Raw genomic sequence first — 55,980 nt, 5'->3', positions numbered from 1 at the left:
GAACAGCATTCTTACATAGGTATTCCTCTTGTCCAGATGGGATAGGGCAGTGTGCAGTGTGATGGCAATTGCATCGTTGGGGCGGTAAGCAAAATGAAGTGGGTCTAGGGTGACAGGTAAGGTAGAGGTGATATGATCCTTGACTAGTCTCTCAAAGCACTTAGTGATGACAGAGGTGAGTGCTACGGGGCGATAGTCATGTAGTTCAGTTACTTTTGCTTTCTTGGGTACATGAACAATGGTGGCCATCTTGAAGCATGTGGGGACAGCAGACTGGGATAGGGAAAGATTGAATAGCCAGCTGGTCTGCGCATGCTCTGAGGACACGGCTAGGGATGCCATCTGGGACGGCAGCCTTGCGGGGGTTAACATGCTTAAATGTCTTACTCACGCCGGCTATGGAGAAGGAGAGCCCACAGTCCTTGGTAGTGGGCCGCGTCGGTGGCACTGTGTTATCCTCAAAGCAGGCGAAGAAGGTGTTTAGCTTGTCTGGAAGCGAGATGTCGGTGTCTGCGACGTGGTTGGTTTTCCTTTTGTAGTCTGTAGACCCTGCCACATACGTCTCGTGTCTGAGTCGTTGAATTGCGACTCCACTTTGTCTCTATACTGATGTTTTGCCAGTTTAATTGCCTTGCGGAGTGAGTAGCTACACTGTTTGTATTCTGCCATATTTCCAGTCACCTTGCCATGGTTAAATATGGTGGTTCGCGCTTTCAATTTTACGCGAACACTGCCATCTATCCATGGTTTCTGATTAGGGTAGGTTTTAATAGTCACAGTGGGCACAACATCTCCTATACACTTCCTGATAAACTCAGTCACCGTTTCAGTGTATTCGTCTAAATTATTTTCGCAAGCTACCCAGAACATATCCCAGTCCGTCAGATTTGCAGAAAGGAGGGCGGGGGAGGGCCTTGTAGCCACCCTGGAAGTTCGAATAGCAATGGTCGAGGATTTTAGCAGCCCGAGTACAACAGTCGATATGTTGATAGAACTTCGGCAGCCTAGTCCTCAAATTTGCTTTGTTAAAATCCCTGGCTACAAGAAATGCAGACTCAGGATATGTGGTTTCCAGTTTGCATAAAGTCCAGTGAAGTTCTTTGAGAGCCGTCGTGGTATCCGCTTGAGGGGGGATATACACGGCCGTGACTATAACCGAAGAAAATTATCTTGGGAGATAATACTGTCGGCATTTGCTTGTGAGGTATTCTAGGTCCGGTGAACAAAAGGACTTGAGTTCCTGTATGTTACTACAATTACACCATGAGTCGTTAATCATGAAACACACACCTCCGCCCTTCTGCTTTCTGGAGAGATATTTATTTCTGTCTGCGCGATGAACTGAGAACCCATCTGGCTGGACCGATTTTGACAGAATATCCCCAGAGAGCCATGTTTCCGTGAAACAAAGTATGTTACAGGTCTTGATGTCTCTCTGGAAAGAAATCCTTGCCCTGAGCTCGTCAATCTTGTTATCCAAAGACTGAACATTAGCGAGTAATATACTTGGAAGCGATGGGTGGTGTACGCGCCTCCTAAGTCGAACCAGCAGGCCGCTCCGAGTGCCTCTCCTCTGCCGGCTATGTTTTGGTCAGCCGCTGGAATCAGTTGCCCTGGGGAGAGCAAACAAAGGATCTGCTTCGGGAAAGTCGTATTCCTGGTCGTAATGCTGGTGAGTTACCGCCACTCTGATATCCAATAGTTTTTCCCGGCTGTATGTAATGATACAAAACCCTTTCTGAGCTAATAATGTAAAAAATAATACGTAAAAAAAACAGTGCTAGTCGCGAGGCTGCCATCTTCGTCGGCGCAGGTAGCACATCAAAGCATGGTCACCACATTTTTTTGTTACAGCCTGAATTTAAAATAGATTAAATGAAATTGTGTGTCAATGATCTACACACAATACCCCATAATGTCAATGTGGAATTATGTTTTTAGACATTTCTACAAAGTAATTAAAAATGAAAAGCTGAAATGTCTTGAGTCAATAAGTATTCAACCCCTTTGTTATGGCAAGCTTAAATAAGTTCTGGAATAAAATGCCACATAGGTTGCATGGACTCTGTGTGCAATAATAGTGTTTAACATGATTTTTGAATGACTACCCCATCTCTGTACCCAACACATACAATTATTTGTAAAGTCCCACAGTCGAGCAGTGAATTTCAAGCACAGATTCAATCACAAAGCCATGGGAGGTTTTCCAATAACTTGTAAAGAAAGGCTCTTAATGATAGATGGTAAAAATAAATAAAAAATAAACCAGACATTGAATATCCCTTTTAACACAGTTAAGTTAGTAATTACACTTTGGATGGTGTGCCAATACACCTAGTCACTACAAAGATACCGGCGTCCTTCCTAACTCAGTTACTGGAGAGGAAGGAAACTGCTCAGGGATTTCAGCATGATGCCAGTGGTGATTTTAACCAGTTACAGAGTTAAATGGCTGTGATAGGAAAAAACTGAGGATGGATCAACAACATTGTAGTTACACCACAATACTAACTTAAATGACAGAGTGAAAATAAGTTTGCCTGGACAGAATTCAAAATATTCCAAAATATGCATCCTGTTTGCAATAATGCACTACAGTAATACTGTTAAAAAAAATGTGGGATTTTTTTTTACTTTTGTCCTGAATACAAAGCGTTATGTTTGAGGCAAATCCAACACAACCCATCAATGAGGACCACTCTTCATATTTTCAAGTATGGTGGTGGCTGCATCATGAAATGGGTATGCTTGTCATCGGTAAGGACTAGGAGTTTATTTGGGGGGACAAAAAGAAACGGAATGGAGCTAAGCACAGGCAAAATCCTAGAGGCAAACCTTGTTCAGTCTGCTTTCCAGCAGACACTGGGAGACAATTTCACCTTTCAGCAGGACAATAACCTAAAACACAAGGCCAAATATACACTGAAGTTGCTTACCAAGACAACATTGAATGTTCCTGAGTGGCCTGGTTACAGTTTTGACTTAAATTGGTTTAAGAATCTATGACAAGACTTGAAAATGGCTGTCTAGCAATGACTTTTAAATGAATAATGGGCAAATACTGTACAATCCAGGTGTGCAAATCTCTTAGAGACTTACCCAAAAAGACTCACAGCTGTGATCGCTGCCAATGGTGATTCTAACATGTATTGGCTCAGGGGTTTGAATACTTATTTATAAAGATACAGTGCATTCGGAAAGTATTCAGACACCTTGACTTTTTCCACAATTTGTTACATTACAGCCTTATTATAAAATTGATTAAATTATTTTTTCCCTCATCAATCTACACACAATACCCCATAATGACAAAGCGAAAACAGGTTTTGAGAAATGTTGGCAAATTTATTAAAAATAAAAAGCAGAAATACCTTATTTGCATAAGTATTCAGACCCTTTGCTATGAGACCCGAAATTGAGCTCAGGTGCATCCTGTTTCCATTGATCATCCTTGAGATGTTTCTACAACTTGATTGGAGTCCACCTGTGGTAAATTCAATTGATTGGACATGATTTGGAAAGGCACACATCTGTATATATAAGGTCCCACAGTTGACAGTGCATGTCAGAGCAAAAACCAAGCCATGAGGTCGAAGGAATTGTCCGTAGAGCTCAGAGACAGGATTGTGTCGAGGCACAGATCTGGGGAAGGGTAGAGAAAATGTCTGCAGCATTGAAGGTCCCCAAGAACACAGTGGTCTCCATCATTCTTAAATGGAAGAAGTTTGGAACCACCAAGACTCTTCCTAGAGCTTGAACAATTGGGGGAGAAGGGCCTTGGTCAGGGAGGTGACCAAGAACCCGATGGTTCCTCTGACAGAGCTCCAGAGTTTCTGTGTGGAGATGGGAGAACCTTCCAGAAGGACAACCATCTCTGCAGCACTCCACCAATCAGGCCTTTATGGTAGAGTGGCCAGACGGAAGCCACTCCTCAGTAAAAGCACATGACAGCCTGCTTGGAGTTTGCCAAAAGGCACCTAAAGGACTCTCAGACCATGAGAAACAAGATTCTCTGGTCTGATGAAACCAAGATTGAACTCTATGGCCTGAATGCCAAGCGTCAAGCATGGTGGTGGCAGCATCATGCTGTGGGAATCTTTTTCAGCGGCAGGGACTGGGAGACTAGTCAGGTTTGAGGGATAGATGAACAGAGCAAAGTACAGAGAGATCCTTGATGAAAACTTGCTCCAGAGCGCTCAGGACCTCAGACTGGGGTGAATGTTCAACTTCCAACAGGACAGCGACCCTTAGCACACAGCCAAGACAACGCTGGAGTGGCTTCGGGACAAGTCTCTGAATGTCCTTGAGTGGCCCAGCCAGATCCCAGACTTATATCTGATCGAACATCTCTGGAGAGACCTGAAAATAGCTGTGCAGCGACACTCCCCATCCAACCTGACAGAGCTTGAGAGGATCTGCGGAGAAGAATGGGAGAAACTCCCCAAATGCAGGTGTGCCGGTTCCGATGCTTGTTGAATGTGGCAGGGCTTGCAAACTATTACAGACTACAAAGGGAAGCACAGCAGCGAGCTGCCCAGTGACACGAGCCTACCAGACGAGCTAAATCACTCTATGCTTGCTTCGAGGCAAGCAACACTGAAGCATGCAAGAGCATCAGCTGTTCCGGATGACTATGTGATCACACTCTCCGTAGACGATGTGAGTAAGACTTTTAAGCAGGTCAACATTCACAAGGCCACTGGATTACCAGGACGTGTACTCCGAGCGTGCGTTGACCAACTGGCAAGTGTCTTCACTGACATTTTCAACATGTCCCTGACTGAGTCTGTAATACCAACATTTTTCAAGCAGACCACCATAGTCCCTGTGCCCAAGAACACTAAGATAACCTGCCTAAATGACTACCGACCCGTAGCACTCACGTCTATAGCCATGAAGTGCTTTGAAAGGCTGGTCATGGCTCACATCAACACCATTATCCCAGAAACCCTAGACCGAATTCAATTTGCATACTGCCCCAACAGATACACAGATGATGCAATATCTATTGCACTCCACACTGCCCTTTCCCACCTGGACATCTACGTGAGAATGTTATTAATTGACTACAGCTCAGCGTTCAACACCATAGTGCCCTCAAAGCTCATCACTAAGCTAAGGACCCTGGGACTTAACACCTCCCTCTGCAACTGATCCTGGACTTCCTGACAGGCCGCCACCAGGTGGAAAGGGTAGGTAACAACACATCTGCCACATTGATACTGAACACAGGGCCCCTCAGGGGTGCGTGCTCAGTCCCCTCCTGTACTCCCTGTTCACCCATGACTGCATGGCCAGGCATTACTCCAACACCATCATTAAGTTTGCCGACGACACAACAGTGGTAGGCCTGATCACCGACAACGATGAGACAGCCTATAGGGAGGAGGTCAGAGACCTGGCCGTGTGGTGCCAGAATATCAACCTCTCCCTCAACATGATAAAGACAAAGGAGATGATTGTGGACTACAGGAAATAAATGAGGACTGAGCATGCCCCCATTCTCATCGACGGGGCTGTAGTGGAACAGGTTGAGAGCTTCAAGTTCCTTGGTGTCCACATCACCAACAAACTATCATGGTCCAAACACACCAAGACAGTTGTGAAGAGGGCACAACAAAGCCTATTTCCCCTCAGGAGACTGAAAAGATTTGGCATGGGTCCTCAGATCCTCAAAAGGTTCTACAGCTGCACCATCGAGAGCATCCTGACTGGTTGGATCACCGCCTAGTATGGCAACTGCTCGGCCTCCGACCGCAAGGCACTGCAGAGGGTAATGCTTACGGCCCAGTACATCACTGGGGCCAAGCTTCCTGCCATCCAGGACCACTATACCAGGCGGTGTCAGAGGAAGGCCCTAAAAATTGTTAAAGACTCCAGCCACCCTAGTCATAGACTGTTCTCTCTGCTGCCGCACGGCAAGCGGTACCGGAGTGCCAAGTCTAGGTCCAAAAGGCTTCTTAACAGCTTTTACCCTCAAGCCATAAGACTCCTGAACAGCTATTTTTTAAAACCTTTATTTAACTAGGCAAGTCAGTTAAGAACAAATTCTTATTTACAATGACGGCCTACACCGGCCAAACCCGGACGACACTGGGCCAATTGTGCACCGCCCTTTGGGACTCCCAATCATGGCCGGTTGTGATACAGCCTTGAATCGAACCAGGGGGTCTGTAGTGATGCCTCAAGCACTGAGCTGTAGTGCCTTAGACCGCTGCGCCACTCGAGAGCCTAATCATGGCTACCCGGACTGTTTGCATTGTCCCAAGAAGACTGTAATCACTGCCAAAGGTGCTTCAACAATGTACTGAGTAAAGGGTCTGAATACTTATGTAAATGTGATATTTCTGGTGGGGTTTTAAAAATAAATGTGCAAACATTTCTAAAAACCTGTTTTTGCTTTGTCATTATGGGGTATTGTGTGTAGATTGATGAGGGGGGACTATTTAATCCATTTTAGAATAAGGCTATAACATAATAAAATGTGGAAGAAGTCATGGGGTCTGAATACTTTCCGAATTCACTGTATTTGAGTGTTTTATTTTCCATTAATTATATATACGGAACAAAAATATAAACGCAACATGTAAAGTGTTGGTCCCATGTTTCATGAGCTGAAATAAAATATCCCAGAAATGTTCCATACGAACAAAAAGCTTGGTGCACAAATTTGTTTACATCCCTGTTAGTGAGCATTTCTCCTTTGCCAAGATAATCCATCCACTTGATAGGTGTGGCATATCAAGAAGCTGATTAAACAGCATGATCATTACACAGGTGCACATTGTGATGGGGACAATAAAAGGCCACAATAAAATGTGCAATTTTGTCACACAACACAATGCCACAGATGAAGTTGTGAGGGAGCGTGCAATTGGCATGCTGACTGCAGGAATGTCTACCAAAGCTGTTGCCAGAGAATTGAATGTTCATTTCTCTACAATAAGCCTACATCGTTATAGAGAATTTGGCAGTACGTCCAACCGGCCTCACAACCGCAGACCATGTGTAACCACTCCAGCCCAGGACTTCCACATCTGGCTTCTTGACCTGCGGGATGGTCTGAGATCAGCCACCCAGACAGGTGATGAAACTGTGGGTTTGCACAACCGAAGAATGTCTACACAATCTGTCAGAAACCGTCTCAGGGAAGCTCATCTGCATGCTCATCATCCTCACCAGGGTCTTGACCTGACTGCAGTTCAGCGTTGTAACCGACTTCAGTTGGCAAATGCTCACCTTCGATGGCCACTGGCAGGCTGGGAAATTGTGCTCTTCACGGATGAATCCTGTTTTCAACTGTACCGGGCAGGTGGTAGACAGCGTTTATGACATGTGGGCGAGCAGTTTGCTGATGTCAACATTGTGAATAGAGTGTCCCATGGTGGCGGTGGTGTTATACACTGCTAAAAAAAATAAAGGGAACACTTAAACAACACAATGTAACTCCAAGTCAATCACACTTCTGTAAAATCAAACTGTCCACTTAGGAAGCAACACTGATTGACAATAAATTTCACATGCTGTTGTGCAAATGGAATAGACAACAGGTGGAAATTATAGGCAATTAGCAAGACACCCCCAATAAAGGACTGGTTTTGCAGGTGGTGACCACAGACCACTTCTCAGTTCCTATGCTTCCTGGCTGATGTTTTGGTCACTTTTGAATGCTGGCGGTGCTTTCACTCAAGTGGTAGCATGAGACGGAGTCTACAACCCACACAAGTGGCTCAGGTAGTGCAGCTCATCCAGAATGGCACATCAATGCGAGCTGTGGCAAGAAGGTTTGCTGTGTCTGTCAGCGTAGTGTCCAGAGCATGGAGGCGCTACCAGGAGACAGGCCAGTACATCAGGAGACGTGGAGGAGGCCGTAGGAGGGCAACAACCCAGCAGCAGGACCGCTACCTCCGCCTTTGTGCAAGGAGGAGCAGGAGGAGCACTGCCAGAGCCCTGCAAAATGACCTCCAGCAGGCCACAAATGTGCATGTGTCTGCTCAAACGGTCAGAAACAGACTCCATGAGGGTGGTATGAGGGCCTGACGTCCACAGGTGGGGGTTGTGCTTACAGCCCAACACCGTGCAGGACGTTTGGCATTTGCCAGAGAACACCAAGATTGGCAAATTCGCCACTGGCACCCTGTGCTCTTCACAGATGAAAGCAGGTTCACACTGAGCACGTGACAGACGTGACAGAGTCTGGAGATGCCGTGGAGAATGTTCTGCTGCCTGCAACATCCTCCAGCATGACCGGTTTGGCGGTGGGTCAGTCATGGTGTGGGGTGGTATTTCTTTGGGGGGCCGCACAGCCCTCCATGTGCTCGCCAGAGGTAGCCTGACTGCCATTAGGTACCGAGATGAGATCCTCAGACCCCTTGTGAGACCATATGCTGGTGCGGTTGGCCCTGGGTTCCTCCTAATACAAGACAATGCTACACCTCATGTGGCTGGAGTGTGTCAGCAGTTCATGCAAGAGGAAGGCATTGATGCTATGGACTGGCCCGCCCGTTCCCCAGACCTGAATCCAATTGAGCACATCTGGGACATCATGTCTCGCTCCAATCCACCAATGCCACGTTGCACCACAGACTGTCCAGGAGTTAGCGGATGCTTTAGTCCAGGTCTGGGAGGAGATCCCTCAGGAGACCATCCGCCACCTCATCAGGAGCATGCCCAGGTGTTGTAGGGAGGTCATACAGGCACGTGGAGGCCACACACACTACTGAGCCTCATTTTGACTTGTTTTAAGGACATTACATCAAAGTTGGATCAGCCTGTAGTGTGTTTTTCCACTTTAATTTTGAGGGTGACTCCAAATCCAGACCTCCATGGGTTGATAAATTAGATTTCCATTGATAATTTTTGTGTGATTTTGTTGTCAGCACATTCAACTATGTAAAGAAAAAAGTATTTAATAAGATTATTTCATTCATTCAGATCTAGGATGTGTTATTTTAGTGTTCCCTTAATTTTTTTGAGCAGTGTAGTATGGGCAGGCATAAGCTATGTACAACAAATGTAATTGCATTTTATCGATGGCAATTTGAATGCATAGAGATACAGTGACGAGATCCTGAGGCCCATTGTCGTGCCATTCATCCGCCGCCATCACCTCATGTTTCAGCATGATAATACACAGCCCCATGTCGCAAGGATCTGTACACAATTCCTGTAAGCTGAAAATGTCCCAGTTCTTCCATGGCCTGTATACTCGCCAGACATGTCACCCATTGAGCATGATTGTGATACTCTGGACCGATGTGTATGACATTGTGTTCCAGTTCCTGACAATATCCAGCAGCTTCGCACAGCCATTGAAGAGGAGTGGGACAACATTCCACAGGCCACAATCAACAGCCTGATCAACTCTATTCGAAGGAGATATCACGCTGCATGAGGCAAATGGAGGTCGCACCAGATACTGACTGGTGTTCAGATCCACGACCCTACTTTTTTTTAAAAGGTATCTGTGACCAACAGATGCATACAGTGGGGGAAAAAAGTATTTAGTCAGCCACCAATTGTGCAAGTTCTCCCACTTAAAAAGATGAGAGAGGCCTGTAATTTTCATCATAGGTACACGTCAACTATGACAGACAAAATGAGAAAAAAAATCCAGAAAATCACATTGTAGGATTTTTTATGAATTTATTTGCAAATTATGGTGGAAAATAAGTATTTGGTCAATAACAAAAGTTTCTCAATACTTTGTTATATACCCTTTGTTGGCAATGACACAGGTCAAACGTTTTCTGTACTTCACAAGGTTTTCACACACTGTTGCTGGTATTTTGGCCCATTCCTCCATGCAGATCTCCTCTAGAGCAGTGATGTTTTGGGGCTGTCGCTGGGCAACACGGACTTTCAACTCCCTCCAAAGATTTTCTATGGGGTTGAGATCTGGAGACTGGCTAGGCCACTCCAGGACCTTGAAATGCTTCTTACGAAGCCACTCCTTCGTTGCCCGGGCGGTGTGTTTGGGATCATTGTCATGCTGAAAGACCCAGCCACGTTTCATCTTCAATGTCCTTGCTGATGGAAGGAGGTTTTCACTCAAAATCTCACGATACATGGCCCCATTCATTCTTTCCTTTACACGGATCAGTCGTCCTGGTCCCTTTGCAGAAAAACAGCCCCAAAGCATGATGTTTCCACCCCCATGCTTCACAGTAGGTATGGTGTTCTTTGGATGCAACTCAGCATTCTTTGTCCTCCAAACACGACGAGTTGAGTTTTTACCAAAAAGTTCTATTTTGGATTCATCTGACCATATGACATTCTCCCAATCCTCTTCTGGATCATCCAAATCCACTCTAGCAAACTTCAGACGGGCCTGGACATGTACTGGCTTAAGCAGGGGGACACGTCTGGCACTGCAGGATTTGAGTCCCTGGCGGCGTAGTGTGTTACTGATGGTAGGCTTTGTTACTTTGGTCCCAGCTCTCTGCAGGTCATTCACTAGGTGCCCCCGTGTGGTTCTGGGATTTTTGCTCACCGTTCTTGTGATCATTTTGACCCCACGGGGTGAGATCTTGCGTGGAGCCCCAGATCGAGGGAGATTATCAGTGGTCTTGTATGTCTTCCATTTCCTAATAATTGCTCCCACAGTTGATTTCTTCAAACCAAGCTGCTTACCTATTGCAGATTCAGTCTTCCCAGCCTGGTGCAGGTCTACAATTTTGTTTCTGGTGTCCTTTGACAGCTCTTTGGTCTTGGCCATAGTGGAGTTTGGAGTGTGACTGTTTGAGGTTGTGGACAGGTGTCTTTTATACTGATAACAAGTTCAAACAGGTGCCATTAATACAGGTAACGAGTGGAGGACAGAGGAGCCTCTGAAAGAAGAAGTTACAGGTCTGTGAGAGCCAGAAATCTTGCTTGTTTGTAGGTGACCAAATACTTATTTTCCACCATAATTTGCAAATAAATTCATAAAAAATCCTACAATGTGATTTTCTGGAATTTTTTCCCTCAATTTGTATGTCATAGTTGACGTGTACCTATGATGAAAATTACAGGCCTCTCTCATCTTTTTAAGTGGGAGAACTTGCACAATTGGTGGCTGACTAAATACTTTTTTCCCCAGTGTAAATCCAGGGCTTAAGAACAAAGGTGTCATTGTACACTGATGATTAATGTTTTCTTTTAAATCCACAATTTGGATCCCTCCACAGATGTACCGATTCCATGGCACTGATACGCAAAACGACGCCGGATTCAAAACTTTGAATTTTTCAATTTAAATTATTATACAAAATTATTGCAACCAATAGAATGTTATATATATGGGGGATAAAACCATCCCAGCTCTACAGATTTTGCAGCGAAGATTCAGTCACTAGATCATTTGTTTTGGTACTGTCCATATGTAGCTTGTTTTTGGTCGCAGGTCCAGGAATGGCTGAAGAATTGCAACATTTACCTGGAGCTAACTCTGCAAATAGCACTGCTGGGTGATTTGAAAAGTCATAGTCAATCGATCAATAATATAATAATGCTTTTAACAAAAATGTTTATCTTCAATTTACAATCTGTAGAAATTATGAGAATAGAAAGGTTCAGAACTTTTGTGAAACATCACTGCACAGTTGAAAAACATATGACAAATAGAAATGGATGGTGTTAAGAGATAGATGGGAGGGATTGAGTGGAGCTGAAGGGTGGGACTATAAACAACAAGATAACTAATGTAAAATATACTGCGTCCGTAAAATGTATATAGGTTCAGAACTTTTGTGAAACAGCACAGTTAAAAATATATGGCAAATAGAAATAAAACTGGATGGTCTTCAGAGATAGATGGGACTGGTTGAGGGTAGCTGAAGGAGGGGATTAAAAACAAACAAAAGATAACTATTGTAAAATACATTGTGTCCGTAAAATTATATAGTATGTATAAACTGGAAGTAGAAGCCGGAAAAGACATACGTACAGTTGAAGTCGGAAGTTTACATACACTTAGGTTGGAGTCATTAAAACTTGTTTTTCAACCACTCCACAAATTTCTTGTTAACAACCTATAGTTTTGGCAAGTCGGTTAGGACATCTACTTTGTGCATGACACAAGTAATTTTTCCAACAATTGTTTACAGACAGATTATTTAACTTATAATTCACTGTATCACAATTCCAGTGGGTCAGAAGTTTACATACACTAAGTTGACGGTGCCTTTAAACAGCTTGGAAAATTCCAGAAAATGATGTCAGGGCTTTAGAAGCTTCTGATAGGCTAATTGACATCATTTGAGTCAATTGGAGGTGTACCTGTGGATGTATTTCAAGGCCTACCTTCAAACTCAGTGCCTCTTTGCTTGACATCATGGGAAACTTAAAAGAAATCAGCCAAGACCTCAGAAAAAAATGGTAGACCTCCACAAGTTTGGTTCAGCCTTGGGAGGAAATTCCAAACGCCTGAAGGTACCACGTTCATCTGTACAAACAATAGTACGCAAGTATAAACACCATGGGACCACGAAGCCATCATATCGCTCAGGAAGGAGACGCGTTCTGTCTCCTAGAGATGAACGTACTTTGGTGCGAAAAGTGCAAATCAATCCCAGAACAACAGCAAAGGACCTTGTGAAGATGCTGGAGGAAAGAGGTACAATTGTATCTATATCCACAGTAAAACAAGTCCTATATCGACATAACCTGAAAGGCCGATCAGCAAGTAAGAAGCCACTGCTCCAAAACCTCCATGAAAAAGCCAGACTACGGTTTGCAACTGCACATGGGGACAAAGATCGTGCTTTTTGGAGAAATGTCCTCTGGTCTGATGAAACAAAAATAGAACTGTTTGCCTATAATGACCATTGTAAAAAAAAAAAAAGGAGGGGACTTGCAAACCGAAGAACACCATCCCAACCGTGAAGCATGGGGGTGGTAGCATCATGCTGTGGGGGTGCTTTGCTGCAGGAGGGACTGGTGCACTTCACAAAATAGATGGCATCATGAGGAAGGAAAAATATGTGGATATATTGAAGCAACATCTCAAGACATCAGTCAGGAAGTTAAAGCTTGGTCGCAAATGTGTCTTCCAAATGGACAATGACCCCAAGCATACTTCCAAAGTTGTGGCAAAATGGCTTAAAGACAACAAAGTCAAGGTATTGGAGTGGACATCACAAAGCCTGACCTCAATCCTATAGAAAATGTGTGGTCAGAACTGAAAAAGCGTGTGCAAGGAAGGAGGCCTACAAACCTGACTCAGTTACACCAGCTCTGTCATGAGGAATGGGCCAAAATTCACCTAACTTATTGTGGGAAGCTTGTGGAAGGCTACCCGAAACGTTTGACCCAAGTTAAACAATTTAAAGGCAATGCTACCAAATACTAATTGAGTGTATGTAAACTTCTGAGCCACTGGGAATGTGATGAAAGAAATAAAAGCTGAAATAAATAATTCTCTATACTATTATTCTGACATTTCACATTCTTAAAATAAAGTGGTTATCCTAATTGACCTAAAACAGGGAATTTTTACTGGGATTAAAGTGTATTTGGCTAAGGTGTATGTAAACTTCCGACTTCAACTGTATGTATATATATATATATATATATATATATATATATATATATATATATTTTTTTACCCAAAATATATGGGGGATTGGAAATTATGCAGACAATTACATTGATGGAAGCTACAATCTATTTGCAATATTAAAGCTGATCTACCACCCCAAATATAAAAATAAATAAAAACCAGGGCCTGGCCTATGTTAAACGTGTAAAAAATGTTTGTTAGGTGTTAAAAATGCTTAACATTATTAAAATACAAAAAAGTGATTGTGTTGAATTGTTTGGGAAATAAAGATAGACATGGTTTTAAAAAGGTAGTGGTAATATTTCATTCAGTACAGAAATTTGTAGGCGCTCAACTTACACCATACCCGGGTTATGTTGTGCCAAGAGACCACTTTTTTTGGACAAGCTATGTTTTCAAAGCTATCATGTTGACATGAATTCTGATTATTTCCAGGGATACACAACATCCTGAAATGTATGTAGATATCTTTGTTAGATAGAATGATAGAATGCTATATTTCCATTGATGGAGTGATGCTGACTGTAAAGAAATAGCTCAATTTACCCCACTTTCCCCTAACTGCATATTTATCACACTGAATCTCTGTATAGCGTGTTATAACATTTTTATAGGCAAGTAAATAATTGCTGAATCCATATACAGTGAGGGAAAAATGTATTTGATCCCTTGCTGATTTTGTACGTTTGCCCACTGACAAAGACATGATCAGTCTACAATTTTAATGGTAGGTTTATTTGAACAGTGAGAGACAGAATAACAACAACAAAATCCAGAAAAACACATTTTAATGAGGGAAATAAGTATTTGACCCCTCTGCAAAACATGACTTAGTACTTGGTGGCAAAACCCTTGTTGGCAATCACAGAGGTCAGACGTTTCTTGTAGTTGGCCACCAGGTTTGTACAAATCTCAGAAGGGATTTTGTCCCACAAAGCATAATGTTTCCACCTCCATGTTTGACGGTGGGGATGGTGTTCTTGGGCTCATAGGCAGCATTCCTCCTCCTCGAAACATGGCGAGTTGAGTTGATGCTAAAGAGCTCGATTTTGGTCTCATCTGACCACAACACTTTCACCCAGTTCTCCTCTGAATCATTCAGATGTTCATTGGCAAACTTCAGACATGCCTGTATATGTGCTTTCTTGAGCAGGGGGACCTTGCGGGCGCTGCTGGATTTCAGTCCTTCACAGGGTAGTGTGTTACCAATTGTTTTCTTGGTGACTATGGTCCCAGCTGCCTTGATATCATTGACAAGATCCTCCCGTGTAGTTCTGGGCTGATTCCTCACCATTCTCATGATCATTGCAACTCCACAAGATGAGATTTTGCATGGAGCTAAAGGCTGAGGGAGATTGACAGTTATTTTGTTTCTATCATTTGCGAATAATCAAACCAACTGTTGTCACCTTCTCACCAAGCTGGTTGGCGTCGGTTGGGGTGCAACAATAATTTTGTTGATATTCTTTATTATTACTTGTTAATTAAAATCTCTTTCTCCAATCAATTGTATTAGTATAAAATAAAATTTGAGCACACAATATAGCTCAGTATTTGTATTATTTATATTATACAGTCTTTATCAAGCGGTCCAATAATTTTGGACCCAACTGTATATAGAATGCATGCACATGCACACACACACATGCCTGCCTAACACACACAAATGCACACACGTAAATTCTGCAAATCAGATCATGACTCCGTACTCCTGCTTCCTGTTTACAAGCAGAAGATCAAACAGGAAGCACCCGTTGAGAAATTGTCATCAAAATCAGAGATTATGCTACAGTACTGCTTTGCTAGCGCTTTTGGAATACAGTGCATTCCGAAAGTATTCAGACCCCTTCCCTTTTTCCACATTTTGTTACATTACAGCCTTATTCTAAAATGGATTAAATTAATACAAATCCTCATCAATCTACACACAAAACCCCATAATGACAAAGCGAAAACAGGTTTTTAGAAATGTTTGCAAATATATATTTAAAAAAAACAGAAATACCTTATTTACATAAGTATTCAGCCCCTTTGCTATGAGACTCGGAAATTGAGCTCAGGTGCATCCTGTTTTCATTGATCATCCTTGAGATGTTTCTACAACTTGATTGGGGTCCACCTGTGGTATATTCAATTGATTGGACATGATTTGGAAAGGCCCACACCTGTCTATATAAGGTCCCACAGTTGACAGTGCATGTCAGAGCAAAAACCAAGCCATGAGGTCGAAGGGATGTCCGTAGAGCTCCGAGACAGGATTGTGTTGAGGCACAGATCTGGGGAAGGGTACCAAAACATTTCTGCAGCATTGAAGGTCCCCAAGAACACGGTGGCCTCCATCATTCTTAAATGGAAGAAGTTTGTAACCACCAAGACTCTTCCTAGAGCTATCCGCCCGGCCAAACTGAGCAATTGTGGGAGAAGGGCCTTGGTCAGGGAGGTGACCAAGAACCCGATGGTCACGCTGACAAAGCTCCAGAGTTCCTCTGTGGAGATGGGAGAACCTTCAGAAGGACAACCATCTCTTCACCACTCCACCAATCAGGCCTTTATGTTAGAGTTGCCAGACGGAAGTCATTCCGGAGGTGGTAGGCGGGGTTCCCGCGATGTCGTAGGCGAGACTGGAGACGCCGCAGCCGCGGCTTACGCTCCGCCGGCTGCCGGGGCTGGTCGGGTGTCCAACCAGCTCTGCACGGCGATCGTCAGCTGCCGGAGATTCTCGGTGATCTGCTGCAGGTTGCGGTTGTGTTGGTTCAGTATAGCTCCCTGTGTTGCCTCAGCTGGGTCCATATTGGCTCAGTTTTCTGTGAGGTGTGACCCAGGTGCGGTGCAGGATATAGAGTAGGCAGAAATGGTGAAACAAGGATCTTTACTTGTGGTCCCAAAGCCAGAATACAAAATAATGGACTTATCACGATAAAAGAAAGGTGGAGGAAATAAGTCTCCAAAAACTGGCTGACAGCCAAAATACAAAATACTACCTAAGACAGAAACAAATAACAAAACAGGGAGAACATTTCTCAAGTACCTGTACATAGGTCTCCGATCAGACACTGTGTAGTACTACTGGACATAGAGAAACTAGCAGAGAAAACTGAGCAAGGGAACACAGCGAAGTGAGGGCATAAATACACAGGTGAACAGATAAACACAGGTGACACCAATAAGATGATGATTAGTCAAGACTGTGAGTGAGGAGGTGCCTAAGGTTGTCGGAGGATAACACCTAGTGGGTCGCTCCGTAAATGCAACCCCCTCCTGTAACACCAAACCAGATGGGATGGCGTATCGCTGCAGAATGCTGTGGTAGCCATGCTGGTTAAGTGTGCCTTGAATTCTAAATAATTCACAGACAGTGTCACCAGCAAAGCACCCCCACACCATAACACCCACTCCTCCATGCTTTACGGTGGGAACTACACATGCAGAGATCATCCGTTCACCCACACTGCGTCTCACAAAGACACGGCAGTCGGAACCAAAAATCTCCAATTTGGATTCCAGACCAAAGGACACATTTCCACCGGTCTAATGTCCATTGCTCGTGTTTCTAGGTCCAAGCAGGTCTCTTCTTATTATTGGTGTCCTTTAGTAGTGGTTTCTTAGCAGCAATTTGACCATGAAGGCCTGATTCACATAGTCCTCTCTGAACAGTTGATGTTGAGATGTGTCTGTGACTTGAACTCCGTGAAGCATTTATTTGGGCTGCAATTTCTGAGGCTGGTAACTCTAATTAACTTATCCTCTGCAGCAGAGGTAACTCTGGGTCTTCCATTCCTGTGGCGGTCCTCATGAGAGCCAGTTTCATAGCGCTTGATGGTTTTTGCGACTGCACTTGAAGAAACTTTAAAAGTTCTTGACATTTTCCGTATTGACTGACCTTCATGTCTTAAAGTAATGATGGACTGTCGTTTCTCTTTGAATATTTGAGCTGTTCTTGCCATAATATGGACTTGGTGTCTTACCAAATTGGGCTATCTTCTGTATACCACCCCTACCTTGTCACAACTGATTGGCTCAAACTCATTAAGAAGGAAAGAAATTCCACAAATTAACTTTTAAGAAGGCACACCTGTTAATTGAAATGCATTCCAGGTGACTACCTCATGAAGCTGGTTGAGAGAATGCCAAGAGTGTGCAAAGCTTTCATCAAGGCAAAGGGTGGCTATTTGAAGAATCTCAAATATAAAATATACTTTGATTTGTTTAACACTTTTTTGCTTACTACATGATTCCATATGTGTTATATCATAGTTTTGACGTCTTCACTATTATTCTACAATGTAAAAAAATGTAAAAATAAAGAAAAACCCTTGAATGAGTAGGTGTGTCCAAACTTTTGACTGGTAGTGTATATTTAAAAAATATATTTTTTCCTTTATTATTTTTCTCTAAACCTACCATCCCTCCCCTAATTGGAGTAAACTAATGGACAACTACATGTAGGCTTATACTTCCAGCTTATACATACTATATACATTTTACGGACACAGTATATTTTACAATAGTTATATTATGTTTGTTTTTAGTCCCATCCTTTAGCTCCACTCAACCCCTCCCATCTATCTCTGAACACCATCCAGTTTTGATTTATATTTGCCATATATTTTTCAATTGTGCTGTGATGTCTCACAAAGGTTCTGAACCTTTCTATTCTCATAGATTCTACATATTGTAAATTAAAAATAAACATTTTTGCTAAGAGTATTATTATATTATTTGTATCACCCAGCAGTGCTTTTTGCAGAGGGGGACATAATTTGGCAGGGGGTCTAGGGGTCCTCCCATCTAAAGCACATTTCCTGCATTTCTACACAATGTAATATGACCCCATGGCCCTTCTAGCCGTCTCTATATACAACAACAAAAAGTAGGCAAAAATGTCCACACAAGATAGGTAAGAGATTATTAAATATGTTTAAGTGATTGATAAAACTGAACTAGATCCATGATAATTCAATAATCAATATTGTGTTGCACCTTTAACCTCTACAGGATCGGTGTCCTGTATCCGGGACGGTTGAGCTAACGTGCGTTAATGTGATTAGCATGACTGTTGTAAGTAACAGCAAACTTTCCAGGACATAGACATGTCTTATATGGGCAGAAAGCTTATAACACCTGTGATTGCTTTATGCCTCTCTCCCATGTCAATATGCCTTGCTTATTGCTGTTTTGGTTATTTGTTATTGTACTATTTCACTGTAGATCCCCCAGCCCAGCTCAACCTTCCATAGATAGCTCCTTTGTCCCACCCCCCATACACGTGGAGACCGACTCAATCGGTGCCTCCAGTGATGCTATCTCTTTCATCGTTACCCAACGCTTAGGTTTACCTCCACTGTACTCATATCCTTCCATATCCTTTTCTGTACATAATGCCCTGAATCTATTCTACAACGCCCGGAAACCTGCCCCCTTTTTTCTCTGTACCCAACGCACTAGAAGACCAGTACTTAAAGCCTTTAGCCGTATCCTTATTCTACTCCTCTTCTGTTCCTCTGGTGATGTAGAGGTTAACCCAGGCCCTGTAGCCCCCAGTATCACTCCTACTCCCCAGGCGTTATCATTTGTTGACTTCTGTAACCGTAAAAGCATTGGTTTCTTGCATGTTAACATCCGAAGCCTCCTCCCTAAGTTTGAGTTATTCACTGCTTTAGCGCACTCCGCCAACCCTGATGTCCTAGCAGTGTCTGAATCCTGGCTTAGGAAGGCCACCAAAAATGCAGAAATGTCCATCCCCAGCTACAACATTTTCCGTCTCGATAGAACTGCCAAAGGGGGTGGGGTTGCAATCTACTGTAGAGATAGCCTGCAGAGCTCTATCGTACTATCCAGGTCTGTGCCCAAACAGTTTTAGCTTCTAATTCTAAAAATCCACCTTTCCAGAAATAAGTCTCTCACTGTTGCCGCTTGCTACAGACGCCCCTCAGCCCCGAGCTGTGCCCTGGACACCATATGTGAACTGATTGCCCCCCATCAAATCAAATCAAATCAAATTTTATTGGTCACATGCGCCGAATACAACAGGTGCAGACATTACAGTGAAATGCTTACTTACAGCCCTTAACCAACAGTGCATTTATTTTTAACAAAAAAGTAAAATAAAACAACAACAAAAAAAGTGTTGAGAGAAAAAAGAGCAGAAGTAAAATAAAGTGACAGTAGGGAGGCTATATATACAGGGGGGTACCGTTGCAGAGTCAATGTGCGGGGGCACCGGCTAGTTGAGGTAGTTGAAGTAATATGTACATGTGGGTAGAGTTAAAGTGACTATGCATAAATAATTAACAGAGTAGCAGCAGCGAAAAAGGATGGGGTGGGGGGGCAGTGCAAATAGTCCGGGTAGCCATGATTAGCTGTTCAGGAGTCTTATGGCTTGGGGGTAGAAGCTGTTGAGAAGTCTTTTCGACCTAGACTTGGCACTCCGGTACCGCTTGCCGTGCGGTAGCAGAGAGAACAGTCTATGACTAGGGTGGCTGGAGTCTTTGACAATTTTGAGGGCCTTCCTCTGACACCGCCTGGTAGTAGAGGTCCTGGATGGCAGGAAGCTTTGCCCCAGTGATGTACTGGGCCGTACGCACTACCCTCTGTAGTGCCTTGCGGTCGGAGGCCAAGCAGTTGCCATACCAGGCGGTGATGCAACCAGTCAGGATGCTCTCGATGGTGCAGCTGTAGAATTTTTTGAGGATCTGAGGACCCATGCCAAATCTTTTCAGTCTCCTGAGGGGGAATAGGCTTTGTCGTGCCCTCTTCACGACTGTCTTGGTGTCTTTGGACCATGATAGTTTGTTGGTGATGTGGACACCAAGGAACTTGAAGCTCTCAACCTGTTCCACTACAGCCCCGTCGATGAGAATGGGGGCGTGCTCAGTCCTCTTTTTTTCCCTGTAGTCCACAATCATCTCCTATGTCTTGGTCACGTTGAGGGAGAGGTTGTTGTCCTGGCACCACACGGCCAGGTCTCTGACCTCCTCCCTATAGGCTGTCTCATCGTTGTCGGTGATCAGGCCTACCACTGTTGTGTCGTCGGCAAACTTAATGATGGTGTTGGAGTCGTGCCTGGTCATGCAGTCATGGGTGAACAGAGAGTACAGGAGGGGACTGAGCACGCACCCCTGAGGGGCCCCCGTGTTGAGGATCAGTGTGGCAGATGTGTTGTTACCTACCCTTACCACCTGGGGGCGGCCCGTCAGGAAGTCCAGGATCCAGTTGCAGAGGGAGGTGTTTAGTCCCAGGATCCTTAGCTTAGTGATGAGCTTAGAGGGCACTATGGTGTTGAATGCTGAGCTGTAGTCAATGAATAGCATTCTCACGTAGGTGTTCCTCTTGTCCAGGTGGGAAAGGGCAGTGTGGAGTGCAATAGAGATTGCATCATCTGTGGATCTGTTGGGGCGGTATGCAAATTAGAGTGGGTCTAGGGTTTCTGGGATAATGGTGTTGATGTGAGCCATGACCAGCCTTTCAAAGCACTTCATGGCTACAGACGTCAGTGCTACGGGTCGGTAGTCATTTAGGCAGGTTATCTTAGAGTCCTTGGGCACGGGTACTATGGTGGTCTGCTTGAAACATGTTGGTATTACAGACTCAGTCAGGGACATGTTGAAAATGTCAGTGAAGACACTTGCCAGTTGGTCAGCACATGCTCGGAGTACACGTCCTGGTAATCCGTCTGGCCCTGCGGCCTTGTGAATGTTGACCTGCTTAAAAGTCTTACTCACATCGGCTACGGAGAGCGTGATCACATAGTCATCCGGAACAGCTGGTGCTCTCATGCATGCTTCAGTGTTGCTTGCCTCGAAGCAAGCATAGAAGTGGTTTAGCTCGTCTGGTAGGCTTGTGTCACTGGGCAGCTCGCGGCTGTGCTTCCCTTTGTAGTCTGTAATAGTTTTCAAGCCCTGCCACATCCGACGAGCGTCAGAGCCAGTGTAGTACGATTCAATCTTAGTCCTGTATTGACTCTTTGCCTGTTTGATGGTTCGTCGGAGGTCATAGCGGGATTTCTTATAAGCGTCCGGGTTAGAGTCCCGTTCCTTGAAAGCGGCAGCTCTACCCCTTTAGCTCAGTGCGGATGTTTCCTGTAATCCATGGCTTCTGGTTGGGGGTATGTACGTACGGTCACTGTGGGGACGACATCATCGATGCACTTATTGATGAAGCCAGTGACTGATGTGGTGTACTCCTCAATGCTGTCTGAAGAATCCCGAACATGTTCCAGTCTGTGCTAGCAAAACAGTCCTGTAGCTTAGCATCTGCGTCATCTGACCACTTTTTTATTAACCGAGTCACTGGTGCTTCCTGCTTTAGTTTTTGCTTATAAGCAGGAATCAGGAGGATAGAGTTATGGTCAGATTTGCCAAATGGAGGGCGAGGGAGAGCTTTGTATGCGTCTCTGTGTGTGGAGTAAAGGTGGTCTAGAGTTTTTTTTCCTCTGGTTGCACATTTAACATGCTGGTAGAAATTAGGTAGAACGGATTTAAGTTTCCCTGCATTAAAGTCCCCGGCCACTAGGAGCGCTGCATCTGGATGAGCGTTTTCCTGTTGATTTATGGCCTTGTACAACTCATTCAGTGCAATCTTAATGCCAGCATTGGTTTGTGGTGGTAAATAGACAGCTATGAAAAATATAGATGAAAACTCTCTTGGTAAATAGTGTGGTCTACAGCTTATCATAAGATACTCTACCTCAGGCGAGCAAAACCTCGAGACTTCCTTAGTAGTTGTTTTTGTGCACCAGCTGTTGTTTACAAATATACACAGACCGCCACCCCATGTCTTACCGGAGTCAGCCGTTCTATCCTGCCGATGTAGCGTATAGCCCGCTAGCTGTATGAAATCCATGTCGTCGTTCAGCCACGACTCGGTGAAACATAAGATATTACAGTTTTTAATGTCCCGTTGGTAGGATAACCGTAATCTTAAGTCATCCAATTTATTTTCAAATGATTGAACGTTGGCTAATAGGATTGATGGAAGAGGCAGTTTACTCGCTCGCCGTCGGATCCTTACAAGGCACCCCGATCTATGTCCACGATATCTCCGTCTCTTCCTCACGCCGAATGACGGGGATTTGGGCCTTGTCGGGTGTCTGTATGATATCCTTCGCGTCCGCCTCGTTGAAGAAAAAATCTTCGTCCAATACGAGGTGAGTAATCGCTGTCCTGATATCCAGAACCTCTTTTTGGTTATAAGAGACGATTGCAGAAACATTATGTACAAAATAAATTACAAATTACGCGGAAAAACACACATAGTAGTACAATTGGTTAGAGGGCTGTAAAACGGCAGCCATCTTCTCCGGCGCTGTTCTTCAGAGTTCGTACTGCTTGGTGACATAAACTGGGATATGCTTAACACCCCGGCCAACCTACAATCTAAACTAGATGCCCTCAATCTCACACAAATTATCAACGAACCTACCAGGTACAACCCTAAATCTGTAAACATGGGCACCCTTATAGATATCATCCTGACAAATTTACCCTCTAAATACACCTCCGCTGTCTTCAACCAGGATCACTGCCTTATTGCCTGCGTCCGTAATGGGTCCGCTGTCAAACGCTCCCTAAAACACTTTAGCGAGCAGGCCTTTCTAATTGACCTGGCCCGGTTATCCTGGATGGATATTGACCTCATTCCGTCAGTAGAGGATACCTGGTTGTTCTTTAAAAGTGCTTTCCTCTCAATCTTAAATAAACATGCCCCATTCAAAAAATACAGAACTAAGAACAGATATAGCCCCTGGTTCTCCTCAGACTTGACTGCTCTTGACCAGCACAAAAACATCCTGTGGCGTACTGCATTGGCATCGAACAGCCCCCGCGATATGCAACTTTTCAGGGAAGTCAGGAACCAATATACACAATCAGTTAGGAAAGCAAAGGCTAGCTTTTTCAAACAGAAATTTGCATCCTGTAGCACTAACTCCAAAAAGTTTTGGGACACTGTAAAGTCCATGGAAAATAAGAGCACCTCCTCCCAACTGCCCACTGCACTGAGGCTAGGAAAGACTGTCACCACCGATAAATCTACAATAATCAAGAATTTCAACAAGCATTTTGCTACGGCTGGCCATGCTTTCCACCTGGCTACCACTACCCCGGCCACCAGCTCTGCACCCTCCGCTGCTGATCCACCTCTATGCGGACGACACCATTTTGTATACATCTGGCCCTTCATTGGACACTGTGTTAACAAACCTCCAAACGAGCTTCAACGCCATACAACACTCCTTCCGTAGCCTCCAGCTGCTCTTAAACACTAGTAAAACTAAATGCATGCTCTTCAACCGAACGCTGCTTGCACCCGCCCACCCGACTAGAATCACTACTCTAGGCGGGTCTGACCTAGAGTATGTGGACAACTACAAATACCTAGGTGTCTGGTTAGACTGTAAACTCTCCTTCCAGACTCACATTAAGCATCTCCAATCAAAAGTTAGATCTAGAATCGGCTTCCTATTTCGCAACAAAGTCTCTTTCACTCATTCTGCCAAACATGCCCTCGTAAAACTGACTATCCTACCGATCCTTGACTTCGGCGATGTCATTTAAAAATAGCCTCCAACACTCTATTCAGCAAATTGGATGTAGTCTATCACAATGCCATCCATTTTGTCACCAAAGCCCCATATACTACCCACCATTGTGACCTGTACGCTCTTGTTGGCTGGCCCTCACTACATATTCGTCGCCAAACCCACTGGCTCCAGGTCATCTATAAATCACTGCTGGGCAAATCCCCGTCTTACCTTAGCTCACTGGTCACCATAGCAACACCCACCCGTAGTCTGCGCTCCAGCAAGTATATCTCACTGGTCATCCCCAAAGCCAACACCTCTTTTGGCCGCCATTCCTTCCAGTTCTCTGCTGCCAATGACTGGAACGAACTGCAAAAATCTCTGAAGCTGGAGACTCTTATCTCCCTCACTAAATTTAAGCGTCAGTTGTCAGAGCAGCTTACCGATCACTGCACCTGTACACAGCCATTCTGAAATTAGCCCACCCAACTACCTCATCCCCATATTGTTATTTAATTTGCTAATTTGCACTCCTGTATCTCTATTTGCACATCATCTTTTGCACATCTATCATTCCAGTGTTAATACGAAATTGTAACTATTTTGCACTATGGCCTATTTATTGCCTTACCTCCATAACTTACTACATTCGCACACACTGTATATATATTTTCTGTTAGTATTTTTGACTTTATGTTTTGCTTACCCCATATGTAACTCTGTGTTGTTGTTTTTATCGCACTGCTTTGCTTTATCGTGGCCAGGTCGCAGTTGTAAATGAGAACTTGTTCTCAACTGGCTTACCTGGTTAAAAATGGAACTGCACTGTCCAATTTACAGTAGCTATTAAAGTGAAACAATGCTATTGTTTGTCGAGAGTGCACAACAACACAACATGTATCATGGCAACTGGTTTGATACATTCACCTCTGAAGGTAAATAATGTACTTACATTCAGTAATCTTGCTCTGATTTGTCATCCTAAGGGTTCCAGAGATAAAATGTAGCATAGTTTTGTTTAATAAAATCCATTTTTATATTCAAATGTAGGAACTGGATTCTACAGTTTGAACCCCTGCTGTCTCTGGCTCCACACCCACCCCGCCCGGCCATCTAGATGTGTGAAAGTGTCACGCCCTGGCTCGGGGGACTCTCGTATATTGAGCCAGGGTGTTAGTTTCTATGTTTTGTTGTGGGTTCTAGGTGATTGTATTTCTTTGTTTGAGTGACTCCCAATCAGAGGTAACGAGTGTCAGCTGTTGGCTCGTTGTCTCTGATTGGGAGCCATATTTAACTATCTGTCTTTCACGTTGTGTTTGTGGTTTCTTGTTCATTTCGGTTTGTGTGAAACCGTAGACGTCACGTTTTCGTTTGTGTTTTTGATCGTGTGATCATTTATAGGAATAAAATATGTTCACCTTCAACGCTGCGCATTGGTCCTCTATGTTAGACGATCGTGACAGAAAGCTAGTTTATAAGATAATGATCCATCATGTATGACATTCCTGGGAGTGTGTAAACTTACATTTTATATTACCATGTCATTTTTTTATGTTCTCTATAGTTGTGTACTTGAACATGTATCAATTTACCAATTAGGCACATTTCGGCAGACTTGATACAAAATAGTCCAGTATTGCTATGCTTCACTGGATCAATCTGAAACTTTGCACACACACACTGCTGCCATCAAGTGGTCAGAATATAAATTGCGCCGAAACTGCAATATTATATTGTGCCCTTTCTCTTGTATTTCAAATATGATCAAAAAAAGAAAACAAGTTTTTTTGTTTGTATTATCTTTTACCAAATCTAATGTGTTACATTCTCCTACATTAATTTCACATTTCCACAAACTTCGAAGTGTTTCCTTTCAAATGGTATCAAGAATATGCATATCCTTGCTTCAGGTCCTGAGCTACAGGCAGTTAGATTTGGGTCTGTCATTTTAGGCGAAAATTAAAAAAAAGTGTCCGATCCTTAACCAATAGCCTAACAAATTAACAACTCTTACAAATAAAGTACAAAGATTGATTGTCTTTAAGACATCCTCTACATCAAATTTCAGGCAGCCAACCCGAGCTGCCTACACACCCGACCCCCACCAGTCTAGTCAATAACTAAACTCTCTCCCCAACACAACTTCCTTCCCATTTTTTTGGAAAACAAAAGTTGAATGAGAACACACATACACCTACACATTAACACACAGAAACAGTACACCCTCCATATAATTCATATCATAGGCCTAATAGTACTGTAGAGCTCTTTTTACTTGCACACAATATAGCTGGGTCACCCCATCCTGCCCCTAGGGGTCCACGGCCCTGTAGTGCCCCAACCCAACACACCACACTCAGCTTTAGGATCTTAGTGAAACATTAATTGTTGGTTTCAGGTGTGCTAGGCCAAGGCCAGAGTGACAACAGTACAGCAGACCCCAAGGGCTAGGACTGAGCAGCCCAGCAGCTAGGTATCTCCCCTGACGTGGGCATGTTTTCAATGCAGACTCCTTTTGTCGTACAGTATTCCATATAAGGCATCCAGACCTTATTAAAGTTGCACAGTACATCCTTAATCTTAAAACAAATGTATTGATACTGTACATAACTTGACATGTCTTCCGTACATTGTGGGAGGATTTTTGTTTCTAGCAGCGCCGGAGAAGATGGCTGCCGTTTTACAGCCCTCTAACCAATTGTACTATTATGTGTGTTTTTCCGCGTTATTTGTAATTTATTTTGTACATAATGTTTCTGCCATCGTCTCTTATAACCAAAAAGAGCTTCTGGATATCAGGACAGCGATTACTCACCTCGTATTGGACGAAGATTTTTTCTTCAACGAGGCGGCCGCGAAGGATATCATACAGACACCCGACAAGGCCCAAATCCCCGTCATTTGCGTGAGGAAGAGACGGAGATATCGTGGACGTAGATCGGGGTGCCTTGTAAGGATCCGACGGCGAGCGAGTAAACTGCCTCTTCCATCAATCCTATTAGCCAACGTTCAATCACTTGAAAATAAATTGGATGACTTAAGATTACGGTTATCCTACCAACCGGACATTAAAAACTGTAATATCTTATGTTTCACCGAGTCGTGGCTGAACGACGACAATGATAACATTCAGCTAGCAGGCTATACGCTACATCGGCAGGACAGAACGGCTGACTCCGGTAAGACAAGGGGTGGCGGTCTGTGTATATTTGTAAACAACAGCTGGTGCACAAAATCAAATACTAAGGAAGTCTCGAGGTTTTGCTCGCCTGAGGTAGAGTATCTTATGATAAGCTGTAGACCACACTATTTACCAAGAGAGTTTATCTATATTTTTCATAGCTGTCTATTTACCACCACAAACCAATGCTGGCATTAAGATTGCACTGAATGAGTTGTACAAGGCCATAAATCAACAGGAAAACGCTCATCCAGATGCAGCGCTCCTAGTGGCCGGGGACTTTAATGCAGGGGAAACTTAAATCCGTTCTACCTAATTTCTACCAGCATGTTAAATGTGCAACCAGAGGAAAACAAAACTCTAGACCACCTTTACTCCACACACAGAGACGCATACAAAGCTCTCCCTCGCCCTCCATTTGGCAAATCTGACCATAACTCTATCCTCCTGATTCCTGCTTATAAGCAAAAACTAAAGCAGGAAGCACCAGTGACTCAAAAAAAGTGGTCAGATGACGCAGATGCTAAGCTACAGGACTGTTTTGCTAGCACAGACTGGAACATGTTCCGGGATTCTTCAGACAGCATTGAGGAGTACACCACATCAGTCACTGGCTTCATCAATAAGTGCATCAATGATGTCATCCCCACAGTGACCGTACGTACATACCCCAACCAGAAGCCATGGATTACAGGAAACATCCGCACTGAGCTAAAGGGTAGAGCTGCCGCTTTCAAGGAACGGGACTCTAACCCGGACGCTTATAAGAAATCCCGCTATGACCTCCGACGAACCATCAATCAGGCAAAGAGTCAATACAGGACTAAGATTGAATCGTACTACACTGGCTCTGACGCTCGTCGTATGTGGCAGGGCTTGAAAACTATTACAGACTACAAAGGGAAGCACAGCCGCGAGCTGCCCAGTGACACAAGCCTACCAGACGAAGCTAAACCACTTCTATGCTCGCCCGAGGCAAGCAACACTGAAGCATGCATGAGAGCACCAGCTGTTCCGGATGACTATGTGATCACGCTCTCCGTAGCCGATGTGAGTAAGACTTTTAAGCAGGTCAACATTCACAAGGCCGCAGGGCCAGACGGATTACCAGGACGTGTACTCCGAGCATGTGCTGACCAACTGGCAAGTGTCTTCACTGACATTTTCAACATGTCCCTGACTGAGTCTGTAATACCAACATGTTTCAAGCAGACCACCATAGTCCCCGTGCCCAAGGACTCTAAGATAACCTGCCTAAATGACTACCGACCCGTAGCACTGACGTCTGTAGCCATGAAGTGCTTTGAAAGGCTGGTCATGGCTCACATCAACAGCATTATCCCAGAAACCCTAGACCCACTCCAATTTGCATACCGCCCCAACAGATCCACAGATGATGTAATCTCTATTGCACTCCACACTGCCCTTCCCACCTGGACAAGAGGAACACCTACGTGAGAATGCTATTCATTGACTACAGCTCAGCATTCAACACCATAGTGCCCTCTAAGCTCATCACTAAGCTAAGGATCCTGGGACTAAACACCTCCCTCTGCAACTGGATCCTGGACTTCCTGACGGGCCGCCCCCAGGTGGTAAGGGTAGGTAACAACACATCTGCCACACTGATCCTCAACACGGGGGCCCCCTCAGGGGTGCGTGCTCAGTCCCCTCCTGTACTCTCTGTTCACCCATGACTGCATGGCCAGGCACGACTCCAACACCATCATTAAGTTTGCCGACGACACAACAGTGGTAGGCCTGATCACCAACAACGATGAGACAGCCTATAGGGAGGAGGTCAGAGACCTGGCCGTGTGGTGCCAGGACAACAACCTCTCCCTTCAACGTGACCAAGACAAAGGAGATGATTGTGGACTACAGGAAAAAAAGAGGACTGAGCACGCCCAAATTCTCATCGACGGGGCTGTAGTGGAACAGGTTGAGAGCTTCAAGTTCCTTGGTGTCCACATCACCAACGAACTATCATGGTCCAAACACACCAAGACAGTCGTGAAGAGGGCACGACAAAGCCTATTCCCCCTCAGGAGACTGAAAAGATTTGGCATGGGTCCTCAGATCCTCAAAAAATTCTACAGCTGCACCATCGAGAGCATCCTGACTGGTTGCATCACCGCCTGGTATGGCAACTGTTTGGCCTCCGACCGCAACGCACTACAGAGGGTAGTGCGTACGGCCCAGTACATCACTGGGGCAAAGCTTCCTGCCATCCAGGACCTCTATACCAGGCGGTGTCAGAGGAAGGCCCTCAAAATTGTCAAAGACTCCAGCCACCCTAGTCATAGACTGTTCTCTCTGCTACCGCACGGCAAGCGGTACCGGAGTGCCAAGTCTAGGTCCAAAAGACTTCTCAACAGCTTCTACCCCCAAGCCATAAGACTCTTGAACAGCTAATCATGGCTACCCGGACTATTTGCACTGCAAACTATTTGCACCCATCCTTTTTACGCTGCTGCTACTCTGTTAAGTATTTATGCATAGTCACTTTAACTCTACCCACATGTACATATTACCTCAACTACCTCAACTAGCCGGTGCCCCCGCACATTGACTCTGCAACGGTACCCCCCTGTGTATATATAGCCTCCCTACTGTCACTTTATTTTACTTCTGCTCTTTTTTTTCTCAACACTTTTTTTGTTGTTGTTTTATTTTTAAAATAATGTTGTTGTTTTATTTTTTTTGTTGTTGTTTTTTTTGTTAAAAATAAATGCACTGTTGGTTAAGGGCTGTAAGTAAGCATTTCACTGTAATGTCTGCACCTGTTGTATTCGGCGCATGTGACCAATAAAATTTGATTTGATTTGATTTGATTTGATAACCAAACTTCCAATTAATGGCAATGCATTTATTAGCCACTATAAATGCTAGGTTACACAGTTTCTTTTGATAACAGTCTCCAGTATCAACATTTCCAAGCAAACAAAAACAGGGAGAAGGGAGAATCTGTAGACATGCTGAGATAAAAGAACATACACTTTGCCAGAATTTAGCCAGCCTTCACAAGACCACAACATATTCAAATATGTCCCCTTTTGTGTTTTACACCTCCAGCAGAATAATACAATTTCTGAGTGCATGATATTCAGTTTCACTGGCATATAGTACATTCAATGGATGGTCTTAAACTGCAGTAATTTATGTCTGAGAGTATATGAACATGACTGGGCATTCTAACATATCTGTATCCATTCATCAAAATCAATAGCGTCTCCCAGGTCTTCCTCACATTTTTGTTTTACATGTTTTGTGTCATCTGGAAAAGCCTCTATCAACCGTTGATACAGTTTGGAAATCAACTTTGGAGGTTTGTCAGACTGCCTTAAAATAGCATCTGGCTTGTCCAGTGTTTGCTGGACAGAGAGAATAAAGTGTTGTATCTGCAAAAATGTACCTAAACTCTGTCACAGACTGGTCTTCCCTGGCTGCCTGACCCTGCTGCGACCCCTGTCACCATCTGATCCTCCTAAAATGAGGCATGACAAAGAATTACCTTCATATACATTTATACATTATATTATCCAAGAATAGAATCAATGGTTCAATAATTGAAATGATCCCAGACTGTAGCTTTAAGCTTAACCTGCTGTCCTGTTGCTACTGTAGGTCTACCCATCAATTCTAGATGGAACTTTGTATAATTCACTAAATATACTGCACAATTCACCCGAGCTCCGTAGACTGGTCTTCCCTGGCTGTCTGACCCTGCTGGGACCCCTGTCACCATCTGATCCTACTAAGACATGATGAGCATAGTGTTGTGTACTGACTGCACTAGAGGGCTGCACCACGGGATGCCTGTGGGACCTGCGGGACTTGCAGGTCCCAACAGAGATCATTGCGGCGCGGTCGGCATTTTTCATGCTGCAGGCGGGAGCGGGCGGTCAGACCCACAGATAATTTTGAAACTGTCCTCTTTCTGCTTTGTATGCATTATCCTACCTATTGTATTAAAAGCACATATTATTCGCATTCACACAATCAGAATTCGCTGCTTAAACTTCAGTACTTACCTCTCCTAGTTGGGCGTGAAAGTTCAAGTGCGCCTACTATGTGTGGTCTCATTAAAATAGAGTAGGCTACCTAGAGGACCACAATGGAAATAAGTCCCAGACATTATTGTGTGTTATCCTCAATGATTTTACTCATGTGCATGAATGGCTTTTTCAAGTTTTATGTGTGCTTGTTTTTTTTTTAATGGTTGAATTATTAAACTAAACTAAACTAAACTACATGGGCGGAGAATCACATGGCAGTTAACTTGAATATGAAATTAACTTAAATATGATTAGACTGTAGTTTACTACAGTGTCTGTAAATAAATATTGATAATGAAAAACAGTGGAGGGTGCTCAACCAACGTGAGTTGAAGTGCAATAATCTTTTTAAATCATCATTGAAAAAGAAAAGGCACAACGCACATATAGGTTAGGCTACTATGGTGAGTGAGCATTGCGCCTTTTTCATTTTCAATAAGTATGGATTACCCATTTATTTGTCTCTGCCTTTAAATCGTCCTCCTAAAAGGTAGGCTATATCCTATAGGCCTACAAATCATAGCAAGTGTCGCTGTCATCATTCTTGCTGCTTCCAGTTCAGTAGCCATACCTGCGAGACCAGGTGCGCATGTGGTCTCAATTAAATAGAGTAGGCTATAGCCTATGTATACATGGGTGGAGAAGCACGGAGCAGTTATCTTTCCAAGGAAATTTACTTCCTAAATAGGCCTATTATTAGGCTATAGTTTATTACCTTGCCTAGTAATAGTCCTAAATATTGATCCGTCTGAAAATCTTCCCACTCCTAAAAGGTAGGCTATAAAAATAGCTCAAGAGAAAGTGCTCACCAACGCTGCTCTCTTCAAACTGCATCTAGCATATTGGCTGATATAGACCAGAAATACAATGTAAGGGCCATGTAAGAATCTCTGGTAATTAAGTGTTAGGCATTTGATATTGCCTATAGGGCGCAAAATTGGGGATGAAACATTAGCTAATGTTACATGTCAGTTACAATACTATCTCAGCACTGCAAATAAACACTAGTTCAGTTTTTTTGCTGTTAAGTTAAACAGCAGTTACCTTGCCAGCTACATCAGTCAACTAAAGAGTAGCCAGTTTCTGTTCTGCTTCTTTTTACAACTCGGTGAAAGAGCGCAACACATACTCTCCTGTGCTGGTCCAGCCAGCCTTCCAGAAGCTTTGCCTTCACACAGCCTGTCAGCCCGCTCTGTGGTGTCTGCGGTCCTAAATCCAGTCGGATAAACACTTCGTTTCTATCGTAGTCCATGTGAGTTTTAATGACATTATGAAGGGCAGCTCTGAACAGTTGAAACTGGAATTTAAAGAGCTGATTGACTCTCTGCTAGTCATTAACAATAAACCCATCATATCTGGCCCGTGCCCTTTCTGAATCGTGGCATTGAATGCTTTAGCAGGATTCTTGCTCTTCACAACTGGCTACGTGATTATTGCAGCTCAATGGGTGTAATTTTTGTTGACAATTTTGATACCTTTTGGAAACAAAACACGTTTTATAAGGAGGATGGGATCCACCCAAATCATTTGGGTTCCTGGATCCTTTCACAGCATTATAAGGCTGCGTTGAGACAATGACTTAACAATGACCCAAGCCCAGCTCAGCTAATCCCTACCATTGTGATGCAGAGTTGTCAAAACGCTTCAGCAAATGTACATTACACCAGGGGCGTCGCTAGACACAATATAAGTAACCTAATGTATGTCCCTCTAACTGCCCTGAATGCCTCTGCTGATCCTACAGCTATTGTATGCAGTAATCATGTGCCTAAGAACCAGATTTATACGGTTAGCACTGAGCCGGTGTGCCCAAGGAGGAAGTCCACTGTGTGCAGCTCACCCTGCACTAACATAAAGAACATGAGCACATCTACTGCTGCTAAGCTTCCCAGTGAAGCAATAAAAACAAGTAAGCATCCCAGAAGAAGAGTGCTCAAAATAGCCCACGTTAACATTAAGCTTAAGAAACAAGGTTTATTAAATCAATAATTTGCTAGTAACAGATGACATTAATATTCTGACTATCTCTTAAACTCACTTAGATAATACATTGGATGATACAGTGGTAGCAATACAAGGTTATAACGTTTACAGAAAATATAGAAATGTCAATGGTGGAGGTGTTGCTGTTTATATTCAGAACCACATTCCTGTGAAGATTAGAGAGGATCTCACGTTAAATACTGTTGAAGTAATATGGCTACAGGTTCATCTGCCTCACCTAAAGCCCATTCTGGTGGGAAGCTGCTATAGACCACCAAGTGCTAACAGTCAGTATCTGGATAACATGTGTGAAATGCTTGATAATGTACAGTATGTGATATCAATAGAGAGGTATACTTTCTGGGTGATTTAAATATTGACTGGCTTTCATCAAGTTGCCCACTCAAGAGAAACCTTCAAACTGTAACCAGTGCCTGCAACCTTGTTCAGGTTGTCAGTCAACCTATCAGGGTAGTTACAAACAGTACAGGAAGTAAATCATTAACATGTATTGATCATATTTTTACTAATGCTGCAGAGATTTGTTTGAAAGCAGTATCCAAATCCATTGGATGTAGTGATCACAATATAGTAGCCATATCTAGGAAAACCAAAGTTCCAAAGGCTGGGCCTAATATTGTGTATAAGAGGTCATACAATAAGTTTTGTAGTGATTCCTATGTTGTTGATGTAAAGAATATATGTTGGTCCGTGGTGTGTAATGAGGAGCAAACAGACACTGCACTTGACACAGTTATTGTCACGATTCTCTAAAGCAGAACCCAGAAGCAGACCAGGACAAGTCGAGTTGAACAAATGTGAGTATTTATTTACAGACTCAAATGTGGAAGCAGAATAATCCAGGAGACGGAGCGGGCAGCGGAGGTGAGTTGGTGGGAGTGAATAGGCAGATCCAATGGTGTCACAGAAGCCACCGACGACCAGGCAGGGGTGGGGTGAATGTTCCGGGAGAATGACTGTAGACAGAGTAAACGGAGGTGAGTACACGGCAAGCAAAAAGTAGAGAACAACAAAACTAACTCTAGTAAACTTGAGGCTGATACGCTGACACAACATACTGTTCATGGCTAACGATCCGGCAGGGAATGGATGTCAGGTCAGAGCTTATGAAGTGGAGAGGTGATGATCAGGACCAGGTGTGCAGATAGCTGATGAGATGCAGGTGCGGGTAATCGAGAGATCTCCCGCCTAGCCTCGTCACCCGGCAACCAGTTCAGGAACCTCAGGAAACAGACTCCAAGACAGAAAATAGGCAACTCAGGCAAAAACAGACTCAGGAAGCGGGATTCATGACATTTATGAAATTGCTTATTCCAGTTACTAATAAGCATGCACCCATTAAGAAAATGACTGTAAAAATTGTTAAATGCCCGTCGATTGATGAGGAATTGAAAAATTGATGCAAGCAGTAGATTTAAAAAACAGATAAAAATACACCTTACGGAACAGCGGGAACTGTTAAGCAACACAAACGTAGGCACAGACACAGACACATGCATACACACACGTACACATGGATTTTGTGTTGTAGATATGTGGTAGGGGCCTGAGGGCACACACTTAGTGTGCTGTGAAATCTATTATGAATGTATTGTAATGTTTTTTTAAATGTATAACTGCCTTAATTTTGCTGGACCCTAGGAAGAGGATCCATAATAAATACAAATACTCCAAACAGCCTACCCGACCGCACGGAGGGGTCCACATGGTCCTAAATCACACCGCTGCCGCGTTTTGTATCACATTCCAATGGGGGGACAAAAATGCAATTTCAGAATGTGGGGTCCCCCTGTCCCCAGTGAAAGTTGCGCCCCTGAGTCATTTGCTCACACACACACACATAACATGCACACACATTTATACTGACTCTACACCCACACACACTCACATACAATCATCACAAACAGTGCATTTGGAAAATATTCAGACCCCTTCCCTTTTTCCACATTTTGTTACGTTACAGCCTTATTCTAAAATGGATTAAATAAAAAAAATGTCCTCATTAATTTACACACAATATCCCATAATGACAAAGCGAAAACAGGTTTGTAGAAATTGTTGCTAATATATTAAAGATTTAAAACAGAAATACCTTATTTACATAGGTATTCAGACCCTTTGCTAAGAGCCTCGAAATTTAGCTCAGATGCATCCTGTTTCCATTGATCATCCTTGAGTTATTTCTACAAATTGACTGGAGTCCACCTGTGGTCAATTCAATTGATTGGACATGATTTGGAAAGGCACACACCTGTCTATATAAGGTCCCATGTTACAGGAGGGGGTCGCAGTTCCGGAGCGACCCAGTAGGTGTCATCCTCCGACAACGTTAGGCACCTCCTCACTCACAGTCTGGACTAATCATTATCTTATTTTTGTCACCTGTGTCTACCTGTTCACCTGTGTATTTATGCCCTCACTTCCCTGTGTTCCCTTGCTCTATTTTCTCTGCTAGTTCTCGATGCCAAACAGTACTAATCAGTGTCTGATTGCGAGATATATGTACAGGTACTTGAAAAGTGTTCTCCCTGTTTCATTGTTGTTTTCAGTCATAGATAGTATTTTGTATGTTTGCTGTCAGCCTTTTTTTGGAGACCAATTTGCTCCTCCTTAATTTTTTCTTGACAAGTCCGTTATTTTGTATCCTGGTTTTGGGAAGTAAAGATCCTTGTTTCACCATCTCAGCCTACTGCCTACTGTCTATCCTGCACCGCACCTGGGTCACACCTCACACCAACCCTTACAGAAAACAGAGCCAATATGGACCCAGCGGAGGCAGCACAGTATCGCAGCGCATTGGCAACGCAGGGAGCTATGCTGAACCAGCACGACCGCAGCATGCAGACGATCACCAATAATCTCCACCAGCTGATGATTGCCATGCAGTGCCGGGTGGACACCCGACCAGCCCCGGCAGTCGGCGGAGCAGAGGCTGCGGCAGCGGCATCTCCAGTCTCGCCTGCGTCATCACGGGAACCCTGTCTTCCACCTCCGGAGAGGTGCGACGGACGTCCAGAGGGCTGCAGGGAATTCCTCACCCAGTGTTCTCTGCTATTCAGCCTACAACCCTCCTCCTTCCCGACGGAGCAGGGCCGGGTGGCCTACATTATCACTCTGTTGACAGGTCGGGCCCTTTCCTGGGCTACCACGGAGTGGGAGAGCCAAACTCCAGTGTGCTCCGACTCCTAACAATTCACCCGGGAGCTACGCAAGGTGTTCAACACTTCTCAGGTGGTGTCGGGGCAGGAGGCTGGGAGGCGGCTCACGGCCTGTCGGCAGGGTGACCGTTCGGTGGCGGACTACTCCGTGGAGTTCCGGACCCGGGTTCGATAGGCAGGATGGGAGGAGGTCGCCCTGGTCGTCCTTTACGCGCAGGGGCTATCGGAGGGGATGAAAGACAAACTCTCCTTCAGGGAGCTGCCTGAGTGACTGGATGGCCTCGTCAACCTCTCGGTGCGGGTAGACAATCAGCGTCGTGAGAGGGCGCACGAGAGAGGGTTGACGCAAGGCGCGCTTGTCCAGGATGGAGAAGCAGAGAAGTCTGTGCCAGGGACTTTGCCTGTACTGCGGCCAGGCAGGTTACCACTGCGACTAATGCCCGGAGAAGCCAGGAAACGGGAGTGGTCGCTAATATCGGGAGGGGTGCTAACGAGCCGGAACCGAAACCCCAACCCCAGAGACTCCCAGAGTTTTCTCCCCGTCAGGGTTCAGTGGCCCAGTGCTGCGCGTAGGGCGCATGCACTGGTGGATTCGGGGGCCACGGGAAAACTGATGGACGCGGGGCTGGCCCAAGGGTGGAGCGTTCCGTTACTGTCCCTGTCTGAGCCGGTTCCGGTCATGGGCCTGGACGGCCGGCCGTTGGGGTCGGGCTTCATCACCCGGTGCACTGTCCCTGTACGTGTCCAGGTGGCAGGGGGGTATGGGAGGATATCCAGTTTTTCATTGTGGACTCTCCGGAGTGTCCCCTCGTCCTCGGGCACCCCTGGCTGGTCGTCCACAAACCCTGGATAGACTTGTCCACGGGGCGGCTCATCCTGGAGGGAGGCTCTGCCTCCGTCCTGTTCCGGTCTCCACTGACCACTCATCAGCCCAAACCACCATCCCAGACCACCTACCAGTCCTCACCTCTTCCCCAGGTCCCGCACTCCGAACCACCTACCACCCTAGTGGCGGTTGCCACCGGGAGGACGGTGGCTACAGACTCTGTCACCGGCCCAGACCTGGCAGGCGTTCCCCGGGAGTATTGCGATCTGGGGGAGGTGTTTAGTAAGAGGCGTGCCAAGGCCCTACCTCCTCACAGGCCGTATGACTGCGCTATCGATCTCCTGCCGGGCGCCATGCCCACACGAGGGCAATTGTTTTCCTTGTCCCGGCTGGAGACGCTGGCCATGAGGGAGTGTATCGATGAGGTCACATCCGTCCCTCTACCTCACCCACAGGCGCAGGCTTCTTCTTAGTGGGGAAAAAGGACAGTGGGCAGTGGCCGTGCATTGATTACCGGGCGCTCAACGACATCACGGTTAAGAACCGCTACCCACTCCCCCTGATGATGACGGCATTCGAGTCGTTGCAGGGAGCCCGGGTCTTCACCAAGCTGGACCTACGAAATGCCTACATCCTGGTGAGAATTCGGGAGGGGGACGAGTGGAAGATGGCTTTTAACACACCCAATGGCCGTTACGAGTACCAAGTCATGCCTTTCGGTCTAGCCAACGCGCCTGCGGTGTTCCAGGCGTTAGTCAATGACGTGCTCCAGAAGCTCCTCAACTACAGCGTCTTCGTGTATTTGGATGACATCCTAATATTTTCAAAAGGACATGAGTGGGGGGGGGGGCACTGGAGTTCCGGAGTGACCGACTAAGTGTCATCTTCCGACAACCTTAAGCACCTCCTCACTCACAGTCTGGAATAATCATTATCTTATTGGTGTCACCTGTGTCTACCTGTTCACCTGTGTATTTATGCCCTCACTTCTCTGTGTTCCCTTGCTCTGTTTTCTCTGCTAGTTCACAATGCCAAACAGTACTAGTCAGTGTCTGATTGCGAGACGTACAGTTGAAGTCGGAAGTTTACATACACCTTAGCCAAATGCATTTAAACTCAGTTTTTCACAATTCCTGACATTTAATCCTAGTAAAAACTCCCTGTCATAGGTCAGATAGGATCACCGCTTTATTTTAAGAATGTGAAATGTCAGAATAAAATTAGAGAGAATGATTTATTTCAGCTTTTATTTATTTCATCACATTCCCAGTGGGTCAGAAGTTTACATACACTCAATTAGTATTTGGTAGCATTGCCTTTAAATTGTTTAACTTGGGTCAAACGTTTCGGGTAGCCTTCCACAAGCTTCCCACAATAAATTGGGTAAATGTTGTCCAATTCCTCCTGACAGAGCTGGTGTAACTGAGTCAGGTTTGTAGGCCTCCATGCTCGCACACACTTTTTCAGTTCTGCCCACACATTTTCTATAGGATTGATGTCAGGGCTTTGTGATGGCCACTCCAATACCTTGACTTTGTTGTCCTTAAGCCATTTTGCCACAACTTTGGAAGTATGCTTGGGGTCATTGTCCATTTGGAAGACCCATTTACGACCAAGTTTTAACTTCCTGACTGATGTCTTGAGATGTTGCTTCAATATATCCACATAATTTTCCTTCATCACGATGCCATCTATTTTGTGAAGTGTACTGGTCCATCCTGCAACAAAGCACCCCCACAGCATGATGCTGCCACCCACATGCTTCACAGTTGGGATGGTGTTCCTCGGCCTGCAAGCCTCCCCCATTTTCCTTCAAACATAACGATGGTCATTATGGCCAAACAGTTCTATTTTTGTTTCATCAGACCAGAGGACATTTCTCCAAAAAGTACTTTCTTTGTCCCCATGTGCAGTTGCAAACCGTAGGCTGGCTTTTATATGGCGGTTTTGGAGCAGTGGCTTCTTCCTTGCTGAGCGGCCTTTTCAGGTTATGTCGATATAGGACTCGTTTTACTGTGGATATAGATACTTTTGTACCTGTTTCCTCCAGCATCTTCACAAGGTCCTTTGCTGTTGTTCTGGGATTGATTTGCACTTTACGCACCAAAGTACATTCATCTCTAGGAGACAGAACGCGTCTCCTTCCTGAGCGGTTTGACGGCTGCGTGGTCCCACTGTCACGACTTCCGCCTAGTATGTGTATAAGTGTTCCCTCTGTTTCCCTTGTCTTTGTGAGTGATTATTTCATTGTGAGAGCGAGTAGCTCAGTTGAGCTACTCTTCCATTTGTTATTGCCAAGGTGGAATATTTCCCTTGTGATAGTTTCGTATTGTGCGTTTTATTTATGTAAACGGAATAAACTCTGGACTTCGGTGTTTTACCTCCTGCGCCTGACTCCTTCATTCACACCTCATCACACCCATGGTGTTTATACTTGTGTACTATTGTTTGTACAGATGAACGTGGTACCTTCAGGCGTTTGGAAATTGCTCCCAAGGATGAACCAGACTTGTGGAGGTCTACACATTTTTTTCTGAGGTTTTGACTGATTTCTTTTGATTTTCTCATGATGTCAAGCAAAGAGGCACTGAGTTTGAAGGTAGGCCTTGAAATACATCCACAGGTACACCTCCAATTGACTCAAATGATGTCAATTAGCCTATCAGAAGCTTCTAAAGCCATGACATCATTTTCTGGAATTTCCCAAGCTGTTTAAAGGCACAGTCAACTTAGTGTATGTAAACTTCTGACCCACTGGAATTGTGATACAGTGAATTATAAGTGAAATAATCTGTCTGTAAACAATTGTTGGAAAAATTACTTGTGTCATGCACAAAGTAGATGTCCTAACCGACTTGCCAAAACTATAGGTTGTTAACAAGAAATTTGTGGAGTGGTTGAAAAACGAGTTTTAATGACTCCAACCTAAGTGTATGTAAACTTCTGACTTCAACTGTATGTACAGGTACTTGAGAAGTGTTCGCTCTGTTTCATTGTTGTTTTCAGTCATAGTTAGTATTTCATATGTTTGCTGTCAGCCTGTTTTTGGAGACCAATTTGGTCCTTCTTTATGTTTTCGTGACATTTTTACATTTTAGTCATTTAGCAGACGCTGTTATCCAGAGCGACTTAGTTAGTGAGTTATTTTCTATCCTGGTTTTGGGACCACCAGTAAAGATCCTTGTTTCACCATCTCTGCCTACTGCCTACTGTCTATCCTGCAACGCACCTGGGTCACACCTCACACCAACCCTTACAGTCCCGCAGTTGACAGTGCATGTCAGAGCAAAAACCAAGCCATGAGGTCGAAGGAATTGTCCGTAGAGCTCCGAGACAGGATTGTGTTGAGGCACAGATCTGGGGAACGGTACCAACAAATTTCTGCAGCATTGAAGGTTCCCAAGAACACAGTGGCCTCCATCATTTTTTAATGAAATAATTTTGTAACCACCAAGACTCTTCCTAGAGCTGGCCGCCCAGCCAAACTGAGCATTCGGGGAAGAAGGACCTTGGTTAGGGAGGTGACCAAGATCCCTATGGTCACTCTGACAGAGCTCCCGAGTTCCTCTGTGGAGATGGCAGAACCTTCCAGAAGGACAACCATCTCTGCAGCACCTCACCAATAAGGCCTTTATGGTAGAGTGGCCAGACGGAAGCCACTCCTCAGTAAAAGGCACATGACAGCTCGCTTGGACTCTCAGACCATGAGAAACAAGATTCTCTCTGGCCTGGACTCTGGACTCTTTGGCCTGAATTCCAAGTGTCACATCTGGAGGAAACTTGGCACCATTCCTATGGTGAAGCATGGTGGTGGCAGCATCATGCTGTGGGGATGTTTTTCAGCGGCAGGGACTGGGAGACTAGTCAGGATCAAAGTAAAGTACAGAGAAACATTGCAAAGAAACGGTGCAAAGTACAGAGAAATCGTTGATGAAAACCTGCTCCAGAGCACTCAAGACCTCAGACTCGGGTGAAGATTCACCTTCCAACAGGACAATGACCCTAAGCACACAGTCAAGATAATGCAGGAGTGGCTTCGGGACAAGTCTTTGAATGTCCTTGAGTGGCCCAGCCAGAGCCCAGACTTGAACCCGATCGAACATCTCTGGAGAGACCTGAAAATAGCTGTGCAGCGACGCTCCCCATCGAACCTGACAGAGCTTGAGAGGATCTGCGGAGAAGAATGGGAGAAACTCCCCAAATACAGGTGTGCCAAGCTTGTAGCATCATACCCAAGAAGACTCAAGGCTGTAATTGCAGCCAAATGCGCTTCAACACAGTACTGAGTAAAGGGTCTGAATACTTATGTAAATATGTTATTTCCATTTGTTATTTGTAATAAATGTGCAAAAATGTCTAAAAACTTGTTTTTGCTTCGTCATTATGGGGTATTTTTTGTAGATTGATGAGGGAAAAAAACAATTGAATCCATTTTAGAATAAGGCTGTAACGTAACGAAATGGTAGAACAAGTCAAAGTGTCTGAATACATTCCGAATGCACTGTACGCTGTTGCTACTCTGTTTATCATATATCCTGATGCCTAGTCACCTTACCCCTATACATACTGTATCTACCTGTATCACTCCAGTATCCCTGCACATTGTAAATATGATATAGGAACTGAACCTGTATATATCTTACTTCTCGAGTTCTTCTTATTTTTACTTCTTGTGTTTTGTACTACCTTATGTTATTTTTAGTACTACATTGATATTGATTACTGCATTGTTGGGTTTAGAGCTTGCAAGAAAGGCATTTCACTGTACTTGTGCATGTAATATTAAAACTTGCAACTTGAAACGTACACTGAGTGCACAAAACATTAGGAACACCTTCCTAATATTCAGTTGCACCCCCTTTTGCCCTCAGAACAGCCTCAATTTGTCGGGGCTCTACAAGGTGTCAAAAGCGTTCCACAGGAGGGCCTACTGAGTGGCGCAGCAATCAAAAAAAAAAAGTGTTCCACAGGGATGCTGGCCCATGTGTCAAATTGGCTGGATGTCCTTTGGGTGGTGGACCATTCTTGATACACATGGGAAACCGTTGAATGTGAAAAACCCAGCAGCATTGCAGTTCTTTACATATTCAAGTTGCGCCTGGCACCTACTACCATACCTGTTCAAAGGCACTTAAATATTTTGTCTTCACCATTCACCCTCTGAATGGAACAAATACACATTCCATGTCTCAGTTGTCTCGAGGCTTAATCAACATATATCCAGTTGTACAGTGGGGGGGAAAAGTATTTAGTCAGCCACCAATTGTGCAAGTTCTCCCACTTAAAAAGATGAGAGAGTCCTGTAATTTTCATCATAGGTACACGTCAACTATGACAGACAAATTGAGAAAGAAAAATCCAGAAAATCACATTGTAGGATTTTTTATGAATTTATTTGCAAATTATGGTGGAAAATAAGTATTTGGTCACCTACAAACAAGCAAGATTTCTGGCTCTCACAGACCTGTAACTTCTTCTTTAAGAGGCTCCTCTGTCCTCCACTCGTTACCTGTATTAATGGCACCTGTTTGAACTTGTTATCAGTATAAAAGACACCTGTCCACAACCTCAAACAGTCACACTCCAAACTCCACTATGGCCAAGACCAAAGAGCTGTCAAAGGACACCAGAAACAAAATGGTAGACCTGCACCAGGCTGGGAAGACTGAATCTGCAATAGGTAAGCAGCTTGGTTTGAAGAAATCAACTGTGGGAGCAATTATTAGGAAATGGAAGATATACAAGACCACTGATAATCTCCCTCGATCTGGGGCTCCACGCAAGATCTCACCCCGTGGGGTCAAAATGATCACAAGAACGGTGAGCAAAAATCCCAGAACCACACGGGGGGACCTAGTGAATGACCTGCAGAGAGCTGGGACCAAAGTAACAAAGCCTACCATCAGTAACACACTACGCCACCAGGGACTCAAATCCTGCAGTGCCAGACGTGTCCCCCTGCTTAAGCCAGTACATGTCCAGGCCCGTCTGAAGTTTGCTAGAGTGCATTTGGATGATCCAGAAGAGGATTGGGAGAATGTCATATGGTCAGATGAAACCAAAATAGAACTTTTTGGTAAAAACTCAACTCGTCGTGTTTGGACGACAAAGAATGCTGAGTTGCATCCAAAGAACACCATACCTACTGTGAAGCATGGGGGTGCAAACATCATTATTTTTTTTATTTTTTTTATTTTTTTTTGGGGGGGGGGGGGGGGATGGATCAGTGGGGGTGGAAACATCATGCTTTGGGGCTGTTTTTCTGCAAAGGGACCAGGACGACTGATCCGTGTAAAGGAAAAAATGAATGGGGCCATGTATCGTGAGATTTTGAGTGAAAACCTCCTTCCATCAGCAAGGGCATTGAAGATGAAAAGTGGCTGGGTCTTTCAGCATGACAATGATCCCAAACACACCGCCCGGGCAACGAAGGAGTGGCTTCGTAAGAAGCATTTCAAGGTCCTGGAGTGGCCTAGCCAGTCTCCAGATCTCAACCCCATAGAACATCTTTGGAGGGAGTTTAAAGTCTGTGTTGCCCAACGACAGCCCCAAAACATCACTGCTCTAGAGGAGATCTGCATGGAGGCATGGGCCAAAATACCAGCAACAGTGTGTGAAAACCTTGTGAAGACTTTTGACCTGTGTCATTTCCAACAAAGGGTATATAACAAAGTATTGAGAAACTTTTTTTATTTTCCACCATAATTTGCAAATAAATTCATAAAAAAATCCTACAATGTGATTTTCTGGATGTTTTTTTCTCATTTTGTCTGTCATAGTTGACGTGTACCTATGATGAAAATTACAGGCCTCTCTCATCTTTTTAAGTGGGAGAACTTGCACAATTGGTGGCTGACTAAATACTTATTTTCCCCACTGTATGTCCTAAGTCGGGAGGCGATGTTGCAGTTCGTCCACGAGAGGGCAGTAGAGTGTATGTTACAATGTTGTAACAGAGCTATTGGCTAGGATGCTGTTCAGTGGTTTAGTAAAGGGTAATTATGCTCATGTTAGCCCATTATGCTCAATACATCCAAATTCATTGGCGGTTAAACCTTGGGGCGGCTGACGCAAACCTCTTCAACTAGCTGGTGTGAGCGTGTCATGAGATGTCACAGAGGTTTCCTATCAAAAATCATTTTCATGCAGCATCAGCCCTCTTTCAAAGGCCTCCTCTGAAAAGATAAGTGTGTCCTGCCGCGATGACTCGAGAATACCAATTCCTTCTTTAGTTTAAGGAGGAGATGAAAAGGAGAGATAGCATAGAAATGCATGGATGGTGATGGAAAGAGAGGGAGGTGGAGAGAGGTGATGTGTGTAAGAGGAAGAGACAGATAGAAAGAGGAGGAGAATGGAAGAGTGAGATATAGATGCAGAGAGCAAGAGAGGCAGATAGCAAGGGATAGAAAGAGGTAGAGAGATATTCAGATACTGAGAGAAACTGACAGAGAGTGATGAAGAGAGAGAGAGAGACAGAGAGAGACAGAGCGAGACAGAGAGATATACAGATATCAAGGGAGAGGGGAGGGGAGAAATTACAGGGAGGAGTACAGAGTCATTTGGCCCGAGGCAGAAATATCAGTCAATCTCTCAGAACTTTATCCTAGGCACAGCTATCCATGCAGCAGGTTTCTTACATTTCCTCTTGAATTTTTTCCGCCCTCCTGTGATGAATATTAAATTCAGCCTGTGAATAATGAAGCCTATCTCACACTAATTAAAGAGACAGGCTGAATTCCCCCTGGTTCAATCACTGAGAGAGAAGAGAGAGAGAGAGAGAGAGAGAGAGAGAGAGAGAGAGAGAGAGAGAGAGAGAGAGAGAGAGAGAGAGAGAGAGAGAGAGAGAGGAGAGAGACAGACAGACAGACAGAGAATAAAGAGGTGAGCCTGCAGCAGGAGAAAAGTAGACCTGTTTAATTTAAATCAAGTGCCACCATGTAATCATTTTGGTCATTGTTGCGAACAAGCCTCGAAAATGGGGACAAATTGACTTGCTGGACGGAGTTGACACTGCCGTATCGGCGTACTAGTTCTTGGCTGTTTCATACATCTAAATATTGAGGGGCGGCGGTTTGACAACGCAATGGTCACAAGAATTTGGCTCAGTCCTTACGTGTGGGCCCAGAAGTGTCAAAGTGTTGGTGTTTGTAGGCGTTTGTTCCATAAAGAACTACAATTCCCATGTTAATCGTTTATGGTTGACAGCAGATTAACTTTCCCTCCCACTGTTCACCTTGGGGTGACATAATCAGTGGAATCTGGCAACTAAGTGATTAGAAGATCTAGACGATTAGAAGATCTAGGAGGTCTTTCTTCTTCATGATGATAACAATGCATGATGAATTAGGCTATGTACGATTTCAAACAAGGATATATGCTTTTCTGTGAATGGCAGTGGCAGGAGCGCTGCTGAGTGAGAACAGATAAAGGACCGTTCAGAACAGAACTTTGGATCAGTTCCTGATTCAGTGTTCCAGTCTTCATATTAAAAAAAAATATGGATATTTCTGCACATCAAATCAAATGCATTGGTCACATACACATGGTTAGCAGATGTTATTGCGATTGTAGCGACAGTGCAGCAATATCTAGCAAGTCATATCTAACAGTTCCACAACAAATATCTAATGCACACAAATCTAAGTAAAGGAATGGAATAAGAATATATAGATATATGGATGAGCAATGTCATTGTCAGAGCGGCATAGGCTAAGATGCAATAGATAGTATAGAATACAGTATATACATATGAGATGGGTAATGTCACACCCTGGCTCTGGGACTCATTATGTTGAGCCAGGGTGTGTTCATTCTATGTGTGTATTTCTATGTTGGTAATTCTAGTTTGTTGATTTCTATGTTTGCCTGAGTGACTCCCAATCAGAGGCAACGAGTGTCAGCTGTTGGCTGGTTGTCTCTGATTGGGGGCCATATTTAACTGTCTGTTTTTCCCTTTGTGTTTGTTGGTTTTTGTTCCGTGTTCGGTCATTGATACCGTGGACGTCACGAGTCGTTTCTTGTTTTGTATTCATGTTTAAACTTTAACTAATTAAAGTATGTTTGTTCATCACGCTGCGCCTTGGTCTGTTCCATATGACGATCGTGACAGAAAAACCCACCATGCAACGACCAAGCAGCGTGTCCAGGGGCAGCTCTTGGGCTGGACATGGGAGGAAGCGCCGGGAGAAAAGAAGGTCGAGGCGCGCCGTAGAGAGGAGCAATGGCATGATCAGGGTCGTCGTCGGGCGGTCGAGAGGCAACCCCAGAAAATGTTTAGGGGGGGGCACACGGCATGGACGACGGGGCTGACGGAGGCAAAAGAGGGGCGGATTCTGGAGGCCACCAGGTTACGGATACACCGCCCTGTACGTCCTGTGCGGATGCCTCACACAGAGTGTGTGAGGGTAGGCATTCAGCCAGGACGGGTTGTGGCCGCTCTTCACTCCAGGGCTCCTATCCGTCTCCACAGCCCGGTTCGGCCTGTCCCTGCTCCACGCACCAAGCCTACGGTGTGCGTCGCCAGCCCAGTCCGGCCAGTCCCTGCTCCACGCACCAAGCCTACGGTGTGCGTCGCCAGCCCAGTCCGGCCAGTCCCTGCTCCACGCACCAAGCCTACGGTGTGCGTCGCCAGCCCAGTCCGGCCAGTCCCTGCTCCACGCACCAAGCCTACGGTGTACGTCGACAGCCCAGTCCGGCCTGTCCCTGCTCCACGCACCAAGTCTACGGTGCGCGTCGCCAGCCCGGCCCGGCCTGTTCCTGCCACTCGCACCAAGTCTACGGTGCGCGTCGCCAGCCCGGCCCGGCCTGTTCCTGCCACTCGCACCAAGTATACGGTGCGCGTCGCCAGCCCGGCCCGGCCTGTTCCTGCCACTTCGCACCAAGTATACGGTGCGCGTCGCCAGCCCGGCCCGGCCTGTTCCTGCCACTCGCACCAAGTCTACGGTGCGCGTCGCCAGCCCGGCCCGGCCTGTTCCTGCCACTCGCACCAAGTATACGGTGCGCGTCGCCAGCCCGGCCCGGCCTGTTCCTGCCACTCGCACCAAGTCTACGGTGCGCGTCGCCAGCCCGGCCCGTTCCTGCCACTCGCACCAAGCCAGGGGTGCGAGTCGTCAGCCTGGTAAGGCCCGTCCCTCCTCCACGCACCAAGCCAGGGGTGCGAGTCGTCAGCCTGGTAAGGCCCGTCCCTCCTCCACGCACCAAGCCAGGGGGTGCGCGTCGTCAGCCTGGTAAGGCCCGTTCCTCCTCCACGCACCAAGCCAGGGGTGCGCGTCGTCAGTCCAGCACAACCCGTGCCTGGGTCACCGGTGCCTGGTAAGGTACCGGTCAACTGCTCCACGATGGAGCTGAAGCTAACCACTCCTGCTAAGTCCAGTTCGGCTCCAGCCGGCGGGGCCAGACTGGACCAGGGGCGCTATGGGGGGTGTATTGGAGGGTGGTGGTCGAGGCCGGAGCCAGAACCGCCGCCGAGGAGGTATGCCCGCCCAGCCCTCCCCTGTTTTGTTTAGTTGAGGCGCGGTCGCAGTCCGCGCCTTTAGGGGGGGGGGTACTGTCACACCCTGGCTCTGGGACTCATTATGTTGAGCCAGGGTGTGTTCATTCTATGTGTGTATTTCTATGTTGGTAATTCTAGTTTGTTGATTTCTATGTTTGCCTGAGTGACTCCCAATCAGAGGCAACGAGTGTCAGCTGTTGGCTGGTTGTCTCTGATTGGGAGCCATATTTAACTGTCTGTTTTTCCCTTTGGGTTTGTGGGTTTTTGTTCCGTGTTCGGTCATTGATATCGTGGATGTCACAAGTCGTTTCTTGTTTTGTATTCATGTTTAAACTTTAACTAATTAAAGTATGTTTGTTCATCACGCTGCGCCTTGGTCTGTTCCATATGACGATCGTGACAGGTAATGCAAGATGTGTAAACATTATTAAGATAGTATAGAATACAGTATATACATATGAGATGGGTAATGCAAGATATGTAAACATTATTAAAGTGGCATTATTAAAGTGACTGGTGTTCCATTTATTAAAGTGGCCAGTGATTTTCAAGTCTGTATTTAGGCAGCAGCCTCTCTGTGCTAGTGATGGCTGTTTAACAGTCTGATGGCCTTGAGATAGAAGCTGTTTTTCAGTCTCTTGGTCCCAGCTTTGATGCACCTGTACTGGCCTTGCCTTCTAGATGATAACGGGGTGAACAGGCAGTGGCTCGGGAGGTAGTTGTCCTTGATTATCTTTTTGGCCTTCCTGTGACATCGGGTGCTGCAGGTAGGCCCACTCCACTGCCTACTTATTTGCTGTGCTGAATGCTCCGCTGCTGCTCCCCCTTCCTTGATCGCCTTTGTATGGTCACAGGTGTAGCCCATGTTGTACACAAAACTATTGCATTCCATGCCTCAGTAAGCATAAGCACGACTTCATGTTCTTTTTGCAGGAGGGGATTAGGCTACATGCAGCTATTTACATGTTTTACACAAAATACATTATCGACATGTTCGTACAAACTTAGTTGTCTCAAACATAAGCACGACACAAACAGGCAGTCTAGCAATTTCATGTTCTTCTTAGCTGCTGAGTTAGGCATGCAGCTATTTACTCTCGCCACGATATCCGCATATATGGCATAACTATGGCACAGGGCGATGCAAAAAGAACTCGCCCATTGTCGGACTCTTTTCACCGGTTTGGATACACGCCCGGCTGCCTAGAACGTTGATGCCCAGCGGTGGATTGCAGCAAGACACAGACACGCAGTGTAATTAGCGATTGAATGTTATCTTTTCCATCATCATTGCAAACATTGGCTAAGCTGCACAGGAGGCAGTCGAGTAGTGTTCTTTTTTCAGGAACTACGATATGGCTGCAACTATAAAGGTTAGCCTACATCTTCACACAAAACGCTGATTGTTTTTTCTCCAAAGTGTAGGGACTGTTACAGACAGACAAGGTTGTAGCCTTCATAATATATGTTTTGGAATGTTCGTTCAAATCGCCACAGGGTTTTTATTTCAAGTTTTCATAAATATGAGGCAGAGATATAGGCTACATCATCATGGTCCAGAAGAGGGTGAGTAGAGAGCGAAACATGAAGGGAGGGGGATTGTGAGTTTATGCGTAAAATAACCTATGCACAGAATGTGATCCGGATCCTTAGTTTTAAGAAAGAGAATTCCGTAGGGGCGGGTGGGTCGTGGGCGAAAACTGTATCCATTGCCACTGCCTTTTTAAAAAAATCTAGCGTTGTGGGTGCTGCAATTTCAATTGCCATTTTTATGTTCTACAATGTTATAGAGGGCCTTGGAATCTTTTGGGAATATGAGGATAGATACTGTAGTTTCATGGTTGAGTTGGAGGTGGCTGACTGCTTACTCTGCAGTGTGCATCAGGTGGTGATAAGGGGCACCATATGTTGGGACGGAATCTTGAGTAAACACTTGAGGGAGGGAGGAAGAGGGCTTGGAAGGGGGATGGTTGTTCGAGCCTCCATCCATGGCTCAAGCAGCTGACTCACTACTGCTCTCTTTCACTCTCCATTTCTTTCACAAACAATTTGAGTACAATAAGTACAAAGTGAAATGCATTAACGGTAGTGGCTCTGCTTTCTATATATATATTTTTTAAATACAAAGACCACAATGTTGACAGTTAGAATAGACTTTCTACTTTTCAAATGTCTGAGTATAAGATGTCTATAAACAAAATTACATCTTGCAATAAAATAAAACTAAATGTTGTCATAAAACAATATGAACACTGTCCACGTGATACCCTAGCCCCACATGGAACAGTAGATCCTCATCTAACCCATACAGCATTGGGGGAAATGACATATCACCATATAAGTTACAATTCAAGAATGAAACAAAATATAACACCCTGAAGCTTTACATGAAATAGAATGTCATTCTGATAATTACTCATGCTTCACATAATGTTATCAACTCCACAACGTGGTTCTGAGAGCACTGGTATTCAGCTAGCAAGAAGCTATCGTCCTCATATCAATCTGAAATGATCAACAGGCTAACATGACCATCTGGCATAAATATTACAAAACAAACTCCTATACACTGCAGATGATGTAAAATATGATATATTCCGGTACAAGAGCAAGATAAAAAGTATTATTTACCCATCTAAAGTAACGTTTGACCCACAATGGACTTCAACAGCTCTCTAATGTAACTGCTTGCTCTCACTCTTACACACTGCGCATGCGCAATCCCAGAACCGTTTGCACACATTATTTATGGATCTCTCAAAAGGACAGTGCCATCTAGTGGATATAAATTAATACAGCTACGTGTGTTTACCACCTGGCTAGATACAGTGCATTCAGAAAGTATTCAGACCCCTTCACTTTTTCCACATTTGTTTACGTTACAGCCTTATTCTAAAATATATATATTTTTAAATGTCCTCATTAATCTACACACAATACCCCATAATGACGAAGCAAAAATATATTTTTTGAAATTTTTGCAAATGTATTAAAAATAAAAAACTGAAATATCACATTTACATAAGTATTCAGACCCTTTACTCAGTACTTTGTTGAAGCACCTTTGGCAGCGATACAGCCTTGAGCCTTCTTGGGTATGACAATACAAGCTTGACACACCTGTATTTGGGGAGTTTCTTCCATTCTTCTCTGCAGATCCTCTCAAGCGCTGTCAGGTTGAAAGGGGAGGGTCGCTGCACAGCTATTTTCAGGGCTCTCCAGAGATGTTCGATCGGGTTCATGTCTGGTCTCTGGCTGGGCCACTCAAGGACATTCAGAGACTTGTCCTGAAGCCACTCCTGCGTTGTCTTGGCTGTGTGCTTAGGGTCGTTGTCCTGTTGGAAGGTGGACCTTCGCCCCAGTCTGAGGTCTGGAGCAGGTTTTCATCAAGGACCTCTCTGTACTTTGCTCCGTTCATCTTGAATGGGAGAAACTCCCCAAATACAGGTCTGCCAAGCTTGTAGCGTCATACCCAAGAAGGCTCAAGGCAGTAATCGCTGCCAAAGGTGCTTCAACAAAGTACTGAGTAAAGGGTCTGAACATTAATAAAATGCATGTCAATCTCTCCTGGCTCAAAGTGGAGGAGAGATTGACTTCATCACTACTTGTATTTGTGAGAGGTATTGACATGTTGAATGCACCGAGCTGTCTGTTTGAACTACTGGCACACAGTTCGGACACCCATGCATACCCGACAAGACATGCCACCAGAGGTCTCTTCACAGTCTCCAAGTCAAGAACAGACTGTGGAAGGCTCAAAGTACTACATAGAGCCATGACTACATTAAACTCTATTCCACATCAAGTAACTCAAGCCAGCAGTAAAATTAGATTTAAACAAACCTTAGGGAACAGCAGGGACTGTGAAGCAACACAAACATAGACACATGCATACAAATACAATATAACATATGCACTATACACATGTGTATACATGGATTTTGTGTTATAAATATGTGGTAGTAGAGTAGAGGCCTGAGGGCACACTTAATATGTTGTGAAATCTGTTATGAATGTATTGTAATGTTTTTAAAATGTATAACTGCCTTAATTTTGCTGGACCCCAGGAAGAGTAGCTGCTGCCTTGGCAACAGCTAATGGGGATCTATAATAAATACAAATACAAATCTTACCCTCGATCCTGACTAGTCTCCCTGCTGCTGAAAAACATCCCCACAGCATGATGCTGCCACCACCATGCTTCACCGTAGGGATGGTGCCAGGTTTACTCCAGACGTGACGCTTGACATTCAGGCAAAAGAGTTCAATCTTGGTTTCATCAGACCAGAGAATCTTGTTTCTCATGGTCTGAGAGTCCTTTAGGTGCCTTTTGGCAAACTCCAAGCAGGCTGTCATGTGCCTTTTACTGAGGAGTGGCTTCCGTCTGGCCTGATTGGTGGAGTGCTGGAGAGATGGTTGTCCTTCTGGAAGGTTCTCCCATCTCCACAGAGGAACTCTGGAGCTCTGTCAGAGTGACCATCGGGTTATTGGTCATGTCTCTGACCAAGGCCCTTCTCCCCCGATCGCTCAGTTTGGCCGGGTGGCCAGCTCTAGGAAGAGTCTTGGTGGTTCCAAACTTCTTCCATTTAAGAATGATGCAGGCCACTGTGTTCTTGGGGACCTTCAATGCTACAGACATTTGTGGGTACCCTTCTCCAGACCTGTGCCTCGACACAATCCTGTCTCAGAGCTCTATGGACAATTCCTTCGACCTCATGGCTTGGTTTTTGCAATCAAATTGTAGAAACATCTCAAGGATGACCAATGGAAACAGGATGCACCTGAGCTCAATTTCGAGTCTCATAGCAAAGGGTCTAAATACTTATGTAAATAAGGTATTTCTGTTTTTTATTGTCATTACATTTGCAAACATTTCTAAAAACCTGTTTTCGCTTGTCATTATGGGGTATTGTGTGTAGCTTGATGAGGGAAAACAAGTATTTAATCAATTTAGAATAAGACTGTAACGTAACAAAATGTGGAAAAGGTCAAGGGGTCTGAATACTTTCCGAATGCACTGTTTCTCTCTCTCTCTCTCTCTCTCTCTCTCTCTCTCTCTCTCTCTCTCTCTCTCTCTCTCTCTCTCTCTCTCTCTCTCTCTCTCTCTCTCTCTCTCTCTCTCTCTCCCCCCTCCCTCCCTCCCTCCCTCCCTCCAGTGGAGTGACACAGCCAGAAACTTGCGTCTCACTCTGGGATCGGAGAAAGGAGGAATTTTTGAAAAGAGCAAGCTGCAGTCGGTGGATCCGATCCGTTCCTCCCCATCTGGCATTCCTGTGTCCCGCCGCCCCCCCCCATATTGTTTCCTCGCCACCCCCGCCACATCCTTTCCTCGCCACCCCAGCCACATCCTTTCCTCGCCACCCCCTCCACATCCTTTCCTCGCCACCCCAGCCACATCCTTTCCTCGCCACCCCCTCCACATCGTTTCCTCGCCACCCCAGCCACATCCTTTCCTCGCCACCCCAGCCACATCCTTTCCTCGCCAACCCCTCCACATTGTTTCCTCGCCACCCCAGCCACATCCTTTCCTCGCCACCCCAGCCACATCGTTTCCTCGCCACCCCTCCACATCCTTTCCTCGCCACCCCAGCCACATCCTTTCCTCGCCGCCCCCTCCACATCCTTTCCTCGCCACCCCAGCCACATCCTTTCCTCGCCAACCCCTCCACATCGTTTCCTCGCCACCCCAGCCACATCATTTCCTCGCCATCCCAGCCACATCGTTTCCTCGCCACCCCCTCCACATCGTTTCCTCGCCACCCCAGCCACATCCTTTCCTCGCCACCCCCTCCACATCCTTTCCTCGCCACCCCCTCCACATCCTTTCCTCGCCACCCCCTCCACATCCTTTCCTAGCCACCCGAGCCACATCCTTTCCTCGCCACCCCCTCCACATTCTTTCCTCGCCACCCCAGCCACATCCTTTCCTCACCACCCCCTCCACATCCTTTCATCGCCACCCCCTCCACACCCTTCCTCGCCACCCCCTCCACATCCTTTCCTCGCCACCCCAGCCACATCCTTTCCTCACCACCCCCTCCACATCCTTTCATCGCCACCCCCTCCACACCCTTCCTCGCCACCCCCTCCACATCCTTTCCTCACCACCCCCTCCACATCCTTTCCTCGCCACCCCCTCCACATCCTTTCCTCGCCACCCCCTCCACATCCTTTCCTCGCCACCCCCCTCCACATCCTTTCCTCGCCACCCCTCCACATCCTTTCCTCGCCACCCCAGCCACATCCTTTCCTCGCCACCCCCTCCACATCCTTTCCTTGCCAACCCCTCCACATCCTTTCCTCGCCACCCCAGCCACATCCTTTCCTCACCACCTCCGCCACATCCTTTCCTCGCCACCCCTCCACATCCTTTCCTCGTCACCCCCTCCACATCCTTTCCTCGCCACCCCAGCCACATCCTTCCCTCACCACCCCCCCGCCACATCGTTTCCTCGCCACCCCTCCACATCCTTTCCTCGCCACCCCCTCCACATCCTTTCCTCACCACCCCCGCCACATCGTTTCCTCGCCACCCCCTCCACATCCTTTCCTCGCCACCCCCTCCACATTCTTTCCTCGCCACCCCCCTCCACATCCTTTCCTCGCCACCCCAGCCACATCCTTTCCTCACCACCCCCGCCACATTGTTTCCTCGCCACCCCCTCCACATCCTTTCCTCGCCACCCCCTCCACATCCTTTCCTCACCACCCCAGCCACATCCTTTCCTCACCACCCTTCGCCACATCCTTTCCTCTCCACCCCCTCCACATCCTTTCCTCGCCACCCCCAGCCACATCCTTTCCTCACCACCCCCCGCCACATTGTTTCCTCGCCACCCCCTCCACATCCTTTCCTCGCCACCCCCTCCACATCCTTTCCTCGCCACCCCAGCCACATCCTTTCCTCACCACCCCAGCCACATCCTTTCCTCACCACCCCCGCCACATCGTTGTCTCGCCACCCCCTCCACATCCTTTTCTCACCAGCCCCTCCACATCCTTTCCTCGTCCACCCCAGCCACATCCTTTCCTCACCACCCCAGCCACATCCTTTCCTCACCACCCCCGCCACATCGTTTCCTCGCCACTCGCAGACAGAGAACACCAAAGCTCACCTTTTATTACAGACACACACACATACTTGGAGACACGCACACAGATGCACACACACACATACATACAGTGTTTATCTGTCAAAAAACAGTATAGACAACAGCATCACTCCCAGACAGTTTATGGCTGGTAGATAAAGATATAAACATTATGAAGTACCATTTGCTTTTTAATTATTACAGTGTGTGTGTGTGTTTATGAGTGAAAGAAACAGTCTGTTTTTAGACATCACTCTTCTACTGTAATATAAGGGTTATGATACCTTCAGCTGTGTAGCTCAGTTGGTAGAGCATGGCATTTACAACGCCAGGGTTCTGGGTTTGATTCCCACGGGGGGCCAGTATCAAAAAATGTATGCACTCACTAACTGTAAGTCGCTCTGGATAAGAGCGTCTGCTAAATGACTAAAATGTAAATCAATCAGGTAGGCCCATGTGCTGTCTGAAATCCCTATCACAGCATGACAAAGACGTTAGTTTACAGCAATTGCTGTTAAGGTTGTTCTACTATTCTCCCTGTAGCCTCCACACAATATGATCAGAGCTGATTATGTCGGCCACAACAAACCATCAATCCACCAAACTCTTTTGTGTTCTCTATTTTGTATTTTCTGACACTGCGTCAACGTCGTCGAACGACAACAAAAAGGGCTGATAAAATTAAGTGACTCATTTTGGCAGCTTAAACGGAGGGTGGTTTTAAAACACCCGCCGTAGAATGGGGCGTTTTAATTGCCCTTTGTTTCTTAAATACAGATTTTTATTGAATATAATGTGAAATCTCCTCTGTTGCTTTTTGCAGCGTGCCCTCGCTACAATAGAGTAATCCTTACACCCACCAGCTCATTCAGGGCTCCTGACAGTGAGCAGTGGTTCTCAGCCAACCGGCGTGTGGAGAATCGATTGGCTTTGGCCGGGGAAAAAAGGTGGTCATGCTTTTGGAATTCCAACAGGCTTCCATGGCTGAAACACACTCTGCACACAAACACACACACACGACCATACAAACGCACGCAGATGTATACATACACACACTCATTTACGTTCACACGTAAGAATGCACACACACTCAAACAAACACACACACACA

General features: G+C 45.3%; 1 protein-coding gene across 1 annotated transcript; it reads left to right on the top strand.

The window, feature by feature from the left end:
* Positions 1 to 36,116: 36,116 nt before the first annotated feature.
* Positions 36,117 to 55,716, top strand: LOC121537764 (extensin-2-like). The gene is made up of 3 exons (XM_045206790.1): positions 36,117 to 36,254; positions 52,935 to 54,887; positions 55,693 to 55,716. Exons 1-3 carry the CDS (start codon positions 36,117 to 36,119, stop codon positions 55,714 to 55,716), a joined length of 2,115 nt encoding a protein of 704 aa, XP_045062725.1.
* The last annotated feature ends 264 nt before the right edge of the window (positions 55,717 to 55,980 follow it).

Source organism: Coregonus clupeaformis, chromosome 24 (genome assembly GCF_020615455.1).
Source record: "Coregonus clupeaformis isolate EN_2021a chromosome 24, ASM2061545v1, whole genome shotgun sequence".
NCBI classification, from domain to species: domain Eukaryota; kingdom Metazoa; phylum Chordata; class Actinopteri; order Salmoniformes; family Salmonidae; genus Coregonus; species Coregonus clupeaformis.
This window is presented reverse-complemented; position numbering and strand designations above follow the sequence as displayed.

Excerpts from the sequence above, each read along its gene's own strand:
- LOC121537764 (XM_045206790.1), top strand. The coding sequence starts at position 36,117 with ATGCTGAACCAGCACGACCGCAGCATGCAGACGATCACCAATAATCTC. Across the intron at positions 36,255-52,934 it reads CTGCGGCAGCGGCATCTCCA|TGGAGTGACACAGCCAGAAA; the intron begins GTCTCGCCTGCG and ends CCCTCCCTCCAG. Across the intron at positions 54,888-55,692 it reads CGCAGACAGAGAACACCAAA|CGTGCCCTCGCTACAATAGA; the intron begins GCTCACCTTTTA and ends TGCTTTTTGCAG.